A 72,089-nucleotide genomic window follows, 5' to 3' on the forward strand; every position below is an offset into this window, starting at 1 on the left:
ACCAGTGAATTAAAATAAAACAAACAAACAAACAAAAGACACCAGAGAAGCTTAGGATTTTTCTTTTTTGGATGAAAGATTGCAAAATATAGCTAATAATAGTTCAATGTTCTGAAGGAAATGTAACCTAATGGAATATTCTGACTAACAATTTAAGCAAAAAACACAATTAAAATTATTTTGAATCATAAGAAAAATCCTCAAGAAAAGAGGTTATAATGCAGACCACATTCCAGTATTTATTTGACTTTAAGCAAGTGAGCAGTCCCAACTAAAGTAAAATACACCTTAAAATTAAGCATGCACTACAGTTCTCTGACACATAGGAATAGGGTTACTCATACACTAAAGTTAATGATTGTTTGGCTATATAAAGGCGTAGTCTGTTGCCCAAAATTTAGAAGGCCTTTTTAATAACATATTGCTCTTGCCTTTCTCAGACAAGGTCACCAATTATCACTCGGGGAATTTTTCCTCAATAAAGACTGCTGAACAGGGATAAAGGACAAGAGTAGTTATGGGGAAAAATACTAGAAAATTCTTTTACTAGTAGCCTGATTAGAATAAATCTTTGATCTGGAGTAGGCCTCTGCAAGTATCTTATTTAGATTATTCACAGTGAAATATAAAGCTATACAACCACAAATCCAGCAAAAACATTGTCATTGTTTCAGTTATAAGTTAAACGTCTTTCTGTAATTCAGTAGACAATTGAGACCAGTTCTATTAGGAAGACAGTTTGTGAAGTCAGAGGTATAGAATTTGATAGAAAAAATGTGAAAACCTTTTGTAATGTAGGAGAGGGGGGAATAGATTTGTCCTCCAGTTAAGAGTTTCGGAAATTAAATTGAATTGGTGCCTCCCCCCCCCCCCACTGTCATGACACAGGCATTTTCTAGGGTACATTAAAGAGTACTTTCAGTAGAGCTACACAGTACATGCAGTGGTGAATCAAGCCTTTTTTTTTTGTTTAAACCAGCGATGTCAAACATACGATCCATGTGCCAGATCCAGCCTCCGGAGTCATGTCACCTGACCCATGGGTCTTTTGTAGGGGTCAGGAAATCAGAGGCAGGGTGAACAGGAGCCACTGAAATTTGGTATACAGAGCCAAGGGCAGATCCATGGGAAGTGCAGTGGTAGAGCTGCACTTCTCTTTGATTCCTACTCCACCCAAAGTGTGCTGGGCAGAGGCCGCAGCATTTTTATTCAGGCAGCAGTGAGGCATCATTTGACCTCATGGCTCATTATCAACTCCCTGTTTTCTTCTAAACACTTCATTCCATAGGAGTTAACAACCCCCTCTCCTTTTTAATGGCTCGAATGTTCCACCAATCAATTCCACTAATTTCCTCTGCAATTCTGCTGTCTCTTAGTTCTTCCTGGTAATATAGTTCCTATTTCACAGCCCTGTGACTGTTTTTAGCTATAGCTAAAAAAAGTTAACTTGGTTGTGGAAATAACTTTCCATGAAGAATTGGGCTAAGTACAACTTTGAGTCAAAAAGCCCAAGATGGAATCAATCTTGGAAAATCTTGGAGGTGAGTAGATGTCATATACCTTTTATTTTAGTGAGGCTTTTGATACAGCCTCCCACAACATTTTTGCAGGCAAACTAAGGAAGTACAGGTTGGATGAATGGACTGTATATGTGGATGGAAATCCAGCTGGAGCATCAGGCTCAGAGGGTAGTAATCAATGGCTCAATGTCTAGTTAGCAGCTGGTATCAAGTGGAGTGCCCCAGGGGTCAGTCCTGGGGCTGGTTTTGTTCAACATTTTCATCAATGACTGAAAGATGGCATACAGTGCACCCTCAGCAAATCTGCAGATGCTACTAAGCTGGGGGGAGTAGTAGATATGCTGGAGGGAAGGGCTAGGATTCAGAGTGACCTTGACAAATTGGAGAATTGGGCGAAAAGAAATCTCATGCGGTTTAGCAAGAAAAAGTGTGAAGCCTGCACTTGGGATGGAACAACCCCATGCACCAGTACAGGCTGGGGACTGACTGGCTGGGCAGCAGCTCTGCAGAAAAGGACCTGGGGGTTACAGTGGACAATATGCTGAAGATAAGCCAACACCATGCCCTTGTTGCCAAGAAGGCTAACAGCATACTGGGTTTCATTGGTAGGGTTGTTGCCATCAGGTCAAGACAAGTGATTATTCCCCTTTATTCAGCGCTGGTGAGGCCACATCTGGAGTCCATTTTTGGCCCCCCGCTAGAGAAAGGATGTGGACGAATAAGAGAGAGTCCAAAGGATGGCATGAAAATGGTTCAGGGGCTGGGGCACATGACTTCTGAGGAGAGGCTGAGGGAACCAGACTTGCTTTGTCTACAGAAGAGGAGACTGAGAAGGGATTTAATAGCAGCCTTCTACTACCTGAAGGGGGATCCCAAAGAAGATGGAGCTAGACTGTTTTCAGTGGTGGCAGAAGACAGAACAAGCAGCAATGGTCTGAAACTGCAGCAAGAGAAGTTTAAGTTAGATATTAGGAAGAATTTTCTCACTAGGAGGATAGTAAAGCACTAGAACAGGTTACCCAGAGAGGTGGTAGAGTCTCCATCCATGGAGGTTTTTAAGACCTGGCTAGACAAAGCCTTGGCTGAGATGATCTAGATGGGGATGGTCCTGCTTTGAGCAGGGGGTTGGACTAGATGACCTCTTGAGGTCCCTTCCAACCCTAATTGTATATGATTCTACATAGCAAAAGAATGCACATTCCGATAAAGTTATATTTGTTTTTTCTCTGATCTTTTAAATTGAATAATAAAACCCTAGGGTCTTGGGAAATTAGTAAAGCTTCTACTTTCCTTTTACGTGGGGAAAAATATATATATTGTGCTATATGCAATGATGAGCCACACCATCTGCACCTCTCTTTTCAAGATCCTGGAACTAGTTTGACACCCTGGGTTTAGACTGTAAGCTGATCGTCAAGCTTTGCATGCAGTCAATGCTTTTTGAATAGTTTGATTTTCTGCACACAGGAACAATGAAGTCAGTGGAATCCCCTGTGTCAAAATAATCTATCAGTGCGGATCCCTTTGCAAGATTAAAGCCTTAAAGAACACCATAAAATATATCAATTGAATATTTGTCTGACTTGTTACTTTATATTTGCATGTGCATCCATGTGTGCATCATCATGTTTTTATTCTTGTAAAGCATCAGCATGGGTCAGTGTTAATCATGTTATTTTGGGAAGCAAACACATTACTTCATACTTGGCAACAATGGGACAGATTCTATTTCAGCTATTAGGCGCCTAAGGGCATGTAAGTGCCTAAGCGTGTATTTTCCACTATCACTGACTTTAAAATTGAATCACAAAAAATCAGTGAGAAGGAGGACTCCACATTTTATATAATATTTTTAGGGACTTGAGTGGGGTGCCTAATAGGGGGAATAAAATCTTTTCCAATATGCTTTTAATACAGACATTATACTTTTAGCTGTATACTTTTCTTGTTTTTAAGTATTTGTGATCATAAATAATATATAGGAAGCTGTAATGATGTCCCTTAATGACGTTAACTGTAATTATAAATTAAGTTTTTGTCTTGGGTTTGGGATATTGAAAGGGGAAGAATGTTTAACGTTGCTATAAAATGTAAAGGATTTCTGCCTGGATGTGGTAGACTGGATTATTATTATTTTTTTTTATTCTTTAAGTAAAGGAAGAAGAAATGTCCTTCCCTCCATAGTTAAACAGACTACAAAAATGACACCGTGATAGATAAGTTTCAGAATCAGAACTCAATCAACCCTAGAAACCAAAGCTTTTTATTCATATAGAAGAATGGATTTCAAATTCATTTTTAAATTTCTTGCAGTCAATGAAGTGGCGTTTTTAATAATAGTGGCTGAAGTCAAATACTACTCTTGTTATGTAAATCCACAGTGTTATGTTAATCTAAGAGTGTAGAAATCAGTTTTTAAATTGTGGAAAAATGACAAAAGTAGGTTTTCACAGTCACTAAGATGACAGTTAATGAGAAAAATTAAATTGATGGTATAAAAATATCATCTCTTTTATATTACAGAGACTACACAATAGATGTTATTGTGGAAAAATACATCAAACTGAAATGTAATGCAAAATACAATTATTTGCTGTGGAAATTTAGTTCTGTCTGCTTTAGATATCAGAAGCAAAAGTGAATAAAGATGCTATCTACTATCTGAAAAGTTTTACAAAATTTTAGTTTCTTTCCCCAAATTTGAAAACTAATGAGATTACTTTAAGTACTGATGCAATACTGATGAAAAATTAGTTAGAAAGTGACAACTAATAAGGGCTAGGAAAACAGAAATGGTCACGGAAGTCACTACATTGAAGAGCCAAGGTGAAATACAGCTTACTATGGCCATTTCAATAAAGTGATATGACTCAATGGGTATATACAGCCATTACATTTAGATTGACCTAACCAGGGTTAGGTTGATCTAATACCCATCCAGAGAAGTTAATTCAGGCACAAAGTGGTGCACTCTATCTAAGTTACTTCACTTAGTAGCTGCAGAAAATTAGATCAAGATTGTGTAAACCCAATCTGGGAAAGGACTTAACCCGATCTTGTGAACTCTTGTACCCATTCACAGTGCAGCACCAGAGCTGGAAAATCCTAGCTGCTTATTCCAGCCTGGGGTTATGCTAACCCCCTCCCACCCTTTCCCCCTGGCCTGACTGGGCTATTTTTAGCCCCACAACTCCATCCTCCACAGACTCACCAACAACCTCCTTGGACCCTCCATCCTCCTCCAATCCCACACTTGGATTCTGCCCCCCTCCCCACTCCCAGACCCACCAACCTGTTCTCCCCCATGGTTCTCTCAGACCCCCTGATCCCACTTACCTCTTACCCCTACCATGGGTTACTTACACTGGTTTCCCCACATGATTACCAGAAGTGGTGAATACATGTGCCATCCCCAGGATCAGCTCCTGACTTAAGGTCAGCTCTTGACCTTAAAACTGCCTACACCTAGACCAAATGTGGCGAACGCTCATTTGCATCCTATGTTGCCCATGGTTATATATGCTATAGCAATGTGTTTTTTTAATTTGTCTTGTTCAGTAGATCAGTCAGTATGATAAAGAGCCTCATATAATTCCATCAGCCTTTCTGACATCCAAAATCTCCGCACAGCTTTTAGTGTTTATAATATTTAATTCGGTGAAATACCTTATGTAGCCCCCTGCATGCAGAAGATCTCTAGACCACAATTTGAAACCTTCTGCCTTACCCAAAGTTTTCAAATACCTTTCAACAACTTTAGAGCAAAAGAAATAGAACTGGAAGAGGGAAGAGGAAAGCCCAGTGCGCTGTATAATATGCAGGCTATGTTAACTTCATTTTTTTGAGTCATTTGTAATTTCATGCTTTCCCTGAATTTTAAATGGTGTCAAATCAGAAATCTGCAGCTAAAGCCTAGCAGTTATGGGTTTCAGCCATGATAATCCAAAACAGCTGAAAAATGGTCCTGGCTAAGATAGTGCATATGAAACTGCATAAGTCAGATTTATACAGTTGCACTGATTAGAAGCTTGAGTTTATTCAGTCGCTGACACTTGGTGAGCATTTTCCTTCTTAGTGAGCTTAGAAGGCATGTCATGTAAAGGCTGAGAGAGATTTAACATTTCGTATCTGTTAACATGACCTTTTTATCTTGACTATCACAAACTAAAACTAAAAGTATTAAAGGAAAAAGGAACTGAGAACAGATCCATCCCCAATTTCCTTTTAACTTTCTTCTTAGACTGCCACGTAGAATTTTATACACTCCATAGTCTTGATTGTTTCATAGAAAAGGTTAAAGTTCCAGAGAGCAAAATATTCTCTCAATTTGTGATGTAACTCATGTCAGGGCTACATTGGCAGCATGCTAGACCCATCATTAACAAAAGACGATTTAGTAATTAAATGAACATCACAAACCTTCTTTACGCAGAGTATGAAATAGGATAATGCATCAGCAATATTAATATCCCATTAGTTTAACTTTTTTGCTAATGGATTAATTCAATTTATGACAAAAGTTGCACTTAACTGTCTAGTTTTGTTTGTTTTAAATCTATATAAACTTGAAATACAGTCTCCTTGACAAATGAGGTTACTAGAAACTAAATGGAAAATCTTATTTGCCATCACAGTGGTGACATGAAGAATTGCAGCCTTTAGCCGAGGGCTACTAAGCTCTTAATAATGAGAGAAAGGTACTTCATCTTCACCTATGACCACAATTGCAACGAACAAAAACAGCGGCCACGGCTACAAAAAATATTCATGACATTGTGAAAAATATTGATTTTAAAAGCCCAGAAATCAAATATCTTATAAAGTGTTCAATTCAATCCAGCTATTATTTTCCAAAAGAAACTGAGGAGACTGTAAAGTGTTTCACAGAAATCCTACATTAAAAATAAATCCTTACAGAAGCAGCAAAAACAAGCAATCCAAAACTCTCCCTATGTGTTGCAGCTCTTGATTGATCAGCTCAGATACAAGCTTTGCATCACAAATTAGGGTTATTTTCAAACACTGCACCTACCCACGCTTTTGTTCCTCCCTTTCCTTTCAATTTTGAATGAAGAGAAGTTTCAATAAATATGGCAATAACTGCATGGCAATAACAGCATATTGCTTTGAGCTGCTCTACAAGTCATATGATGGCACTGCATGCTGCTTTTGAGCCATTATAGCCATCATTTGTTGGATTTGCACCGTGCTTCTGAGCCATTACATATGTCAGCTGATGGCAAAGCATACCACTACTGAGTTTTTCTGCTTGTCTAGTGAAAGCATGATTATTTTCTGCCTCTTCTGCATTGCTATAGTGCTCCAATGTTTGGTTTGCAAAGAATGAAAAGGATTATTTAAATGAAATGCTACTTGCATTGCAAATTTAAATTAAAACACGATAGAAATATTTCTATTGGCTATATTTTGTAAAATCTTATTTTTTTACTAACCCTGTATTTAGGGTCCAACTCTGACAGTGGCTAAACTGTTCAAAGGAGTCAAACAACAAGGTTTGTAAAGGCACCTAAGGGTTATTAAGAACATTGGTGCTTACAAATTAGGTGGTATAAAGCCTAACTTTTAGGCACACAGCTCCCCTAGAGTAGAATCCCTTGTGCAGAAATATGCACCCAGGCTCCTTATATGGTGCACAAACCTAGTTTGCCATCTAAGATCCAAAAAACCAGACACTGAACAGGCAGCTATTTATAGCTGATCAACAGCAAATGGTAAGCACAGGCATGTGGCTAAACTTAGACAAGGGCTTGGCAACATTTTTGGCCAGAGTGCTAAAAACACCCCAGACACCACCAACACCTTGACTTGGTGTGCAATCCTGGCCCCTCCCCCACTGTTCACTCAGAGATGCACATGCCAGCAAGGAGAATAAGGTTCCCCCATGTCCCCTGCTCAGGTAACCCACTTCCAGATGCCACTTTTTAATGTGCTGCCCTGACACTCACCTGGGTGACAAGGCAGTCAGAGGGAGAAAGGACGTAGGAGTAAGGCTAAGGAAAGCCCGCATATGTCCAGTTTTCAGCCCCTCTGGCTTTTAAATTCTTGCCCCCACCACTGAGTTTAGAGCCGGGGGGGAGTGAGGGGGGAAGCTGGAGGGGCTGGGAGGGGTATGTGAAGGCTTTTCCCAACCTGACTCCTGGTTACATCAGGTTCTCTGTGCCACCTGCACTACCTAGCTGACCCAGGGTACTGCAGGCAAAGCAGGCTGTTATGCTGTGGCAGCAAATAGTTCGATCCTCCCAGTTTCAGGCTATGGGCTGAGGAGGGAAAGGAGGATCCAGGTAGTCAACAAAAGACTTTGGCACTGGTGTCATCGGGAAGGCTTTGGATTCCATGACCACAGTCAGCTCTTTGGCGAGAGAGGCAGTGAGCTGCTGGGAAGGGATGGCCTCCACCTCTCTCCATTGGGGAAGAGGTGCTTCTCAGCCAGGCTGGCTGACTTTCTCCACCAGGCTTTAAATTAAGCCTGCTGGAGGATGGGGGGGGACTACTGTCACTGCTGGCCCACTAAGTGGCCCTTGCAAAGCCAGAAGACCAAGGCACATAAGGGATCCCACCCCAGCTCCAGCCCTGGAACAAAATGTAGGCAGGGCAAGGTCTCCCAAGGGGACACTTACTTGTCTATACACAAATGCCAGAAGCCTGGGGAATAAACAGGAAGAACTTGTTCTCCTGCTAAATGCAAATAACTATGATGTCAATGGGATAACAGACACCTGGTGGGACTCCACCCATGACTGCACCATGGGTATAGATGGCTACACCCTGTACAGGAGGGATCGAGTGGACAAAAGAGACGGGGCATTGCTCTCTATGTCAAGGAAAGCTATGCGTCCCTGCAAGCTGACATTGGCACCCAAGACGGATGACTGGAGACCCTCTGGGTTAAAATCTGCATGGAACACAGCACAGGGGATACTATGGTGGGGGTCTACTATAGATCCCCTACCCAGAGTCAACACCTTGATGAGGAGTTCACCAGGGAATTGGCTGAGGCCACACGATCCCAGTGTATGGTTGTCACGGGAGACTTTAACCACCCAGACATCTTGTGGGAGGAGCACTCGGCCAAATCCGAGCAGTCACAAAGCTTTCTCTCATGTGTGGATGACTTCTGACGCAGGAAGTCTACGGGCCGAAAAGAGGTAAAGGGCTGCTTAACCTTGTACTGGCAACCGGGGATGACCTAATCAATGACCTAATGATTGAAGGGAAGCTAAGTGACAGTGACCATGAGTTGATTAGCCTCACCATCTGCCACAAAGCTGGCAAGTCAGTCAGTAATACAGAAGTTCTTGACTTCAGGAAAGTTGACTTTGACAAGCTAATGAGGCTTATCAGAGAGGCCCTAAAAGGCCACAACTCAATGGTGAGGGGAGTTCAGGACGAGTGGATGCTCCTCAAGGGAGCAATCCTGGATGCGCAAGCAAAGTCCATCCCGTATCATAGGAAAGGCAGCAAAAGGGCACAGCAGCCCCCCCTTGGCTATCCAGAGAACTGGCGGACCTCCTACATCTTAAAAGGAAGACCTACAAAGGATGGAGGACTGGACTTGCCATGAAAGAGGAATACTCTGCTCTGGTCCAGACCTGCAGAGATCAAATCAGGAAAGCCAAGGCTGTGGTGGAACTTCAGCTAGCTACACATATCAAGGAAAATAAAAAAGTCCTTTTTTAGATATGTGGGGAGCCGGAGGAAAAGCAAGGGCAACATTGGACCCCTACTAAAACAGATGGGGCAACTGACACCCAGGAAAATATAAACTTGCTAAATGGGTACTTTGCATCAATTTTTCATCAGTCCCATGGGACAGCCCTGCCCACTATGGGTCAGGGAGGCCCAGGTGAGGGAGATTACTTGCCCTTCATTGAAGCTGACCTCATGAAGGGACACCTTGACAGGCTGGATACCTTCAAGTCAGCCGGCCCTGATAGGTTACACCCAAAGGTATTCAGGGAGCTGGCGAGCATCATAGCTCAGCCCCTGGCATGAATCTTTGAGAGCTCTTGGCACTCTGGTGAAGTGCCTGATGATTGGAAGAGGGCCAATGTTTGCCTATCTTTAAGAAATGGAGGAAAGTAGATCCGGCTAGTTACAGGCCCATCAGCCTGACCTGTATCCTGGGGAAGGTCTTGGAAAAGATTATCAAAGAGGCTATCCTTAACAGACTAGCTGAAGGCAATATCCTGAGGGATACCCAGCATGAGTTTGTTGTGGGTACTTCTTGCCTGACCAATCTCATTTCCTTTTATGAACAGGTGACTTATCACCTGGACAAGGGGGAAGATATTGATGTTGTATATTGACTTCAAAAAAGCCTTTGATCTGGTATCCCATGATCACCTCTTGGCTAAACTGGCTAACTGTGGCCTCAACCTCACCACAATCTGCTGGCTGGGGAATTGGCTTCACAGTAGGACCCAGAGGGTGGTGGTCGATGGGAGTGAATCGTCTTGGTGCACTGTGACCAGTGGGGTCCCTCAAGGCTCTGTTCTAGGGCCTATACTATTTAACATCTTCATCAATAATGTGGACATTGGTTTCAGAAGTGGACTGGCCAAGTTTGCCGATGACACCAAACTCTGGGGTAAAGCATCCACACCTGAGGACAGGAGGGTGATCTGGATGGATCTTGACAGGCTCTGGAAATGGGCAGATGAGAACCTGATGGTATCCAACACCAAAAAATGCAAGGTTCTCCACCTTCAGAGGAAAAACCTGCAGCATGCTTGTAGGTTCAGCAGTGCTATGCTGGTTAGCACTACAGATGAAAGGGACTTGGGGGTCAGGATTGACCACAAGATGAACATGAGCCTTTACTGTGATGCTGCAGCTAGTAAAGCAAACAAAATACTGGCTTGCATGCATAGATGCTTCTCACGTAAATCCTGGAACATCATTCTCTCATTGAACTCAGCCTTGGTGAGGCCGCAGCTGGAGTACTGCGTCCAGTTTTGGGCTTCACAATACAAAAAGGATGTGGAGAAGCTTGAGAAGGTGCAGAGGAGAGCCACGCACATGATCAGAGGTCAGGAAAACAGACCTTATGATGAGAGGCTGAGAGCCATGGGGCTCTTCAGCCTGGAAGAGCGCAGGCTCAGGGGTGATCTGGTGGCCACATAAATTTATCAGGGGTGCTCATCAGGATCTGGGGGAATGTCAGTTCACCAGAGCGCCCCAAGGGATGACAAGATCAAATGGTCACAAACTCCTCTGTGACCGATTGAGGCTGGACATAAGAAAGAACTTCTTCACTGTCTGGGCCTCCGAAGTTTGGAATAGACTGCCGCCTGAGGTGGTTCAAACACGCACTTTGAACACCTTCAAGACACATTTGGATGCTTATGTTGCTGGGATCCTATGACCCCAGCTGACTTCCTGCCCCTGGGGCAGGGGGCTGGACTCGATGATCCTCCAGGGTCCCTTCCAGCCCAGATATCTATGAAATCTATGAAAGCTTGGAAGAACTATGTCCCCTCAATACTCAGAGAATAGATTCCTCTTCTAAAGAAGGTGTCAACAAATATACTTTCAAAAAATAGGAATTGCTCTTTTCTTTTCTAAACTACATTCACAGTAGTAGGAAGTGTTGGTGAGGCCCACATTTTATATAATTATTTGGTTTTACCACCCTTTCCAACCTACCTAATAGGAAATGCTTTAACCACCAGACCATCAGCTAAGTTGGGTTATGGCATCTTCCTCTCTTCCTGTTCAAGCTCTGCAACCATACAAAAAAGAATGCAAAGACCAAGGGAGACAGAATGAGAAGGAACCTGCTTCTAGCCAACTGGTTAGGGCACTCTGATGGGAGGGTAAGCACTGGGTTCTGGTCCTTGTACTCAGCTTTGTTTTTTCTTAATTATCTAGTGAGTGCTTCATCTAAAATGCATAAACAGTACTAGAAGCAGACATCAGGACCAAGGACTCCCCTGTCCTAGATATGTAACCTAATTACTAAGCTAAGAAGTCATGCTATTTCTATAACTCTCTTCATCATCTAGCCTCTTATCCAACAATTAGGGCATTCTCTGAGGAAATAAAAACTTATGAGTTTATACATCTTCAGGATGAGGAAGGTCTAAAGCCCCTTCACTTTCTGAGTGAACACCCTAATTACTTTTTTATTATATCAAAGATGGATAATAGCATTGCCACTAACTATGGTTTGGACTGCACTTTCTAAGAAGCCAAATCTTATTTGTGCTTTTTCCCATTTCATTAGTAACAAAAGATGGGTTTTTTTGCTCCAACTCTTTTTCCACCTAATATTTTGGCTCAACTGCTGAACCAGTTATTTTCCACTATTTTCTACTAACTTCTGACTTATGCTAAGAATAAATTGGATCAATGAGCAGTGAAAAGTAGTGTTAGGGGCAGAGAAACTGATGAAAATTTTATGTCAGGTAAAAAAAATTGTTTATCTACATATTTAAATGATTAACCTATGTTGCTTTCAGTTTGGTTCAACTAATAGCAGGATTGCCAGTTTATTCCAGATGTAAAGGCAACTTATATGTGCACTATTATTTGCTGCTGACCATGCAGTGCTGTATTGATGTGGGGTTGAACCATTTGAAACTAAGCACTTAAAATAAAGAAAAGTAAACTGTTCTGAAAGATAACTGTCTACAGTGTCAATTACAACATCAGCTGTAAAGTTATAGTCGCGTAAAGTGGTCTGAAAATACTTTCGAGAGCACATGAAAAGATGCTGTGACAACAAGAGAAGATATGGTGTGCACGATTTCTTAGGCCTTTCCCCAGCAGTATCCTTTGAAAAAGTGACATAGTAGATGATTGTTAATTGAAACCAATATTTTATTTTTAAAACCCAATTCAATTTATGCTAATGGAGGAAGTCCCAACATTTTCCACCAGGATCAGCTCCATCCATCTAAACAAAAACATGCAAGTGACAAGGATATAAATTAAATACATTTATGTTAAAATAATATTTTGGTTGAATTAGTGCCAGTTACTCTAGCAAATGAAGAGCATGGAGTACATTTTCAGTGGGGTTATACTCATGCCTACATGAGGGGCTCATGCAGTATTTAAGTGCCAGAAGACTCTTGAACTTAATTTCATAGATTTCATAGACATCAGGGCTGGAAGGGACCTCGGGAGATCATCGAGTCCAGCCCCTTGCCCAAAGGGCAGGAAGTCAGCTGGGGTCATAGGATCCCAGCAAGATAAGCATCTAATTTACTCTTGAAGGTGTTCAATGTAGGTGCTTGAACCACCTCTGCTGGCAGACTGTTCCAGACCTTGGGGGCTCGGACAGTAAAGAAATTCTTCCTTATGTCCAGCCTGAAACGGTCTTGCAGGAGTTTGTGACCGTTCAACCTTGTCATCCCTTGGGGCGCTCTGGTGAACAAATGTTCCCCCCGATCCTGGTGGTCACCCCGATAAACTTATAGGTGGCCATCAGATCACCCCTGAGCCTGCGCCTTTTCAGGCTAAAGAGTCCCATGTCTTTCAGCCTGTCATCGTAAGATCTCTTTTCCTGACCTCTGATCATGCGCGTGGCTCTCCTCTGGACTCTCTCAAGCTTCTCCACATCCTTTTTGAATTGTGGAGCCCAAAACTGGACGCAGTACTCCAGCTGCGGCCTCACCAAGGCCGAGTACAAGGGGAGAATGACGTCCCGGGATTTGCTCGAGAAGCATCTATGGATGCACGCCAGCATTTTGGTCGCTTTATTAGCCGCCGCATCGCATTGCAGGCTCATGTTCATCTTGTGGTCAATGATGACCCCCAAGTCTCTTTCTTCTGTAGTGCTATCCAACATAGCACTGCCAAGCCTATAAGGATGCTGCAGGTTTTTCCTCTGAAGGTGGAGAACCTTGCATTTTTTGGTGTTAAACACCATCAGGTTCTCGTCTGCCCATTTGCTGAGCATGTCCAGGTCAGCCAGGATCACCCACCTATCTTCTGGCATGGATGCTTTGCCCCAAAGTTTGGTGTCATCGGCGAACTTGACCAGTTGACTCCTGACTCCAATGTCCACATCATTAATGAAGATGTTGAACAGTATGGGTCCCAGAACAGAGCCTTGAGGGACCCCACTGGTCACAGGGCACCACGATGAGTGACTGCCATCAATTACAACCCTCTGGGTCCGACCACGGAGCCAATTTCCCAGCCAGTGGATCGTGGTGGAGCCAAGGCCACAACTGGCCAGTTTGGCCAAGAGGTGATCATGGGATACCAGATCAAAAGCTTTTTTGAAGTCAAGATATATGACATCAATCTCTTCTCCCTCGTCCAGGTGACAGGTCACCTGGTCATAGAAGGAAATGAGATTGGTCAAACAAGACCTACCCGCAACAAACCCGTGCTGGCTATCCCTTAGAATGTTAGCCTGGGCCAGTCCATCAAGGATGGCCTCCTTAATAAACTTTTCTAAGATCTTCCCCAGGATAGAAGTCAGGCTAATGGGCCTGTAGTTAGCCGGATCAACTCTCCTGCCTTTCTTGAAGATCGGCACCACATTGGCCTTCTTCCAGTCCTTGGGCACCACACCAGAGTGCCAGGAGTTTTCAAAGATCCGTGCCAGGGGCTGGGCTATGACACTCGCCAGCTCCTTGAGTACCCTGGGGTGCAGATTGTCAGGGCCAGCTGACTTGAAGGTATCCAGCTTCTCAAGATGTTCCTTCACGAGGTCAGCATCTATGGAGGGTAGGGGATCCCCATCACCCGGATCTCCCTGTCCCACAGCAGGCATGGGTGTCCCATGGGACTGATGAAAGACTGACGCAAAGTACCTATTTAATAGGTTGGCTTTTTCCTGGGCGTCAGTTATCAGTTGCCCCATCTGGTTTAGCAGGGGTCCAACATTGCCCTTGCTTTTCCTCCGGCTCCCCACATATCTGAAAAAGGACTTTTTGTTGTCCTTGATGCTTGAAGCTAGTTGGAGTTCAGTTGCAGCCTTGGCTTTCCTGGTTTGCTCCCTGCAGGACCGGACCAGCGCAGAATAATTCTCCTTGGAGGTGAATCCCGTCCTCCATCCTTTGTAGGCTTTTCTTTTTAGCCACAGGCGTCCGCTAGATCCCTGGAGAGCCAGGAGGGCTGCTGTGCCTTCTTGCTGCCTTTCCTCCGTGTTGGAATAGATTAAGCTTGTGCATTGAGGATCGCTTCCTTGAGGAGCAACCACTCTTCTTGAACTCACATCTCCCTGGGGTCATGGTCCCTAAGGGCCTGACTGACAAGCCTCTTGAGCTTGTCAAAGTCAGCTTTTCTGAAGTCAAGGACTTCTGTGTTGCTGACTGACTTGCCAGCTTTACGGCGGATGGTGAAGGTGATCAGCTCGTGGTCGCTGTCACCCAGCTTCCCATCGATCACTAGGTCACTGATTAGGTCATCCCCCGTAGCCAGTACCAGGTCGAGCAGCGCTTTGCCTCTCGTTGGCCCATAGACTTCTTGAGTCAGGTAGAGGTCATCCACGCACGAGAGAAAGCTTTGCGACTGCTCGGATTTTGCTGAGTGATCCTCTCACGAGATGTCCGGGTAATTGAAGTCACCCATGACAACCAAGGTCCTGGAGCAAGCGGCCTCAGTCAGTTCCCAGGCGAACTCCCCGTCAAGCTCAGGACTTTGAGTGGGTGGTCTGTAGTAGACTCCCACCGTTGTGTCCCCTGTGCCGTATCTGCCACAAATTTTTACCCAGAGGGTCTCTAGCTGTCCATGCTGGTCGCCAACATAGAGAGCTACACCCCTGCCCCTTTTGTCAACACGATCCCTCCTGTACAGGGTATAGCCCTCTATACCCATGGTCCAGTCATGGGTGTAGTCCCACCAGGTCTCCGTTATCCCAGTGATGTCATAATTCTTTGCACTGAGCAGGAGGATGAGGTCCTCCTGCTTGTTGCCCAGGCTCCTGGCATTAGTGTACAGGCAGGCAAGTGTCCCCTTGGGGGCTCTTGCCTTGCCCACAGATTGTGCCAGGGCTGGGGCAGGGGTGGGCTCCCTTAAGTGCCTTAGTCTGCTGGCTTTGCAAGGGTTGCTCTGTGGGTCAGCAGTGGCAGTAGTCCCCCCGCCCCCAGCGGGCTTAGTTTAAAGCCCAGTGGAGCAGGTCAGCCAGCCTGGCTGAGAAGAGCCTCCTCCCCAGGGGGGAGAGGTTGAGGCCATCTCTTCCCAGCAGCTCGCTGCCTCTCTCTCCAAAGAGTGGGCTGTGGTCATGGAAGCCAAAGCGTTCCCGATGACACCAGCTCCGTAGTCTTTGGTTCACTGCGTGGATCCTCCTCTCCCTCCTCAGCCCATAGCCCGAGACTGGGAGGATTGACGAAAACACCACCTGAGCTCCCAGACCCCTAAGCCCCGCTCCCAAATCCCTGTAGTGCCTCATGACCTGGCTGGGGGTGCTCCAAGCCGTGTCATTGGTGCGCACGTGAATAAGGAGCATGGGGTAGTGGTCTGTGGGCCGGAGGAGCTGTGGGATCCTCTCCGCAATATCTCGGAAGCGGGCCCCCGGGAAGCAGCAGACTTCCCGGGCTAAGGGGTAGGGGCGAAACTTTAGTGGTATATAGGCCTTGTATGGGACCTTGGAATACTTCTGGGAGAGGGGGCAGGCTTGGTTCCGCTCTTGACTGTGAATACCAGCCTATTTTTTATTAGGCAGCCATTAGTTAAAAACAAAAATAAGAAAGGATGAAACCCAAGATTCCGATCTCCTAAGGTAATAGTCCAGCCATTAACCTACAGAAGCACGCTATCTCTTGCTTCAACCCAGAACTGTTTATGCAGGTCATGTTAAATGGTCACTGGTTAAAAAGTAGAAATAATTATGGTAGCAGACGTGAGCAGCAGTACCCCAAACTCTTGATCTGGGAGGGTGATTACTTCTTACTGTTCTTCTTCTGAACCCATGCCACATTCTCTCTTGATATCCCAATGGGCTAATTTCAATAGGAAGGGTGGACAGTGCCTTCCCTTGACTTATAATATAGGCTGGTGGTGTCATGATTAGGCCATGGATAGTCATGTCTAGTGGTTAAGCCCAAGGTCTGGAATCTGAGTCCAGAGCCAGGGTCACAGCCAGGATTTTGAGCCAGTGGTCGAGCTACAGTCCAGATGCCAAAGACATGGTTAAGAACAGGCCACAGTTAGGAGTCAAAGTCAAGGAACCAGAATCAAGAAGTTGCAAATCAAGCCAGGTTAGGAACTCTAGCTCATTTTACAGTTAGGAGTTTAGAGACACAGGAAGGAGCAAGACAAGAGTCCTAAGCCAGAGAAAAATACCAAGAATGGAGGAACAGAGATCAAGATTAGGGAGCAGTCAAGGTAAGGTTTTAGGGATTAGGGTGATCTGAGGAGGATCTTAGGAGATTGCTTCTCAATCTCTGCTCTGCTGGTTCTTAGGCAGTTTTGGGGGCAGGGTTGCCTTCCTGCCAGACAACTAAAGTCCAAAATGGACATCTAATAAACATAGGTTCCTAATGAGTTTTGTGGCTGCTACTGCAAACACATACTGAATAACTCTTTGGAACTTAGGTGCCTCAATGCTACAGAAGTCCTAATTTGGTCCCTATGGGACTATTCTGAGTGCATCTTATTCCTAGCTAATGTGAAATTGGTATAGCTCCACAAAAATAAATGCTGTTATACTGATTTATACCAGCAATGGATTTGGCTCCAGGTCCCTATCCAAAGGGTGTCATGAAGGATGTAGCTCCTGGAAATTGTGCTCTTGAAAGCAATGAGTCTGTTCCTCTTTTTTGAACTCCCTATGCTTACTGAATGCTATTGTATTTTCTCATATAAATAACCCTGTATACAACTCAACGGGACATCTTGCATAAACAGTTAATATGGATTGCAGCATTTGTCTTTCAGATAGTATACCTTATCTCTACTTAGGAACAGAACATGTTCTTGTTGAACTTAAAGGTGATTTACAATGTTGCCAACTCACATTTTCGTTCTAAGTATTTCAATATTCAGTGGTCTTTTTAAAAAAAACCAGAATGATTATTTGGTAATGTTGGCTGTCATTAAAAAAATAGCCTTTATTATTGTCAACAGAAAATGATATGCTTGAACACTCAAAACCTAGAAGACGAATAAATAGAATCCCATATGTATGATGTAAAATAGGTCATGATTTTGGAGCTGGAACCATAATTTTGGAACACTTTTGTTTACTGTTAACTCCAATGGTAGCAGAATGGTATCACTAACTAAACAGGGCTAGGAACATATGTTGTCCCTGAACAAGTTGTGCTTGTGTTTTTCCTGAAACAGAAATGTCCTGGGATTGGTGTGTACCTGTATCGTTCTTCCAATCGGAGTTTAGTGAGCCACTGAATTTACTGCCTCTTTTCTGCCATTGATTCAATGAAGCAATCCCAAAATAACCATTCAGATGCACCTGGTGATGTCCCAGGATAAACTGTTGTTGTATTTTATCCTGTAAATCTTTTTAGGATTTGTCTCTGGACAATGGACAAGAATGCCTTAATGACTGCACTTTGCCCTGAGATGAAATGGTTTATCCCAGGACAAATGTGATGTCTGTTTGAAGCATAAAATGCTGTTAATGCTACCAGTGTGACCTAGGAAGGGTAGCTCATGGTGTTCCCTGGATTAAAAGTCATACAGCACCGTATAACATGTAAATTTGGAAAACTGTTTTTAAGGCTGGAGGATTTCACCCAGATATTTCACTCAGGAGACCTCTGCCATACCAGTGACATGAAAACAATACCAGTCTCATGAATATTCATGCATAATGAATAGTTTTAACATTTCCACAGCTGGACCCTGACTGAGCAATCACAGCAGCAGCCAGAGGGTAATATATGTGAAATGAAAGCTATTTGCAACCTATATTTTTTAAATCAAATTGCTAAATGAATGCTGATAGCTGTGAACGATGCTAGAGCCCTTAGTTTATGGACTGCTGCATGAGCTAGCCCAACTAGGTATCAGAAGATTGGACCCACAGTAATTCCACTTATTTAAACAAGTCCATTTTTGTCAATGTTACATTTCACCAGTAAACGAATATCACCATATAGTAGCAAATAAGTTATTTTCCATTCATATCTATCTTACTGTCTAAATATATGTAAATTGATAGCTCTTCACCAAAACTAATTTGTTTTAATATATAGCTAAAGCATACATTTAACTATCAGTTAAAATGACCATGTTACTTGTTCAATATGGTATCTATTACTGGACAGAACATTGCTTTTGTCCTGCATAAATCAAAAGCAAATTAGCATTTTTGTGCAATAAATAAATAAATTGAAATGATTTGTAGAGAATCATATAACAAATGACTCTAGGACTATGTAGAACTCATTTCTGTCACCCAGCCAAAAGGAAATGCTTTGACTTAAATCATTTATGTTAATTGAAAAAATTATGAGACAATAGTTAAGAATAAAACACACTAAATTAAAAAAGAGAAATGAATGTACTGAGCACTATATATTTGCAGTCTTCATTCTACTAGGTTTGCCTTCATAATGAATTTGAATTAATTCTGGGCAGAAATTATATGAGACCCCTGCTTCATAGTTTCAACTTTAATTCCTCAACCTGGAATGAACAAGTTAGCAAAACATGAAGGGCAGTGTTCATCAAAGGGAGTTCTCTTCATGAATTAAAGATCAACTGTTAACAAGTCAATCATAGATTGACTGGAGTTAACATTAAAAATGGATAGTAATGAACTTACATTATTACCATACCAACCTTTGTGTGTTTTACTAGTCAAAATTTCCCTAACGAGCAATATTCATTTGGGTTTTCTATTCAGCAACTGATAATATTTCAGTGTCATTTTAATCACTGTAATATAGGTGGGACTGGTAATACTATTATTGATGGCTCAACACTTCTTACTTCATGATTCTTGTTTTCAATTATGTATAATAATATCTATGATGATATGATTATTTTATGAAACTTTAACTGTTTTGGCTGAAATTTTGCAAGTATTGTTTTTTCCTCAGGCTGATTATTTCTGAAAAGTATCAATTAAAACAGCTCAGCCATTTCCATAAACGATGTTCAGGAAAAATATGCTTTGCCTGTGTTGATATATTCAGGAAACCGTTTATCTGAAAGGCTCTACTTCCCATCATGATTTGAAGCAGGGGCCTTAAATTTAATAGGGACTGAACTTTGCATCAAGAAGGTTCTTTCTGCCACCCCCATGAACTTCTGCACAGATTTAGAGTACCAAGTTTTTCATGTGTTCAGGCAAGATTGGCTAGAGTTTTGAGCATGTAGTACATGAACAGCATGATAAATTGTGTATGCTCAAGCGTGGCTGGTGGAAATGCCACTGAAAATCAAGGCTATAGTGTTCTGGTATCTTTAGCAATAGCAGCAACCAGAAGCGAAAGGACTGACTGGAGTTTGCAAGACAGCCTCTCAGTCATGAATCACAGCAGAAGAAATGATAGCTAGAGAGCTATCAGAATATTTCAAGGACCAGGCAAGAATACCTTTTTTATAATCCCCATTCTAAATATAATATCTAATAATTATTTTATTAATGAGAAAATAATGAGATTTCTTATTCCTCATCAACCTATCTCCAGAAGAGCCCAGGCATCTTAATAACATAAACAATTAATAACATGCTAGAAAATGTATTTCCGGAGGGAGGATTAAGATTTTTTTTTAAACATGCAATGTTCTATTTCTTAAAACTATGATAAAATATAAAACTTTAAACTAGGAAGCAGGACAAAGAATAAAATAATATTGAAACCAAAAAAAGTTCTTTCCTTTCTTGGTTCAGAAAAGAAAAATCAAAGAGTACCATTTGATTTCAAGGCAATATCGCTTTTATGAATTGTGCCAAAAAGTGTATATGAGAAAAACTCAGTAGGTAGAGATGAAAAAGAAAGATCTAGGTTCAAATGACGCTTGAGTACCCCAATAGCTTTACCTAATTAACTCAAGTGATGGCCAGTTTAAAACCCTCTTGCAATGAAAAGTAAAAGAAACTAGCCTTTTTTCATGCTGAGTCCATGCCTGTCAAATTGTGTTTTATTATAAGGCAGGCTTGCAGTTTGTCATTGCAGTACAGATTGCTCAGAAGGGAGTATTCATGTGATTTTTTTCTGTTTACTTTCTCTTCAGAGTGGTTGCTTTCTTTAGAAGGGAAAAAATAAATGAATGCCCCCTCCTGAAATTCAGGTTCTAATACAGGACATGAGAAGTGATGAAATCTTTTATTTAAAACTAGGATTCTATTCTATAAAGGTTGCTTTACCCCTTTAATATTATCTTTTTCCTAATGGTGTATTTATTTTGGCCCATGTACTTAGCCCTTCATCTCAGAACAGGCATCTGATGTCAGTCAGAAAATAGAGGATAGTAAAAAGATGCAGACATGAATAGTTAATACCTTTTTGTTAGCCAGTTGCTTAGGTTGCAATTTCCTCTCTGATTCCAATATGTTTTGAACTGTTTGATGAACTGGTATGGTGAGTTGATATGAGCTGAGGGCTTCTGAGAGTAAATCAAGCAAAACAAATTCACTTCAGAAGAAAGAGCTGATATCCTAAGTATAACTCTGAGGCCTGCTCTACAGGCAGCTTTAAAAAAATCTGTTTTGTGTTGTGGTGTTTTTGGGTTTTTTTTTTTTTTTTTTTTGTCATCTGTACCTTTTAGCCAGAAGGATTTAACTTGAGAATATGCTATCACATAGGGAGATGAAGAATGAAGGTCATAACCTTTCTATTTTATCTTTCTATTACCCTAAGCTTAAAACTAGCTCCTGGGATAATGCCTATTTCTGCAAGAATTTCTTTCCACTGATCTCTCCTGTGCTGCTCTTATAATGAGATGTGTTCAATAGCATGTAAGCATCTAATGTACATGCACAGAAACTTCTTCAAGTGAGAAGAATCTAGCTGTTGCTGCCTTTAGGCTCTCTCTAGACACTTGGAGCCCTGAAGTGCAGATACTCAGAAGAGATCATTTATTACATTTTTTATAGCCTTAAGAACTGATTAAAAAGTCTAGTACAGAACTTCTTTAAGTGTCTCCACACCATTAAGACTACGGATACCTCTACAAGCTGCTTCCCTATAGAGTCTAGGAAAAGGTCCCGTGAATTACCAGTAGATCTCTATAAAGTGCCAAGGTACTTTATACAATATTAGATATACCCATTACAAATGTGTAACTATCTATATACATCATGGATCCATTTATGCTCCCCACAGTAGCACTGTTATTACTGGAACAGTGTTTAGGAAATGAAGTAATAGAAAACAGTCAGATGTTGGCAGTCTATTTGTACAGATTTCTACAATCAAGAGAGACAGCTATTGAGGGACCTATAATGCTTTTAAAGTTCTTTTGTAGTCATTTTTGGTGTGGGGAAGATGCTACCTGGATGAGATTCAAGTCAAGGGAAGAACACCCCCCACCCCATAAATCAATCAGCCAAAACAGAAAACTTGTAACAATTTCACAAGCAGCTTAGGTGGGCCTTGTTCAAGCTTTCTGTTCTTGTAATGTTTCCATTGACTGAAAGGAAAGCAATACAGATATCTATGGGAAGGGAGAAAAGAGGATACCATGGCTTTTTAGCATGATCCACCTTCCAGAGCACCCTAACCTGCCATGGGTGAAAAAGTGGGACAGTGTCCTGCTGTTGCAAAAGTTGTCAAAATGATCTTGAGATCTCCACTCCTGTTATAGAGGAAGACGAAACCCTTCACAGTCCATACCAATCTAACCATGTGGTAATATTCCTTCCTGACCTCAGAAATGGAGATTAGTCAGATCCTGAGGAGAGGAACAAAACCCTTTAGCCAGAAGTTCCAGGTTTAAGTCCGAAAAGGAGCACTATCTTACCCCAATCAAAATCCCCAGCCTTGGCAGCAGTCAATACCAAATGCCTCTGAGGAAGGCAGGAAAAAAAAGCCACACATAGCAGCAGGAAGAGAAAAAAAAAATCCTTTTCAGCCCCATTTGGCAACCAGCACAGCCCAGAAGCATGGGAAATACCCATAGGAAAAAATGTCAATATGTGGAGAAGCCATCAGAGAGTTTTGAGAGAACTCTGTAGGGAATCAGATCGGCCACAAGCTTTCTGAATTGTCTTGTTATTTCTGTACCTATGGGCTTGATTCATCTGCACTCCTTTTGTTTTGAAGCCAGTTTGTAACATCTCTTTCCCCCTAGTTTTACAACCCTCCTCTAGTCCTGTCAGTGGCTAAAATGAGGAGTAAAACACAAATCACTAGGCCTGTGAGAAGCGGCAAGGATTCGATTTGGATTTGGCCAATTCAGAGGGACAGTGATTCGATTTGGTGATTTGAATCACTGTCCCAATTCAATCTGGCTGAATCAGATCTAAAGATTCAGTGCTGCTTTGGAGATTTGGCTGTAGATTAAGCAGGCAGCAGTCCTTGACATTGGACACAGCTGCCTCCAGCTGGTAAGTCTGTTGTGGTGGGCGGAGGTGGGAGGGAAGGGGCATGAGCAGGGAGCAGACCAATGCCCCCACAGTGAGGGAGGGATTGGGGTTGGGGCTGGGAGAAGCTTCCCAGATGGAGTTGGGGGGCACAGGGCTTGGGGAGGGGATTTCCTGCCACGGCACGTTGCAGCGTGCTGCCAGTCTGGGAGGACATGGGAGTGGTCCTGTGTCCCCGGATCTGCATGGGGTGGGCTAGTCCAGGTTGCGCTCCAGGAGGTTAGCCCCATCTCCCCACTGCTGGGCTGTGCTTCACGGGGCAGGTGGAGCCAGGGCTGTGCTCCAGGCTGCGGCTGGGGCTAGCTGCCTGGAGCACAGCCCTGGCTCCACCTGCCCCACAAAGCACAGCCTGGCAGCAGGGCCTTGCCACCTGCAGTGTAGCCATAGCCAGGGTTGGGGTGGATCATGCTGCTGTGCACCACCCATTGGAGAGCTGCTCACGTGGCAACTTGTCCAACAGCTCTCACCACTGTTCCTGCTACTGGTCCGGGAGGGCATGGGCAGGGGCATGTGCCCCAGGATCTGCACAGGGTGGGTAGGGCCAGGACTGTGATGGGCAAAAGGCTAAAGGGGCTAGGAGTGGGGGCTATGCCCCGCCACCACTAGCCCAGCCAATGGGGGGGGCGGTGTGAAACTGAGCCTCCAGACAAGCGGTGCACAATGGCAGGAACCAGCCCAGCCTCCACGTACCTCCTGGACAAGCAGCAGCTTCACCTCAGCTGGATGAGTAGTAGCAGGGCATGGGCTGGGCATGTGCCACCCGAACACTTGCTGCAGCCTCCCCAAAGCCTCCACTCCACCACCTACCCTGATCTGGAGGCACATGCCTCTCCCTCACACACACATGTCCTGCCACCACTTGCCCAGCCAGAGCAAAGCTGCTGCTTGTCTGGGAGGTGCGGGGAAGCCAGGCTGGCTCCCACTGCTGTGTGCCGCTTGTCTGAAGGCAAGGGAGTGGTTCAGTCTTGCGCTGGCCCTGCACTGGCTGGGTGAGCAGTAGGGGGACGGGGGGATAACCCCCACTTCCCAGCACCTTCCACCTTCAACCTGGCACAGCCCTGCCCCTGCCTGCCCCGCGCAGATCCTGGGTTCATGTCCTCCTAGACCAGTGGCAGGAGCAGAGGCGAGAGCCACTGGGCAAGCTACCACATGAGCAGCTCCCAGACTAGTGGTGCTCAGCAGTGTAAGCCACTCCACCCCCTTCCTGGGCAGCGCTTGCCCCAGACTGGGTCCCAGCCCCAATCCCTCTCTCACTGTGGGGCGTTGATCTGGTGAGGACTGCTGCCTGTTTAGTCTATGGCCAAATCTCCAAATCAGCCCTAAATCTTTTCCGAATTGATTTGAAGGCTTCCAATTTGATTCAGACCTTTTAATGGGTGTCCTGATTCAATTCAGATGTGGAGATTTGGCTGCTGAATCAAGCCAAATCTCCTATGAATCAAATTGGCTACTGAAGCTTTGCACAGCCCTATAACTCACTGTTCTATCCGGACCTGTTTCTTTCCCAGATCTGAGGATGGACACTTTGTGTTGGAGAGTAGCCTAAAGCACATGTTAAGTTTGTCAAAGAAGGTGTGGTCTGCTTAGCATGTCAATCCTGGGCACCTCAGAGTAACACTATGGTGCTCTGGTAGTTACAGCCTGCCAGCAAGGCAAGTGTATTCCAGAAAAGAAGCAAAGTAGTCACACACTGCACCGGCAGAAGGGACCAGCAGCAGAGGGATCAACAGTGCCTTGGTAGATTTCAGCACCAGCCTTTAAGCATGTAAAAGTGAATCCTACACAGCTGGAGTTAAGACTTCACACTGTGACTCCTTGATCCCAGTAGGCTCTTGTGATGGAGCCTGGGTTACACATCTCCAGCAGGAGTCCCCAGAGTGAGCGGGTGCTGCCCATTGTCTTGTTCAGGTCATTCTGCACTCTCCAGAGTTCCCAGGTGCTGATCCAACCCCTGATGCCGACAGGTGGACAGACAGGGGCTTTTCCTCTTCTTCTTTGTGCACTGCTTCCACCATCGACACCTTGGTCACATTCTCCTGCCTGGTCCTCGTTCCATGAAAAAAATACAATACCTCTGATGTTTGAGTTTTCACCCCGCCTTTCTTTCCTCCATCTCAATGACCTTCCCATTGGGCTCATGCTGGAAGCCTTCCCAAAACATCTGTCTGTATTACTGAGACTTTTGAACTATGTGACTTAGGAATCATGTGGTCACTGTCACTTGTTTTTAAAGAAGGCTGAAATGCAGTGAGAAGTCGTCTCTTGTATTCAGATAAGGCTCCCCCTTGACAGAGATGGAGATAGGGAGCAGGGTATGGGTTTTGTTTTTATTTGAACAGAGTGTTTTCTTTGGGCTAAGGAGAGGGATTCAGGCACACACACAACAGGCAAAACTGTCCCTGGTTGCTATGACAGTGGTGCCTCCCCCGCTTCATCATGACATCATAGCACCCAGCTTAAATACTGGGACACTGGGCTCCTCTCGCTGCTCAACTGGGCTGTCAGGGAAGGTATTTGAGGTTTTGCAGAGCTGCAGCAATTGTCTGAGAATCGTAGATAAGTAGGGCTGTAAGGGACCTCAGTAGGTCATCTAGTCCAAGACATAAGGGAGACTCTAAGACATACCTTCAGGTAAGGGAAATCTTCATTAGCTCAAATAACAAGGGCCCATACTTCAGTTCTGATTGAAGGAAGCTGTGTAGCTAATCAAATAATGGGATTATTTGGAGCCTTTGATTAGCTGGAATGGGTCTTTGGACTGTGGTGGTATGCCTGCAAGTAGGATTGGGACTTCAAACATTAAAACATTAAATAGCTGTCAGTAGATTCATTTGTTCAGACTAGGTCACATTTTCAGGACTGCCTTAAGCCATTTGTGATGCCTAGCTTCCGGGTTTAGGTGTGCATGGGACAGGGCTTGTTTCTCTCTACTGGTCCCATCAGTGATGCAGGGTAGACATAGAGCATTGTAGTTCACTGCTCTGTTAGTATTATGCAAACTTGCTAATAGACTCGTGTACTCAAAACTCAATGCCTGTCTTTATAAGAGCTAACAAGCAGTAAAGATGTCTCTAGCCTCCCACCCTGATTTCTTTTCCTCTGCAATTCATGGGTTTAATTTTCCAGCCTTTCCAATACGGAATTCCCTCTCCTCTCCACCCTGGTTGATGAAGAGATGATTTACAGAAACTACCAAAATGCCTTCATGATTAGGATGGGTTTCTCAAGTATCCTCAGGCCAGCACTCAAATATAACCAGTGTTTGTGCAATAGATTTACTATTATAGAAAATTATCAGATCCTCTATTTCTTGAATTAAGTATAAATAATTCACAGACACATTATTACTTCTTGAAGCAGCTAAAAATCAACTCAGACATGGAAGGATTCATAGCTAGATTTAAATTTTAAAATCTAGGAATTCTTTTCTACATTGCTTTGCTTCAAACCCTATAACAGTGTATAAATGCAAATGTAAAATGCTATCTTTTTCACAGAAATTAAGCTTTAAATAATTACCAGGATAGTAAATTAGGTTCCATGATGATGCTACACAGCAACAGCAACAGCTAAATATATTTAATCAAATTCAGTCACTTTTTTACTGGGTTTCCAAACTTTTCTAACAAGTAGTTTCTGGTTTCTATTAAAAACTCTTATGAACATTTGTAACTAAGAACAAATTTGCACATTTGTGTCATGGATGATACACCCTCTATGGACATTTCTGAAGTTTGCACAACTGCAGGACATTACAAAAAATTAAAATCAAGCCTGACTAATCTTTTCTAACAGTTGTCTATGCAATGGTGGTTCTTTTGCTTTGAAGTGGAAAAAATACTGATTTTTCATGGTTGTAAGTCTCTGATACTGTGTGACTTCTATTGTTTATGCCAGAAGAATTTAAGTCAAGAAATTCTGTAAGTGTTTACATCTAATTCTGAAACTTCTGCATTGAAAGATGCAATAAGGTAAGTGGACTTATTCATAGTTTCATAGAGTTTAAGATCAGAATGGACTATTCTATCATTTAGTCTCACCCTCTGTATGCTATTATGTGTCACCTAGTTTTCTCTATAACAAGTCTGTCCAACTGGCCCCCTACGGACTGCATCCATAGACTGTAGATTCATAGATTGGAAGGGACCTTGTAAGATCATCGGGGTCAGCCCCCTGCACTAGGCAGGAAAGACAACTGGGGTCAGGTAACCCCAGAGAGGTAACCAATCCTGTCTCCTCTTGAAGATTTCCAGGGTAAGTGATTGCACCACCTCTGGAAGTTTACTCCACAGTCTGGACACCAAAACTGTGAAGAAGTTTTTCTTAGTGTTAAGCCTGAAACAGTCTTCCAGGATTTTATGGACATTATTCTTAGGTTTCCCCAAGGGTGCCTTGGTGAACAGTTGTTTGCCAAGCCCTTGATGCATTCCCCTGATGTAGTGGTAAGTTGCTACCAAATCCCTCTCAGGCTTCTCCTTTTTAGGCTGAAGAGACTAAGTCCCTCAGCCTTTCCTCATATGGCTTGCTTTGCAAGTCTCTGATCACACAGGTGGCTCTTCTCTGGCCTGTGAGGTGTTAAGATGCAGCCTGCAGGATCCTGCCTACTCCTTACATTGCCCCAACTGTTGAGACGGTGGCAGTTGGGGTCTCTGGGGCAGGACAGTATGGCAGGAAGCCTAGAGAACTTGCTCTCCATGCAGCAGCACCAGTTTGGGGACTTGGGCAGAGGGGCTTCAGCTGGTCATGTCAGTTTGGAGGGTGTGGGGATTGCTTGAATAGTGATAACAGTGGACAGTGAGCTCACACAAGGGTGTGGCAGGGCTTGTGCTGCACAAACAGTGTGGTGGTAGCAGCAGTGGTGAGGAGCCTTGTCTGCACAGTGGTGGCAGCAAGAAGGATTGACCTGCTTGTGTGTGGGGGAGGGGGCGTGGGGTGACTGCATGCGGCAGGGGTCCCAGGGAACCTGTGCAGCCCCCATGTTACACTGCCAACACAGTGTGCAGTGCAGGACCCATGACCCAGGCAGCTGCTATCTACTTTGAAATTGAACAGCCCTGCCATATGATATACCTGAAGACTTTAGCTAACCAAAGTACTTCATTCTTTAAGAGACTGCACCATGTTCCACAGACAGAGAACAGGAGAGACTAAGGTTCAGGGACTTGAAATGAGATCTATATAGGTGATATCAGCCACACCCCATCAGAAAGAGGCAAAAATGAATAAATAATCTGCCAGTCTGTCCTGGGAGAAAATTTCTTTCCAACCTGAAATGCAGTGACCAGTTTGACTCGGAGCATGTGACCAAGTCATATCCCCCAGGCATCTAAGAAAAGCATTCTTCTTACAACATCAAAGCTTTAAATCCTTACTGTTACTGAAAGAATTTTTAAAACCGGATGCCCTTCAGAAAGCTTTTACTGAGACCACCTGCAAGAAATATACACTGATCCTAGCATTATTAATTGGACTCCATTGTGAATCCCCATGTTTCACACTGTATATAAAATATCTAGCTATGTATACACAGAAGCAGTATGGATTTTTTTTTGTCAAGCATGGATTTATACTAAAGTCTTCTCCTGGAAATACATTTGGAAACATTGCTTATTGCTGTGAGTAGTACCAATGACTTTGTATGGAGCTACTCACAAAGTACTGGTAAATATGATAAGGAAGATTTCTAAGAGCACACAAGGGATTTAGATGCAAAATTTCAATTGACATTTCATGGGAATTGTGCAAATTAGAACCTCTCTATTAGTGGATAATTATGCATTCACAGAATCTGACCCTGACAGTCCAAACAAGTGATCAACATAGTACATAGAAATTTATGTGATTAAAAATCAGGGAACTACTAGAATCTTTTGTGTACTCTCCACAGAAGCCATGTTATATGCAAACCATGCACACACACAGTCCTTATAACACTCATGATTATTATTAATTATTTGTATTAAAGTATTGCCTAAAGGCCCCAGCTAAGATCAACGCTCTATTGTGCTATGTGCTGTAGAAGCAGTATGAAAGAGTTTCTCTGCCCTGAAGGGCTTACAGTTTAAAGAGACAAGACAAAGGAGAAGCAGAGGTGCAAACTAAATTTACCCTTGTTACAGCAGGTGAATCATAGAACTGGTATTATAAGCTAGATATACTGGCTGTTAGACCAGTATGCTACTGTAGGCCCCCTTGAGAAAAACCTAGCTGTTTATTCTTTGTGATGGGTCTGTGCCTAGGTACAACTTTCCTAGCAGCACTATAACATTTCAAACTCTTGCAACTTTTTCATACTAGTGGCCTAAAAAATAAAGGGAAAAAAGTAAAGGCAAAACAAATACAAGAACACACCATTTGTCATGCTTTGTTTTTCAGAGCCACGGTGGCAAATGTGCTGTATCCATTAACCTTTTTGCAAAGAGCAGAAGGTAAGCTAGTTAACATTTGACAGCTTTACAGAGACTATTGACTTCTAATGAAAAATTCACCAGTACAAGATATTTTCTGTATACCTGTCTACTTCATACAGTTTGTCATGGACCCAGCCATTAAAATCTTAATGTTTTACTTTCCCAACCTCCCATATTCTGTTAGTAAACACAAACAGAAGTATCACCATGATTTATTTACTACAAAAGCTTTAATTTGTTCACTCAGTAATCCTATGTTGGAGAAGAACTCGAGTTGTTAGCTAATGGTTTGTGCTATCCAGACTGCATGTGTTTTATTGCAGGGGTATAAGTAATAGTTGATGGGGATTCTATCAGATTCCTGGGTGCTATTAACTTACCTTTACATTTTATTCATGAAAAGGTTAATGGGTACAACATGTCCTTCTCTCACCTTGGAAAACATCCAAAAGACTTCCAAAATTACAGGACGATTAAAAACAGAGATGGTATCATCAAATGTCTGTGCTAGGAAAGACAAGGATGCAGGTGCTATAATGATAACTTGGTGGCAGAATCCCAAAGGGGAAAGGAGCAAGAGTAGCTCCCACGCTATGGTGTAATCAATCACTGGGCATTCTCACTGGCATATAATTAATAGACTGAGATCTCACACAGTAATTTTGCCTTACATAAGGCTTAACCATAGTTTTAAGGTAGCTCAGCATTCCTAGTATCTACTTTATATCCCTATAATATGAAATGAATACAAGAGAAGAAACACATTCCTTGTCCTAGGTAATTATAAGTTTTCACTTTGTTACAGGTGACCATGGAACCCACAGATTCCATACCATAGCATTTGACTCTTCAGGCTTAAGAAAAGGGATGGAAGTACTGATGAAGAGACATGAATTCTAGATAGAATATTTGTAACTCTGAACATGGGTAAAATGCTACAAAGGTCATATAGAAGCATTCAGAATTAAGGTGTGGTGACTAACTGAAGTTCACAGCAGCTGTTTTTCAAGCAGTATGGAAGTTTGTATTGTGGACAATTTGCCTAGCATCTCACAACCAGTCTCCCTCTGAGCTGAGCCAATCAGAGCATGGGGAAGAGGCAAGAAGTTATAAATACAGGCATTAAAGAAAGCCCTGTTGAGTCAGCAGCTGATCCATGCTGGGTTACAACACCTCTATCACTTTGGTTGTATGCTACCGATTTTTCAGCAGCACCTGAAGACCAGTCAGCTATTAGCCCAAAGGTCACAACATTGCTACCTGTGGAGATCGCAAACTGTGTAATGAAAAGATTCTGAAGTGTTCGGAAAAGCTTGAGATGCTGCCTTCCTAGTCAAGCTTGGAAGAGTTCAGGTGCCACACATGACATATTTTAATTACACTATAAAGACTTATAAAGCATTTCTGAATGAATGTCAGAGGGAAATGAATTTATGTGTGTATTTGCGAATGCAGAGAAATATTGCATTGGAACCTTTTATTTGAACAAAGAGAGACGTATGTAAAACACAAGGAGGCTTGGAGGAGAACTGTTTCACAGCTAAGATGCATAAGTGACAGTTGTACAGTTTTTAGGCATGTAAGTCACCTAACATTCTGCTTCAACTTGCAAAAGCCCCAAAAGCTCATGCTCACGCCTAAACGCCTTACATGGCTAGTTTCGCCCTATGTAACTAAGTCTTCCTGGAAATGATTCAGTGCTGCCCAGGAGGCATCTAAGTCTATCTGTACTCTGTTGCAATTCAGCTTCACCATGGATTCACAGTAGTCCTGGGTAAATTACTAGAATTGTAGTTGATTCAAACTCATACCTAGTGGCTGTTTAATGTATGTGACCACACTATTTGCCCAGAACCCTACTGATTAGAAACTCCTTACCTGGAGGATATAGGCCTAGGCTTACTTGCTCCCCAAAGACCTTGTCAAATCAGGACAACATCATAATCATAAGGCATAGGCAAGACTGAAAAAGAGAAGGCTAGGAGGGGACTTGGTAGCAGCTTATCAGTACATCAGGGGGATACATTAAGGGCTCAGTGAGCAGCTGTTCACCAGGACACCCTTGGGGAAAACTAGGAGTAATGGCTGCAAAATCCTGGAAGACTGTTTCAGGCTCAACATTAGGAAAAACTTCTTCACTGTCAGGGTGTCTAGACTGTGGAATAAGCTCCATTCAGAGGTGGTGCAAACGCCAACTCTGGAAATCTTCAAGAGGAGACTGGATGGTCACCTTGCTGAAGTCACTTGACCCCAGTTGTGTTTCCTGCCTGGTGCAGTGGGCTGGACCCAATGATCTTCTGAGGTCCCTTCTGGTCTCATAGTTTATGAATCTATGTTTGAGAACACTATCATGTTAATGTTAGGCAACTGGGTAGCCAAGAGGAAAGTAAACTTGGGATTGTAATGATGCAAGAAGGAACATGACTCTGAGTCAAACAGGTGGATGGTAGAGTGAGACCTTGCTTCCACTGATGTTTGTTCACTTCACATTAGAGATATTGGGAAAATACAGTAGGTATGATACCGATTGGTGATCTCAGATCACTTTGTGCAATACAGCCCAGAGACCCCTCTGACTTGCATTGACCCCACTGATCCGACTGGACCAGATCCTGACAACTAATGAAGTTCAGAATAATGCCATAACATACAACTCAAGATTTATATCAGTCTTAGTATTTAAGAGCTATTGAATTAAACTGATAAGTGGGGCTAGACCCAAGGGTTTCTCACTTTTTAGGGCAGGGCCTACATCTTTGGGCTACAGACTGAGATTTTCTTGCTTGGTCGCCTTCTAACCCCATGAATCTCTCTCTTTTGGTTATCCAGTGGGCCAGGTTCAAAAGTAGTGGGGTGAAAGATGCTTACAACCATGTCTGCTTTATAGGGATGGGAGCTACGCTCCTCAGTTAGAACATAGCAGTATAGTTTCAAACCACATGAAGTAGGTGAAGTCCATGTCCTGGTAAAGTATTCTATATAGGGGGCTACTTGTGAAGGACACAGCTGCTTTTGCTAACCTTGTAAACATCTATCTGCTAGGACAAAAAAACTTTTTTAAGACTCATGTGCCTTTGCAGTCAGATGAAAGTAAGGTTCCAAGCAATTGGATACATCTTAGTACAAATTAAAATTCTCCACTGGAATGAATAGAGCTACTTGCCTCCTGCTTAAATGAGGATTAGTCTCTGGAAGACGTCAGAATGTTTCATTGAAATGTATGGGAGAGATGAGTGTCCCTGCAGGGCAAAGCGGGATTTCTTTCCCTGAGCTGAGTAGTTGCGCTGATTGAAAATATAGGAGAACTACACATCCACATAGACAAAGCAAGCGGTCTTTCTGATTCTGCTTGTCTACATGTGGATGCTCTCATCAGCTACACATTAAGGGTGAAATTCTATTACCCTTTGTGCACCTGGCAGTTTTCCAGCTGTATAAGTAGCCCTTTTGGCACTTGCACACAGTTTGTGATTCTGTTACTGAAGCCGTGCGGAAGGGTAAGTGTAGGTCAACCATGCACTTACCAAGCATTTACCATGCAGCTATGCATGGTCAGTGCATGTGCTTAAATCACAAATTTGTAGCTGGGGAAAAATGTGACTAGCAGGTGTGAGAGGAGGACACTTTGATAGTCCCAGTATGTGAGTGGTTGAGGCATTCACTAGGAAGCATGAGACCCAGGCTGTATATAGGCCTCTCCTCACCCAGGATGAGTTTGAACTGTGAGCTTCCTAGCACACTGCATTCTTCAGTGCTCTTTTGAAAGCTATCAGTGGGTCAGCCAAGGTATGTAGAGGCAAGAGGAAGGAAACACACTAGAGGATGTATGGCTCTGCAACATGGATGCTGTGCTGGAAAGCAGCAGCTCCTGGCTTCTAGACCAGTTCCTTGGTCCCAGTGGAGCAGAAACGTCCCAGTTGCTTTCTGTACATTTTAGCTAGTGAATATTAAGTGCAAAGTGTAGAGACTCAACTTTCAAAGGAGCACTAGGAAAGGTATTGAATAATGCCTGACCTGTGGTGGTAGTAAGATCACTGTGCTAGTAAGTAGGAGAGATGGAGGTTCAAAACTTCTCATGGTGGGCTAGAACATGAATCTCATGCTTACTTGGAAGGACTCGGATTATTCAGTTATTAAGGGGAAGGGAAAGGAGGTACTTATACCATGGTACACACACACATAATTGGGTAGCTGTTGAGGCAGTGCATAGCCTTCTGAGGATGAACAGTAAACCTGTATGCGATTGCTTTTACACACTGGACAGGTAATAGAATTGCAAACTGTTCATAAGTGCTCCAGCAGCCTCGATGTTACACGTATTCAGTGCCCCTGTGCTTCAAAATGGCAACCGGAGTGCTTTAACTCGAACAAACTTTAGTTGAAGCACCCCCACCATCATTTTGAAGTGTGGGATGCTGAATACATGAGAAGCTGCAAGTACTTTCATTAGAGCAACTTTAATTAAATGACCCCCTTCCCCACCCCAGCACATGTGTAAAGATGCCTATATAGTCTCAACAGCACACTCTCTCATTCATTCTTGGCAAATGCTTATCTCAATGATGCTTGCAGTATAAAACCCTGAATAGGATGCAATAGAATAGAATATCTGAATCAGCAATCTAAGATTATCTTCATTACCTAGAGACATACAAATCCCTGATAGAAGCAGTGAATTCCCTATACAGAGGTTTCGAGCTCATACTACTTCTGGCACTCACCATGTTTGTTTTTGCAGATCATTCCATTGTATATTTTACATTTTAGGATATCTAAAAAACAAATTCGTATGCTGTAATTATTGACAAAATAATTCAGAATCAAATATATAAATGTACCTTGACTTATATAAACTATACATTGTGGTTTGCTTCTGTGATGCACCAATATTTCTGTGGCTATTCAGCAACCCATTTAAATACAATAAAGAGAATGCAACATTCAAAGCTGTCCTTGCTTCCTTATTTGCTTATAAGAGATATTTTCCTGCAGTCTTTACATAGCTTCTGTAGGGCTCAGTGATTATATCAGTAACATCTTTAAAATCTGTCTCTCACTTAAATAAACTCAATAAATATGCAAAACCACATACCAGAGTAAATACAGACCAGTTAATGAAAGACAAAAAAGACCTTCTAGAAATGCTGAGTCAGCCAATAATCCCACGTGTTTTCTATCATAGCAGTACACTAACACAGCTGGAAGTGAAAGTATGAGGGGCTATGCATTTTCTCAATGTACTGAATAACACTTTTTGTTCATCTGTGAATAAAAAATTGGTTCAATAGCTTACAAAATTTTCCATTTCTTATATGTGATGAGTTGATCTACTGGGCTCACATTGGGTCACAAGTAAAGTATATAAAAGAATAATGTAAGCTATTGATGCCTTAAAATACTGTCTTCAAATGCACACTCCTCACATGATACAACTGTATTATTAATCTTTTAATGTGCTGATTAATATACACAAATATTTGTCCATATTGACAACATTACTCCGATATACCTATGTATTTTGCATAATTTTTAAAACATAAATTCACAATTAACCTTTGCTACTGAATAAAATGCCTTCAGGTACAAACATGACATTGTCTGTACTGGCATCTTGCATAGAAGATGTAACACTTCATTAACAATAGTTTTTTAATTTTTCATGTAGGTCTAGATAGTGACATGACTGTCAAGCATCTGGAACAGGCTAAAAGGAAGGCTATGTCAGCACAGTCAGCCACTCCAGGGAAAGAGGAACTGGAGGTGATCAGCAATTTTTGTAATTTCATTTTTAAAAAATATGCTGTTTTGTTGAAGCCAACATATTTTGCATAAACATAATGGTTTTTGAAAAAGTTTTTAAAGGACCAGTTTCTGAAATTCAGAGTGGACTGTCTACCTACCTCTTTGTCTTGACTTGAAAAACCAAAACCAAAACCAAACAAGCCTTCTCTCCCCCTCCCCCCTCCTCTGCTCACTTCAATCTAAAAATGGATGATAACAGCTCCACTGTATGGAAACATTCAAAAGAGGTTTTTTTGTTTTTCTAATATGGAACAAAATAAAATATGGGGACCTCAAAACTTGTTGCAAAACAAATGTAAACTCCTATGCCTATTCATTTGGAACAGCATATGCTCCTCTCTAAAATGTAGCTGTGGCTGAGAAAAGAACACTTATCATTCCCAGGGCCAAGTAGGTTTTGTTCTGTCTTTTCCTGAATCAACTGTATAGTCAGGAGAGCTATGCTATAACTGTACACTATACATATAGCTGGTCTAATGAAAGGTATCACAAAAGTCCTTGCTTCTCAGACATTCCCTGGACCATTATGGCTACAAAGATTCTCAAACCCTAGGTTATGTACAGACATTACACATAAAACAGTACAAGTGATCGGCACTTGGTCTAAACCTGTAACAACAGAGGAGTGCAGCACATTAATTGATTTAAAAATGGCAGAACCCAATCTAAGACCTAGGTTGATGTGGTATCAGACTTAAACAATTTAGGTTAGACCAGTCTATTGAACTTCTGTACCAGATATCGTCTCAACTCAAGTTAGGTCACTGTCCATTGGCATCCCACACTGCTTTTTTGGTCCTTAATAATGCCCCCACCACTTGTAGGACAGTGCACTAAAACTCGCTCCTACTGTCCCCAGCCCTACCTCCCCCAGCCCCACCTTCTACTTCTAGCCAGCTGTCAGCAGCAGCTGTAGGGGAAAGAAGGGAAACCCTGGTCTCTATATTCCTGAATGACAGACCAGCAAGGGAGGGGGAAAAGAAGTCTCCCTTCCCCGTACTGCTCTGTTGAGTAGGGTGCAGGAATGCAGCTGCAGCCAAGCAGTGGGGAGTAGGGAATGCTTATGTCTGTGTCTGGGGATCCATGTGGCAGGGGTCTTATTCCCCCCCCACTCTGGCTGCCACTGGCATGGCCTGAGCCAGCACAGCTGGGAAGGGCCAGCTCTGCTTCCTCCTCCACCCCCCTGCCACTGACAACTGGCCACTGACAGAAGGCAGGGTTGAGATGTGGGGCCACACTAGCCAATCAGGAGTGACCAGCTGCTGGCTGCACGTGGCATTCTCTGGCAGCCTGTTGGGTGGCATGCAGGAGCATCCCAACCGGCTGGCTTCAGCCAGTGCACCAATAGGCTGATTTGTGTTGTTCACTCCCACACTGACCTAGCCCACTTAGAGAAACCTTTGTAAGTTAGTTCAAATTCACCTCAGGCTTTTTGAATGTCTGTACCTAGCCCTGCTATAAGTCCAAGTTATTTTACATCTCTCACCAGTTCTGAAAGAAATGGCAATGCTATTTTTTCTTATTTGTTCTCTGCATGAATGCGATTTCTTTTGTATATGCGTAATTTGAGCAACCGAGTAGCTTTGTTGCAATGTTATAGTGCTTGTCAAGTTATTTGTGCCGAACATTGAAATCCAGATATCTGTTTATTTGTGATCTCTGAAGGCCAAGGTATGGTGGTAGATTGGTCTGTGTGTCTTGCCAAGCCACCAGAAGCATAAGATTGAGCGTCATATCAAATTTCTGTTGCAAGCCATTTCCAGTTGACCTACCCTTTTGGAAACTGGGTACCTAACTATTCAGATTTGGGGTGAAAGGCAACTGACTGATTTTAAATTACTTTATGCCATTGGGTATAAAAGGTGATGTGCTCTTAACTTGGGTAGACTATTACTTTCCTTAGGCTTCTAAGGCACAGTCATGAATGTATGAGGCGGGGGGGACATCCTAGGGTTGCTACACTCTCCCCTAGCACCCCCTACTGTGCTAAGTTTGGGTTAAAGCACCCTCATTCTCACTCAGGGCTTCTCTTGCTGCCCACGCTATCGTGGTTCCCCTATGAGCCTCCTCCATCCCCTTCTAGCCTCACCCAGTCTTCCAGTCAAGCAGTAAACAAAACAGAAGCCCCTTGGCTATAACATAACTCTAAGCCATCTGGCTCCAACCTTTATCTCACCATTTCAGAGATGTTCCATCTGTCCCCAGTCTCAGACCATACCTGCAATTTAACCTCTATTAGTTATTCACTCCAGCAAACCTCCTTCCTCCTGGACTGCCAGCAGGGAACCGCCTGCCTGGGAGTTATATAAGAGCCAGGCCCTGCCCCTTTTGGTCAGCTGACTTCCCCTGGTTACCCTGGCAACCAGCAGCTGGGCTCCCTACTTCTTGATTCACCAGTAGCAGGTATCTCAGTGCCCTGCTACAATGAACATAACTTAAAGATGTACTTTGATTCAGCAGAGAGGGAAACAGAAAGATGAAGTTCCCTTGCTCTCTGCAAGTCCTTTCAAAGCATCTGACAAAGTAGGCTGTTGCCTAGGAAAGCATATGCCTCTAAATTAGTTTTAAGGTGCCATCCTTTCTTCCTATCATCAATGAATAATTTAAAATTAAGCATTCTGATGAAGGCACAATGCTATATATTATCGCTGTACATACGTTAGAGAAGTTACATATAAATGTAAGTATGGAACTGTGAAAATAGTTGGTTCCTGTCCATTAGCCTTTCTCTTGGATGTGGAGAATCTCTTTTAAGGCTGAAACCCACTGTAATTAAGTGTGTAGTTGTTAAGGCCAGATAACATCCCCTCCCTTCCCTCTCTTAGAGTTGATTATAACAGTTTTGTACATGCTTCTTCCTTTTGAGTCTTCATCTTGGAAATGAGAACGTATAGTTTAATTCTTCCCTGGCTTAGTCTTTGTAAAAGAGAAATGGATATTTCTCTCACTGACTGTTGGGTATAATAAAGAAGGGAAGACTCCAATATTAACATTAACCTAAGACTGTGTACAATATTGACAAATAAAAGGCATATAGATGTCTCCAGTGTTCCTGAAGATAATGTCCTAGTTGGCTTTTTAAAGTTTTGCTTTATGTATATTTGTTCTATATTTTTAAGGCTTGACCTTGAGGTAAATGTTGTCATACCTTGAAACTTAGCTGATTCTTTAATTATGAATTAGCAGAACTGTGAGCCAGCATCCCCTGTTTTCATTCAAAGTATTCATGAATACTTTATAATGCATCTTGATCTTCGCCTTTTATATTCTACTGGCCATAGCTTTAGCATTACAAAGTAAGCATAACTCAGTTTAGTAAACCTGTTCAATTGTAATTAGGTAACAGATATTGAAATCCTAAGACATGGACACCTGAGGTAGGTTATTAAATATTTATTCAGAGTAATACATTAAGCACCATAATTCAGACAGTGAGTTATTTTAATTAGGTGTCCATAATAACCAACTTTTCAAATCTAAACATTAAGCACTTCCTATGGTACAAAGCAACGGAAAGGGTTATGAGAAAAATAACATTTTTTTTCATGGACCAACTGAGAAAATTAATTGGCCCTATTTCAATCAGCAAATGATCCAGCTTAGCTGAGATCAAAGCACAGCAGCTTGGCAATTCAGAATGGTGAAACTTGCTAATGTGTCCTGGCATAGCATTTTCTTCTAAGCACTGTGTAATTGATAGGTGTCAGCCTGCAGAGTTTTGATTACTTGCTTTTATCAAGTTACTTTACCTTCTAGATATACTAATGTTGGTTGTAATTTATATATTATTCCTACTGTAATATATATGTGTGCGCCTGCATGTGTATATATATATAATCTTACTCCTATTATACCGGGATGAACTGAATATTTTTTCTTTATTAAGTTGCTTCATGTGCCTGTTACCTACCAAAAGTTGCTTACAAGGTCTTTCTGTACATTTGAAAGATAAAAAGAAAGTGATAAAGAGAACTCAAATCCAGTGATGAAAGGCGCATTGGTTCATTTGTAGGGCATCCCCACATACTGGCTGGTCTGCATAGCTCTTTTCCCAATGCTTCATCTATCTTTAACTGATCAGGGATGGGCCTTGGTTCCTGTGTTTAGTAGGCACTAGGTATATTCTGGCGAAATTACAACCTAAATTAATTAATATTTTAAAAATTATGACCTGCTTCAGTCTTCTGCCAGCCAAGGTAAATTCTACTAAATGTTTCTGATCAATTTCTGTAATTAAGTAATTAAGTTTTCCTTTTGGTTATTTTGAATTTTCTCTTGTTTTGCCAACAAAAAGCTTTCCCAATTTTTATTATAGTGTGTAAGTGTTAGAGGGAAATAAATTAAGAGTCATATGGTAATACCTTACTCCCAGCGTAATATTTGAAAATGTTGCATGGCTGAATCCTATGCTTACTTTGAAACATGTGAGAAGTCACTTTGACTTCAGTGGGCCTCTGAATATGTTTATCGTTAACCATCGTTAACCATCTGCTTTCCCAGATCAGAACCAGAATGTGCAACACCTCAGAGGATCAAAACCTTTATGTAGTACTTTGTTTCTCAAGAGACCACATTAAAAAAATAGAATTAAACTGGTAGCACACGTCTACACAAGACACTACAGTGCTGTAGCGATTTCCTGCAATGCTATAGCATCCATTAGCAAAAACTGTGATGCCGCCACTGTGTTGCTGTAGCTCCCATTGATATGGCAACACAGCAGCCAAAAATAACCACGCATGGCTGGCACGCTGCAGTACAGGCTGTTAGTACTTCCTTTTGGAAAAAAAGATGGCACAGTAACAAAGGCCAGGTGTGAATGTGTCCCTAATGCTGTATAATTCATGCTCCTCTCCATGGGGAGTGGACCATGGAGAAGACTACCGAATAGAGATTCAGAAAGAGACTGATCTAAAATATACTGAAGCTAAAGATATGTTTTCCTTGCTTCAGAAGGTTGTGGAGTAACACATCAGAGAACCAAGACTAAAATTTACAAAAAGGACTTTAAATATCCCATTAACAAGCTAAATTAGACTACCTAATAATCTCCTTAAAGAGTCTGGATCCCCTAAAAGTGTAATGGTTATAGAGCTAGATCTTAATTGCTTTCTGAATGGGTAAAATGCCATTTGTATTTTGGGGGATGCCAAAAAGAAAGAAGTCTGAATAAATATTGTCTATGTGGTATTTGTTACATCAAAAACTTAGCCATCAGTTCTAATCATTGTCAGATCATTAAAAATAATTAAAAAATGCATACAAATTTTCCCAGATTTCATAGATTTCATAGACATTAGGGCTAGAAGGGACCTCGGGAGATCATTGAGTCCAGCCCCCTGCCCAAAGGGCAGGAAGTCAGCTGGGGTCATAGGATCCCAGCAAGATAAGCATCCAATTTACTCTTGAAGGTATTCAATGTAGGTGCTTGAACCACCTCCGCTGGCAGACTGTTCCAGACCTTGGGGGCTCGGACAGTAAAGAAATTCTTCCTTATGTCCAGCCTGAAACGGTCTTGCAGGAGTTTGTGACCGTTCGACCTCATCATCCCTTGGGGCGCTCTGGTGAACAAACGTTCCCCCAGATCCTGGTGGTCACCCTTGATAAATTTATAGGTGGCCATCAGATCACCCCTGAGCCTGCGCTTTTCCAGGCTAAAGAGTCCCATGGCTCTCAGCCTGTCATCGTAAGATCTCTTTTCCTGACCTCTGATCATGCGCGTGGCTCTCCTCTGCACTCTCTCAAGCTTCTCCACATCCTTTTTGAATTCTGGAGCCCAAAACTGGACGCAGTACTCCAGCTGCGGCCTCACTAAGGCCGAGTACAAGGGGAGAATGACGTCCCGGGATTTGCTCGAGAAGCATCTATGGATGCAAGCCAGCGTTTTGGTCGCTTTACTAGCCGCAGCATCGCATTGCAGGCTCATGTTCATCTTGTGGTCAATTTGAGGGACATGGCAACAAATTATCCTGCACATGATGGTTAGTAACTTAAACGCTGGTGGGTTTGCATTTACTCTCTGACATTTTTTACTTCTTTTTATATCTTGATGTATTACAGAATATTTCTTATCTCAAAAAATATTTTTACAATGATCGCATTTCTTGAAAAATATAAATATTCACTTAAACCACAGAATACTCCAGTACCATGTAGGATAATAATTACTTTATTCATAGTCCCTGAGAGGAGTACATATCTTTTTTACTCATCTGCTCCATGATCATTTTTTCATGTGTGAACATTTGGCAATTTTCTTGAAAAAATGAAAAGTGGGTGATATTAATTTCTAAATAACAAAAAGAAGCTGTTTGAGACATTTAAGTATTTTGTCATTGCATATCAATTAGAAGAGATTTTTTTTCCCATTCCCTTTTAAAGATCCCCACCCTCCTTTCTGAGAAACATGAATCCTAGTGCTAATGTCCAAAGAAAGAAAAGCAACAGTCTTGTGGGACAGAAGCAATCTGTCATTCAATCCCACATATCTGGACTAATCTGGTTTTAATTTGCTTATTGTTCATTCTGAGCACGTGGGGCTGGGAGTTGTAATATTTCTTTTTAAGGAATTCCAAAAATGGTCAAATGTCAAACGGGAAAATTAGCAAGGAATGTAGGTCACCGAGATGCAGTTATGGAAAAATCCTGCCTCCGAAACTAACATATGTCATGGAATCACTGTATAAATACATTAACTATTTTGTTCTTCATACTGCATAGTACATCCTCCCCCATCTTTAAATTAGGAGCAAGATGTTAATAATTTCACTGGAAATGTAAAGCCGAGATTTTGCTGTGTGAGGAAGTTTCTGAATAAGACATCAAGTTTCTAGCCATCAGAGGATAATTTATTGATACTTGTCAAAAGGAAGTATCAGTCTAACAGAAATCAAGACAAAAGGAATGCCTGATGAATTTCCTTTGAAGTGCCTTTTATAAAAGTCCTTGGTAATACATATTGATGAACTCCAAATTGTCTTGCCTGAAGGGAAAAGAAAGTAGACTGCTTTACACTGTCTTATAAATATTCATCAAAAGAACAAGACTTATGTTTCCAGGCGTGAGGTGAATGATTACGGGCTGTATGATTGCCTTGGAATCTGGATAATTAGTAAAACAGCCTTTGACAGTTGGAGAATTTTAAACTTGGTATCTTGCCTTCTCTCCTTCTGGATTTAAAGACAGAGCCTGATATTCTGAAAGGAAGCAAATTTAAGGGCTGATGGATTGATATAATTAAGCTTTCCATCAGATTCTTCTACTGTTTGTTTGCCTGCTTGTCTAGCCAAAAATTAAAGGCAAAGTTGTGTAGCGTCTCTATTCTGACTCTCTAATGAAACTACAGCATTTGTAATGTGAAAATCTTGCTGAAACAAGCCAGTTGAAATGGTTCTTTAATTAAGACTGAGATAATGTGAAAATGGTTTGGGTGGCTGATGTCCCAGTTGGTCCCCTGCAAAAATCTGCAGCCTAGGCTTTTTTTTGCTTAGCTCAGCCTCCTCTCGATGGTTTCATGACATAACAGAAGAGTCAACAGTTTACCATTCATCTTTACTTAATGCATGTGATAAAGATATGAACTGTATGGAAAAGATTCTTTGTGAGTGCTTTGGGAAAAATGTGCCTGTGTTCAGTGATCTGTGAATTTTCATGGTTTACTCAAACTGTCTGCAGCTTTCTATTGACCCCTGTTAGGAGCACCTAGCCTTTTGCTAGCAGAGAGAAAAAAAAATGCCATTCTCAGGAAACATTATCCTTTACAGTGTTTAGCACTTAAATGCAATTAGGCAAATATAATATCCTCTTTGAAGGGAAATAGTTGCTCAGTTTAAGTAACTGAAACTAATTATCTTGGTAGAGTGAAGGGCACATTCCAGGAGTACTTGATCAGTTTGCTGTTTCTGAAAAATTCAGAGAGGCAAATGGATTGTTTGGCTGGGTGGAGAGAAGAGGGGAATCCTCTTTATTAGGTGTATACCAATTTCTAGTACTATTACAGACATAGGTGTATAAAGTGGGGGAAAATTTGGTGGCAATCAGTTCAGAGAAAAGAAGTTAAGCCTATAAATAACATTTTTTAAGAAACAGTCTGTTGGGCAAAACAGCAAAGAACTGCTCTAGGTACTTTATTTGTAACTGATTGTTGCCAGAAACATACTTGGCCAGAAACATTTAGAAAGTTTTAAAATAATTATGTAGAGCTGAGTTTTGATTAATACAAGGATGATGGTGTTAGACAGCAGAATAGGATAATTTTGCAAGTAAAATTATTTTATGGAATAGACAGAGAAATCTTTTATCTTGTATCATTTTTTTTTAATGTGTTTTATGACTCATTCCATTTTGAATCCATGAAACGTTGTTTGGCAATTGCGCCTGTTACCTATCATAAACAGTTTGTAATATTTACATCTATCACAGAGAATACCTAGAAGAATTCAGCATGTTTAGGAACAATTCAAAAGCAGTAACCCCTCCACATGAACCACACTATTAAAAAGTAGTTAAAAGATTATTTTTACCCTCTTATTTTATGCCTTTTATGCCTTTTATTCTCATAACCTATTTCTAAAGATTTACACTGAGCTTAAGATATCATCATAATTGTACCAATGTTTCACCTTTCTATGCTAAACAAGAACACCCTTTTTAAATATTAATGGTGGGTTGCAATGAGATGACAGAGCAGGAAGAAGGAATTGACAGTAAGATATCTTTAAAAACTTTCACTACCTTCTATGTTAACCTGAATCCCTGTAATGTCAAATACTGAATTATTGCACTCTGAGAAAGAAAAAAAAATGCACCTAGACATTACAGACAGAGCCCATGACATTCACAGTCTAGTTATCTGTACCTGAAAATCCTGGTGTCAGAGCATACAAAATACAAGCGTCAGAGGTAAAGTGACTGAGAGAGAGAAAGGGAAAGCATGTATGTCTTGTAATTAATCAAATGACTAATATACCTTTAAAGTAATACTAAAAAGCAAGGCACTGAATTGAAAAATTCCGATTTTCTGAAACCTTTGATTGAAACAATGGAACCTCCATGTCACATGCACTCTACCAGATTTCCTCCTAAAAAGAAAGGTAGTCAAATTATTCCTCCTCACTGACAACATCGGGTGAACAATTGCATTTAAAACTACTTGTTACCAGCCAGCTTCCTTCAGTGTCATACCTTTAAAGTGGTTTCTGTGTAGTCAACAATTACCAAGAGTTTGCTATGCAATGATTCTCTCAGTGACCTTGGCTTTCATCGCACAAAAAGTATGAGACTGTGGTGAAATGTGTATGTTTAAATGGCTAGGGTTTTTGTTGTTTTGGGGTTTTTTGGGGTGGGGGCGGGGGCAAAAGCATTGTTACATTTGTCTTGTGGGTGTCTGTTGCTCTTTCCCCGGCGTTCTAATATTTTCCTAGATCCGGCATTTTCATGACATTTTCTTGTCTGCTAAAATGCATTAATGTATCAAAATGTTGCTAGTAGGGAGGACAGAATACAGGGGTGCCCCTATTTGAGTGTTTTTATACCTAGAACCCACCGACTCATGCAACTTAATCTTCTGTAGGCATTTCCTTTAGCTATTGATTTACTTTTCCTCTTTCACTGGGGAGGGAAATGTGTCATATTCTTAGGGGGAGAAATGTGTCCTGAAAGCCTTGCTTCATTAAGTATCCAAACAAAACCCATTTTAAAATGCTCCATGATCTACCTGCTTAAAATAGCTGTTGTTTCATCTTAACCATGTCATGTCTTTTCGTTGCTGGTTCCTAGCTGTTGCATCCTTTCTGCTTCACTTAGGGATGCTTCTGCCATTTTAAGGACAGTCTTGGAGTATTACACCTAAAGCGGTCCTTTATGATAATCAGCCATTGGTGCAGCTTTTCTGAGTACTCTGAGGCAGTGATTTCCAGTCAGAGTGCCATGGTCCTGTTAGGTTTGCAAACATAATTCACAACATAAACCCAGTGATTTCAAATAGGAATCCATAGTGTTAAAAATATTCTGACCTGTTGTGGTCTTTCTGAGGTCTTTGAAACAAAAGAATTGTTCTACTATTTCTCTGAAGTCAAAAATCAAGTGTAAAATAAAAGCTGGCATTTTCTAAAGAGTGTTTGAGTCCAACAAGAGGCACCTTTGGTCTAATGAGGGGTGCCTTGAGTCTAAAAAGGTTGAGGACTACTACTCTAAGGCCCTGTCTATATTGTATCTCTTCTACACTTGGACTGAGAACAAAGACTGGGCCCATCTCTTCTATACTTGGGACTGGGCCATGCTCTTGACCCCTCTAATCCATCTAGGACTGCCTAACTGTCAGCTGGAGCACATACTTGGGAAATGAGTGGGTGGGATTTATTTGTCAGCCACAATCATGGACCCAGTAGTTTGGCAGAAGAGAAAAATCTATTTTCCTTCCAGCTTTAGACCTACCCTATGTCTTTTTTAACTGCAGAAGTCACTTCAAATGAGAATGACATTTAAAACTACACATGCTACGGAGACTAAGCAGCCTAACTGTAACACAGTGCTTTGAATGATGTCAGAGAGCATGTTAGGAGATAAGAAAGTGGAGAATATTTTCATAATTTCTGTCTTATGTTTTCATACACACAGAAGGTACAGATCTGTTCAAGATAAAGAACAGTTTTCCAGGGGGAAATAAGTGAAGTTAGGTAGGATAGAAATAAAGGGGAAATGGCATGCAAACATCATGTTCAGGTAGACAAGATTTCTCACAATGGGACTACCACCCGCTGTTCCCAAGGCTACCATTGATTTGCTGAGTGACCTGGGGCAAATCACTTCAGCATTCAATGCCTCCATTTGTTCTCTGAATCTGGTTCTATCTTATTTATTAAAACTGTAAGTTATTCAGCTTCAGACACTGTTTCTTGCTATATATTATATAAGGTGCATAGCACCATTTGGCTCTAATCTCAGTTGGGTATGTACAGGTGCTACTTTGAGATCAAGCTACCAGGGTTAGGTGGATCTAAACACTCACTCATCTAGGCATTCAGAGGATTTAATTGGGCCAAAGAATGGTATACCTGATCTTAGTTCTGTAGGTACACAAACGTAGACTGTGAAAGGGTTCAAACTAGGAAGGGGTTAACCTGATCTCGCAAATGCCTGCACACATTTGCAGCAGAGCTCCAAGGCTGGGAAAGCCCAGCCACTCACCCCAGCCCTCTGTGATATTCCCACCCCGCTGACCCTAGGTGGGCCATTTTTTAGCCTCCTGACTCTCCACCCCCAACAGGTCAGCCACACACTGCAGATCCACCAAAACCTCCACCCTCACAGAGCTTTCAGCCTCCCCAGACGTGTCAACTCCCCCAGGCACCACCAGGTCCCACTATGGACCTGCCAGCCCCACCCTGCACATCAAGTTACTTACCTTGGGGTCTCCGCACTGCTTCTAGAAGTGTAGAATGGCTGCATGTTCTCCTCTTGACTGTGGCAAACAGCTTTATGCACCACTCTTGGTCTAGGTTTTAGAGCTTAAAGTAAGCCGCCTAAACCTGCACTGGTTGCAGTGCAGTGAACGCTTGTTCCCATCCTGAACGCAGAACAAATTACAATCACAATCTAGATAGAGGTCAGTAAGAGAACACCTGCTAAAATACAGTTCATGAAGGACGGTCAGCATCATTTCAGTTTACCTGAATCAACTGTTTACCTTAGGTGCCTGTACATGAATGCATAGAGCCAGGAAACAAGCAGGAAGAATTGGAAGTCCTTGCACAGTCATGGGACTATGACATGATTAGAATAACAGAAACTTGGTAGGTAGCTGCTTTTCTCTAGCAGCTTGGGAGGACAATGTGGAATAATTTGGTATCATCTGCTAACTTGGAGTTTTCACTGTGTACCTCTATTTTCAGGTAACTGATAAAAATGTTGAATAAAATTGGGCCCAGCACAGAACCCTGTGGGGCTCCACTTTTGACCTCCATCCAGAAAAGTGACCATTTTGCCCTACCCTTTGCTTTTTATCTTTTAACCAATTCTCAGTCCACAAAAGAACCTTTTCTCCAATCCCAGGACAACACAGTTTTTTTACAAGCCTTGGATGAGGGGCCTTGCCAAATGCTTTTTGGAAGTCCCATTATATTATGTCAACTGAATCCCCCTTGTCCACATGCTTGTTAACACCCTCAAAGAACTCCATCAGATCTGAGGTAGGATTTCCCTTTACAAAAACCAGGTCAACTCTTCCTTGGCAGGGCATATTTGTCTATGCAACTGCTGATTTTATTTTTTATTATAGATTCTACCAGCTTGCAAGGGTGGAAGTAAGATTCATTGGTCTGCAGTTCTCAGACTCACCTCTTTTTGAAGGGGGGTGTTATGCTGGTAATTCGCCAGTCCTCTGGCCCATAAACAAATGAGAATTTTTCCAGCTTAGCTGTACCCTATTGTGTATGCAGAATATTTTTGTATGTATTCCTGGTTCTTTTTGGAATGTTAATAGGCAGGGATCTACCTAAATTACAGTGGAAGGTCGCAGTGATGCCTTTAATCTCACTCTTTTTGCTGCATGCTCTCTAACCTGCCACTGAGTGGCTAGAAGGCAATTAATGCCATGGTTCTTGCTTCTTGGCCGCTCAGCGATCCCTTCCAACCCTAACGTTTTATGATTCTATGATTCTTAGGATTCTGTGCAGATAGATGTGTATGGGAAAGAAACTTTCTGAGCTGACCTCTTTATCAGTAAACCCATGCAGAGGCAGGAATGATTTGGAGAGAGAATTCAAAGAGGGAGGGAGGAGGGGGAAATGTGCTTCACTCAATGATATGTTATACCATATCATTGTAGAGGGAACTTGAAAGGGAGTGCTCATGGCAGTTGGCATGTGATGCCCGTTAAATATTAACTACTTTTAAAATTAAAACAGATCATTTTTCTCTCTTAGTTTAACTGAACCTGGATATAATTAAAGAATGCAGCTAGGAAAGCATCAGGAAATAGAACAGTGAACTTTGTGAAATATGTTTCAAAACCAAAAAAAATAAATGGTGCAGGGGTATTTTTTGAGAGTATGTTAAAAAAAAAAAAAGAGGTAATTTCTAAAATGTAGATGTAAATCAGCAGCCTCTCAGTTATATTGTTTGGCCCAAGATTTGAATGCTTGATAGAAAGTGGAGTCATTTTGTAAAGGATTGAAAGAGGGTGTGTTAAAGATGATAACATAAATCTGTAGAAGTGATGAACATCCTTATTAAGCTTCCTAGAAAAATGCACCATGCTGAGACAGCATGTATTTATAAGCTAAAAAAAATTCCAAATATCAGGGGGTCCTAATTATGATACATTTTTCTACAATCCTGACAGAAAAGAGCAAAATAACAGCAAACATAAAAAACATGTTTGAGTTAAGGAAGATGTCAAGGAGTAAACATGAAAGCTTACTTTAGGTTTCACCATTTTATAACTCAAATCTCATTGTATATATTCTAGAAGTATGTATATATTCTGTATATCTATAAATCTCATTGTAAGTATTCATAACTGAAAAGCTGCATACATCCAGAAGAGCTACAGTTATGTTTCTTATGGGCATGGGCAGATCCAGGCTTTTTGAAAGGAGAGGGGGTGCAGATGGTCCTTGTCTCACAAACACTAAGTAGCAACATGACTGAGTCTGTAAGCTTGGGACTGCAAGAAGCACAGCAAGAGCATAGTGAAAAAGGCTGCTGAGCCACATGGATCTGGGGAACCTTAAATGTAGCCTTTAAAGGCAAGACAGGTATTTCACTGGTGCTGTTCTTTGTGTTCCTGCAATGTGGGCTGGGGCTTGGGTGTAGAGCCCAGCTGGCATTGCATCAGTGAAGAGCATGGTTTAGGACAAAGTGCTTCTTAACCCATTCCCTACTGGGCAGTTGTCTTCCTTATTTCAGCAGCCTTGTTAGACATGGGGAGGTGGGGGGTAGGATTTTCCTCACCTACCCTAACTCCCAGGAGCTTAACACATTCCGTGTTTCTCTTTGGTGCCAAAAATTTGCTCCTTTATTAAAGCAGATGGGCTGGCCAGGTCAAGGGAAGAGGGAATTGGACTTTCCCCCAGAGCAGCATGTGCCCTGGCCCCCAGGTGCAAGCAGTTTGCTGCTTATGGCAGCAGCTGTGCAAGCTGGTCACATGGTGGGAAAGAGAGAATGGGACACTCCCCAGGTATGGTTCAGTGCCCTGGCTCCTAGAATCCTACCTTAGGGCTTACCCAGTTTACCCCTTTCTCTACTGGCTCGTAGCAGCCTTCCTGGCCATGTGGATAGGAAGGGATGTTCCCCACTTGCTCTAGCTCCTGGAAGCCCAGCCCAGGGCTCCACACCACTTACCCATTCCCTGCTGACGCTGGTACCAGAATCACAGCAGCTGTGCTGGCTGGGCTTGGCAGTGGGGAGGAGGAGGAGGAGGCAAGGGGGGGAGATAGGACTTTCCCTGAAGCAGCATATTCCCAGGAGGCCAGATACCTCCCATTCCCTGACAGCTTTGCTGTGGACAGTTTTGCACCTAAAGCAGCAAAGGCACTAGCTGGTCCATGTGGAAGGGAAGGGACATTTCCCAGAGCAACAAGCAGCAGACCTTGGCTCCAGGGAGTCTGGCTTATGGTTCTGCACTGTTTACCCTTCTCCATCCCCTTTTTGTCTCCCTGCCTGCCTTTTTCCTCGTGTCTTCTCTTTACTGTTTTGCTTCTCTAGCCTCCTCCTGAAAAGGGGACTCTCAGCCCAATGCCATGGAGCACTGGCAGGTCAGCATCCCTCGGTGCAGCTCCTGAGTGAGTGAAATAAGAATCAAAGGGGCATGTGTCCATGCCAGTGAACCCCCTCTGGATCTGCCCTGCTAATGGGGTAGAAAACTGAGCATGGGATGCAGTTAGTTTAGAGTCAAAATGCTTTTATTCCTACACAAAAACTCTTGTAAGGCCTTTTTTCCATGAGGAGGGAAGGAAGTTTTTCTTCTTACTCACCACTAAAATGTTCTTCGCCTGCAAAGACTGCTCATTACCTGCTAATTGTGGAGTCACCTAATCCCTTGCCTTTTTAAGCTAACCAGTCAACAAGAAAATCATGCTGAAGAAAACCTCCTTCTTCAAAGGTGCCCTTGCCATATCTTAAAACTTCCCCAGATATGTGAAATGAACTATTAGTTAAAATAGCCCATGTAGCAAACAAGCTTACACTCATTTCTTCCCTCATTGTCGTATGTTATTAGTATAATTGCTCATCCCAGGTGGCTCTGGATTTCTATCCCGTGTTCCTTGTGCCCCTGAAGCTCTCACTGAGTACCAAATTAAGTCTTTATTTCTATTATTTTGTGGGGAGAATGGAAGGAGTTATTGACAAATTTTTAGCAAGGATCTTTGTCAGAGATTAAAGCAAATTCAGCAAGGGCTGGTCCTTCAGAACCCTAAGTCTTCTCTTCTTTTAGAAAGAGCAGTCTGGCAATTACTACTTGAACTCCTTATTTTGTCGAAAAGGTGCAAGTTTTTCTTCCCATCTGCTTCAAAACTATTCTGTAAGCAGATTTATTTAAAGAAGAATTTTATTTTTATTGTTTATGTTTAGTGCATACAAACAGTCATTTCCAAGCAACTGTCTGCAATGTTTTATATACAGTGGAAATGCAGTTTGAATGCAAATCAGCTGTACTAAATATTTCAGAACTACTGTTATGTTCTTGTCATCACATTTACATGATTATTTTAAGGTGTTCTCTTTGGTCTGTTTTAAACTGTTCTTTAAAGGGCAAGATGATGTCAGCAGGGAGAATGAGACACATTTATTATAAACTGCAGTGAAAGAAATAAATTAAACTGTATGTTTAAATAAGGATTTTTATTTAGAAACTGTGCAGCAAACAGTATTTGTGTTTCATTCCTATCAGGTTTTTCTCACTTGCCTAGATCTTTCATTTTCTTTCCTTATGTGTATAAAGGGATGTCTGTGGACTTGCCCTTGCTTGGCCTAACAATGTGTAAATCTAACATATGAGATGATACAATGAAGTAGATTTCTATTGTACTTTGCTTCTTTGTTTCTGCTTTGTAGAATATTGTGCTATGGATGATCATCAACTCTCAAATGCATTGAGATGCTGTGTTATATAGACAATAGCTGTGAATATATAAAAGCTATATAAATAAATATAATTTCTGATAAATGACTGTGTCTAATCTCAGAGAAACTCAGACAGCTGGTTTGCCAATTGTCTTTACAGCTCCTGTGCTTCACATTTCAAGAGCAGAATTTAATTTTTCAAGGTCAGATGGAATTTCCATTACTTGTGGGTATCAGAATTAGCATGGGCCAATTCCTTTCATGGAAATAAGTAGCCATCAATGGGCGCATCTACACAAGATGCTGACTGAGTAGCCCATGACTACTGTGCAGTAGCATTGTGTGGCAGAAAGCTTGATGCAACACTATGGGCAAGTGGTCTCATGCTACTGCACAGTCAGCATCACAAAAAAGCATCATGAAGCAAAACTTGTTTATACAAATACTAAATGACTGTCAAGTAACAACTGTGCAGTCAGCGTCTTGTGTAGATGCAGCCAATGTGCCAGTAAAGAGCTGGTCTACTTTCCCCAATTGATTTACCACCCATAATGTCTATTTTGACCAAAAACACTCTGGCTAGGGACAGAAATTACACATAAAATGGTATAATTGATAGGAAACTGGTTCAAATCTGTACTACAACAAAGGTTCAGTGCACATAAACCACTTTCAAACCATTGCCCAAAACCATTTTAAGATGCACCTGAATGGATATAGTTATCAGACTTAAAGTGATTTAGGTTAAATCAATTATTGAATTTCTGTCCCAGATCCCCTACAGATTCAAGTTAACTCACAGTCCTCCAGCATCTTAGGATGCTTTGCACCTCCCCTGCAAGCCCCACTTTGCAGGATGGGTGGGCTAGTCTTGGCACAGTTGCCTGCTCCAGCCAAGCAGGGAGGTGTGCTGCCATCTCCTCTGGCACGGGTCTCTGCAGGCATGTGGCTGCATTTCCCAATCAAAAGTGAATGTCTGTTCATTTGCTTATCAGTTTAATCTACACACCTCAGACTAACCTGCAAAGATTAAAAGTATCCAACCTCAGGCTTTTTGACTGTCTGCACTTAGCCTCTCTCTTCTAGAAGCCTGGCTGTCTAAAGCTCTATTGCAAATACCCCTACATCTGTTAGAGGTGACTTGATCATGCTTAATAGCCTTACTTCTCAACTGTTGAGGACTACTGCATTTCAGATAAAATAGCCTCTCCCTTCTTCACTATTGCCCAACCAGGTTATGTTTCACTAACGTGAAAGAGACACGAGAGAAAGGTAGAGAGAGAGACTAAGAGAAAGAGAAACTTTCTCCAAGCTATCTTTAGGATTATGGGAGAGTATACTGAGCTAGGAGACCAGAATTCTAAATTTGCCTTTTCCATGCCTGTTATTTGTATTTCTCTCCCCTAAAAAATGTTTGCTATTAATTTGGACCAAATACTCCAATTTTAGAACAGAAGAAAATAAAATATCTTGCATTTTACAAACAAACAAACAAAGGGTACACAAAGTCATTCCTGAAACTATAATATGACAGCTCTAAGCATCTCTTAGTCACTGTGTTTGTCAGAATTAATGCACCAAATTGATCTCCATAGCTATCTTGCCTGTTATAATCAGCATGCGTTATTCCCCTCTCTTGGGTAAGGATAAAATTGAGGAATCTTGTTCAACAGTATTTGATTGCTATTGAGCAAGTACCATATTTACTCTAATTTCAGATGAGCACCCCACTCTCCCCCCAGTCAGTACGGGGAGCAAAGCCCTTCATCTCAGATGTGCATATAAAGTAGAGGGATGGCAAAGCCAAAAGCATAAGAAATACCTATGGTAGAACATAGGCATAGCTACACCTAGATCATCTCTGACCAGTAGCTGTCTAACCTATCCTTAAACAGTGATGAAGAGGCCACATCTTTCCTAGGTAGTCTATTCCACTTGGAGGGGAGGGGCAGAGGCTGTGGGGAGCTGTGGGTGGGGGTGGTAGAGGGAAGAAAAGCTGCAGGAGGAAGATATGGGGGCAAGGGCAGAAGAAAATTGATCAACCACACCCCAACCACTGATTTTCCTCCTGTTTAAGTGGGAGGGGAAGAATTTAAGACAACCATCCAATAATTAGATTCCATACTTGGAAATTTGTAACAAATTGCTAAATTTTCTGTATATAGAAACTAATTATTTGGGGATCTTTTAAAATTCAGTGTTGACTTAGAGTCAAGTAAACATGGTAGCTACATGAACCACTGGAGAAGTGGGCATATGTGTATGTTTTTATGAGCTGCACAGTGAAGAAGTTGACAGGTCTTTAGTTGTATCCTTCCTGTTTTGTGCTGGGAATCACAGAGCTGCTCTGGACCATTTGAGAGGTAAAGTGGTAGTCTACAGAATTGCCTTCATAACTTCATTGGAAAATGCAATTACCCCCATTTTACAGATGGGAAACTTAGGCACAGAGAGGTTAATGGACAGATCCAAAGAAGGAACTTAGATGGAATTTAGGAGCCCAAGTTCAAAACTGCCATCCTTAAAATCCCTGCTCATTTGCCACCTAATGCTGGATGTGCTTCAGTCTTGAGCAAGCTGAGTGGCTTAGTGATGATCTCATAATGAATCCAGAATTCCTCACCTAAGCTGCCCAAAAAGTTCAACATAGTAGGATTTAACACACACTTCCAGAATCAGGGTCCAGACAAAATGCAGTAGCATCTTCAGCTTTCTTTTAAGACTCAACCATAGGAAGAGCCATTGCCCTCCCTTTTATAAATATTATGTTTTTTAGAGCATTGGCTTCAGATGCAAGGGTGTGAGAGGAAAAAATTCATATCTTCTTCTGCCTGAAGATTCAAGCCCCCATTTCCATTCGCCAAGAGGCTGCCCAAATCATCAGGATGTTCTGGAGTATGAATGCCAGAGGCTCTGCTATCACATCAGCCAACTCCCTCAGCACCCTTAGATGCATTGTATCTGGCCCCATGGACTTGTAGAAACCCTTCTTGTTACTCTTCATGTCCCCTGCTAACTTCACCTCCAATTATGTTTTGGCCTTCCTGACTGCATCCCTGCATGCCCTACCAATACTCTTATACTCCTCCCTAGTTGTTTGTCCAAGTTTCCACTTCTTATAAGCTTCGTTTTTGGCTAGGGACAGCAGTTACACATAAACCAGGTCAAGTAATCAGAAACTGGTTTAAACCTGTAACAGAACAGAGGTTCAGTGCACATAACCCAGTTTTAAAATGTCTGAAACTGGTTTAAGATATACCTGATTGAATGTAGTATCAGACTTAACTCATTTAGGTCAAACTGGTTTCTGAAACTTCTGTCCCAGATCCCTTCCTGGTTCAAGTTAAATCACAACATAAATCTAGGAGGCTAGATGTACACCTTGCTGGAGTCATTTGACCCCAGTACTCTTTCCTGCCATGGCAGGGGGTCGGACTAGATGATCTACTCAGGTCCCTTCCCACCCTAGAAACTGTGAAACAACCTCCCAGCATACTTCACAGCTCTGGACTGGGCTGTGATATCTGGTCCAGCAGAAAAAATGTGGTGGGAGGCAGGGACTGCCCACCCCCTGGCAAACCCTGGCTGAGGTCTTAGTCAGAGTGTGGTGGTTAAACCCCACTTCCCATGAATACAGAGCTGCCCTGTCCTGCAAACTTACTATTGGCTGTGACTGTGGACTACAAACCCTGGATGAACCTGGAAGCAGGAGGAGGAAGTGATGAACAATCCTGCAGAGTCCTGCTTCTGTGAGCCTGGACTGCAAATTCCAGAGACCTCCTGGAAGAGGAAGCAAACTCATAGACCAGGCTGGCTACATTGCAGAGAGATGTGCTTTAGCACCCTCTGGCTTCTGGCCTGGGCTACTGCAGGCATGTGGTTGCATTTCCTGAAACAAAAGTAAATGTCTGTCCACTTGTTATTCAGTTTAATCTGTGCAGCTTAGACTAACTTGCAAAGACTGAATTGATTCAGCCTTGGGCTTTTTGACTGTTTGAACTTAGTCTTTGTGTTTAAGCTTACTGAAGAGTTATCTGTTATGCCAAGCTGATCACATGCCACATATGCTATTCTTCCTGCACATCAGGATGGTTTGGTCATGTTCCCTCAGTAAGGTTTCTTCAAAATACAACTCCATTCCCTCTCAGACTAATCTCCCAGGGAATTCTTCCCATCAGTTCCCTGAGGGATTCAGTCTGCTTTCTTGAAAGCCATACTCTGCTGCTGTCCTTTTTCCTTTTGTTAGGGTCCTGTACTTGATCATGTCATGGTTACTGATGCCCAAGTTGCCAGCCACTTCTATATCCCCCACCAATTCTTCCCTATTTGTGAGCAGCAGGTCAAAAAAAGCATGACCTCTAGTTGGTCTCTACAACTCTTGTACTAGGAAGTTGTCCCCAGGGCTCTCCAAAAACTTCCTGGATTTTCTGTGCACTACTGTATTGTCCTCCAAGCAGATGTCAGAGGGTGCTTGTATACCTGATGAAAATTTGCCATTTTTGCAGTTTAATTGCATTACACTGCTCACACACGGGGTTTTTTATGATTTAAATGACTTTCCTATATTGAGAACTTAACCCCATCTGCATATAGTTTAGTTTGCAACATAACTATTTGTAACATTGCAGCCTCCCTGCCCGCCCGCCCCACTCTTCAATTTAGGGGACTAATTCCCTATCACTTGTACAAGTGGCTAGGGTGATTAAAGTCCACATGAGAACAAGGTCTGTGATCTGGAAACTTCTGCTAGTTGTCTAAAGAAAGCCTCATCTACCTCATCCTCCTGGTCTGGAGGACTATAGCACATACTCACCACAACATTACCCTTGTTGCTCTCTCCTCTAACCTCAACCCAGAGAGTTTCAAAGCATTAGCTGCTTTATAGTGACTCTGCATACACGCTTTTAACCTGCAGTAAATGAAAGGTGAACTTCCAGCAGCTACCCTGCAGTGAAACAGGGTTATATAGCTTACAGTTTTGCTTTCACTCTGTAGAATAACAGGTCTATGATAAATCTTCACTCCATTTAGCTTGGTATAATTTATTTGTTTGGTCATCCTCAGACTTATGGAGAAGCTACACATGCTCCAGGCAATTTGAAGTCTGACATCATAGTGTTTTGCACTGCAGTTCCTAAGTCCTTTTTGGATCTACCCTTAAGTGCATCATCCAAGGCCACAGACAGAGCCTGTGGAAGAGGTTTTTCCTGTCCTGGGCTTGACTCACTGGACCATTCTAATTTCATGTGACAGGTACTGGCTTTAAAGGGGAGAAGTAGCAGAAAACAAGCAGAAAGGAGTACTTGTGTATATATCTTAACTGAAAAGGAGAGGGGTCCTGTACAAGAGAAACATCATTCGTACTTGTCAGTGTATTTGCAGAGAAGCAGGGAGTGGTGGTTCACAGTTATGTAAAAGGCTGCTCCATTTAAAAGATCCAGTTGCAATTAGTTGAGAAGGGGATCATGTAAAAACTTGAATTTTTGCCACAACACATGTTACTGTACCTGTGTTATATATACTGCTGCTCACAAATTAATTAATTCATACCAAAAGGAATTAGGAGATTGGGTTTGTATGATTAATATCACGGTAACCATGCTGTATTATATTAAATACTTTTGTAGGTGAAAGCATTTGATTCATTAATTTCAGGGCACCCAAAAAGGTGGGTGCTAATACACATATACATACACAATCTTTCATATTTCAGTATTTCATTTATATATATATATCTCTTTCTCTTGCTCTCTCTCTTTCTCTCTCTATATATCATTCTTTTATAAAGACTTATATAAGTACATATATATTTATGCCAACTTGCATCTCATACACATAAACATGAACACATATAAGACCTCTACAAGCATATATGAGCTTATTCACAAATACAGAATTGAAGCTTTGATATTTTCATAAACAACACAAAAGATAGGTTCCTGTTATTTTTGACCATAGCAAGTCTAAAGATTTAGACTATAGAAAAGTGTATTGGAAGATACAACTAAATTTGGGCTTCCCAGTCGACCAGTCTAGATTAAATAGAAATAAATGTGACTGCTCACTCATCCAAAGAAGCATACCCTCATTGTCTTACAGATGCTGCAGTAAAGGCAGCAGTAATCTAATTATGGTATTTTTAAAATAGCTTTTTTGTGTGGTAGCAAAGAAGCATTATAGTTGGAGGAGTGAAGCACTTAAGGGGAAAAAAAGACTTTAAGATAATTTAGCAGTAGTAGATTTGTTTAAAGCAAGAATGTGTTAACTAAAATTTCAGACTAGTTATATTTGCAGCCATCACACTCTTTGGAACATAAGTCATGTTGGAGAAAGAACAGAGAGAATATGCTCTCATCTTCTATATACATCTGCCAAAAAAGAATAAATCTATATCCACAGTGTAAGGTTGTTTTCACTGTTTGATTCCTATGCCAGAGATTGCAGAGGTTGCCCTGCTCCTTATAATTAAATCTGGGTTGGAGATGAATACTAACCCTTAAATCAAGACAAACAAAACCAAACCAAACCGGACCAAACCAAACTCACCACATCCCTCAAAAAATTCCCCCATAAAACCTGAGCCACTCACAGCGCCTTAGTTCAGCAGTGAGACTGCATGGGGTAAATATGAACAGAGCATCTGTGGACGGATTGCTTCACAGATGGTCATTGTGGTGGTTTCTCTGAAGAGGTCATTGCAGGTAGATAGCATAGGAATGGTGGTGGGATGGCCCCATGGGATTTGGCACTAATTACAGTAGGCTGGTATGCAGGGTGCAGAGTAACAAGTGGTAACTATCTGAGCCTACAGAAATGCAATGCAGTTCAGGTCCTGCTTCTAAGAAAGAGTTGGGGGTTTGTCACATGGGACACTTAGTATGTGTTTTATTTAGATTGTAGGAAGTATTACCATCTGTGGAGCAGGACTAACAAAAAAAAAAGCCGAATTGAAAAAACAGGAAAGGAGATTGAGCGGGGAGAATGGTGCTTCAGAAACATCTGTTCCCTGTGAATTAAAAGCCCAGGACAGGATGGCGCAGTGCAGAGGATGAGACAGGAGGAAAAGAAGACTCCAGGAGGGAGAGCTTGGAGAAGACTACGGGGTCAGGGTGATCCCAGGTGTCAGTCCAGAGTGCCGGACAAGGCATAACTGCGGAAGGAAGCAGAGAGTCTCCAGAGTATGAAAATTGACCCTCAAATCACTCAGGGGAAGACAGGCACATGGCAGAGAGAAGCTGCAAGACACAAAAGGAGTCATGGATGCTCTTCAGAGAGAAAAAAAAATTGAGGTTACTCTGGTTTGCTTTTCGGGGGGTGTTGTTGATGGGGACTAACTGTTCTTCAAGAGTGTTTGAGGGCATGGCAAAGTGGGGCTCCCCACCTAGCCACAATGCTAGTTTCCCCACTTGCCTTTGGGCATGCCACCCATCTGACTTTCCTGCCATGCCTTGTTCTTAATTAAGATGTTAATTAAGGAACGAGGCTGCCCATTCTTGCCCCAATTCCAGGAGGCACTATCTGCAGCTCCATACCTTCCCTGCATCACAGCCCATGCCTCGCAGATGGCATCCACTGATGTTACTCTCACCGGCCCTCACACTGAGCCCAAGAATCCTCCTAACAGGACCCCACTAAGATCCCTCCATTCAGGCTGCCTAGCTCCCTAAAACTATTTGCCTTCTTGGGCCACACAGGCCCTGGCCTCACCTTCAAGTCAGAACCCCAGGCCTTCAGCTCTGGGTGTCCGTCATAATAGGCCCCTGGCCCTTTTGACCATTCTGGTCCTGGCCCCAGCATTTACCACTTGAGTGTATTCTACATCAGGCCTATGAGCCTCTAGCTCCATTCTCACCCCTGGGGGCTGCTTTTTGTCCCTATTAGTGGGTGACCAACTTGGTTGTGGGAGCTGGGGTGACTTACACAACAACTGGTGTTCCAGGGTCTCACTCTCCCACTGGAGCAGCAAGTCATTGTGCTCTATATGTATATGAATATACTGGGCTCCTAGCCCTCTGGTCTTCCACCCCTTTACTGAGGTTCCTCATCTCCTCACCCTTCACTCAGGGCTCGATGCCACCCTCTCACTTGGGGCCATGGGGCTTCCTCCCCTAGTGGGCTCAAGTGGCCATAGCCATGCCTGGCCCCAACTACCTTTCCACATGGTCTTGCACCCCACACGGCTCAGGTGGCCACAGCCATGCCTGGCCCCCACTTTCCTTCCTTGGGGTCTCTTGGGGTCTTGCACCCCATAGGACTCAGGGGCCACAGCTGTGCCTGACCCCCACTCTCTCTCCTCAGAGTCTTGCATCCCACAGGACTCAGTTGGCCATAGCCGTGCCTGGCCCCAAATACCTGTGGTGTTATGCAAACCCACCCAAAGGTGAGGGCTAGGGTTAAGGTGCCTCTTCTTGCCTTTCACCAGGGTGATCACTGGCCTGGCATTTTCTGGGGGCTTCCACACCAGTGAGAGCCCAACCAGGCCAGCCACTCCTAGCAGGATACAGCTTTAGGTCATGCTAAAGACCAGGAGCCCCCTAGCCATCCCCTACAGCTCCTCCCATACCTCCAGAATGATACATGAAGGCTTACAACCAGGTGACATCACTGCCTAGCCTACCAGCAGGGAAATGATCTGTTTATATGGGCAGCAAGGGATCTAAAATGACTGCTACAATCAAGCACCTGCTGGCTGCTTGCCTCAGGTCTTAAAGTGGCAGGTACCAACAGTGCCCTGCCACACACCTCCCTACTTAAAATGGTACCTGGGGGACCATTTTCCCTGCTGCTTCTCCAAAGCTGGCTCCCCTCAGAGCCTGTGGGAGCCCTCAAGTGGCAAGCACTCAAAGGTGCTTTGCCACAGAGGGGAGAACGAGGAGAGAGCTGAAGTTGAGGCTACTTCCCCACCCTAGCAGAAAGAACATGGGAGCTGCCTGAAGACATTAACAAGATAAGATATTGCATAAGAAGAAAGAAAGAAACTGAAAGTAAAATTTTCTACATACTTAAAAAAAATTGTTCCATGGTTAATTTTATACTGTTGTGTGTGACTAAAGAAGAGATTTCATAAAGGTGCTTACAAAAAACAATTAAAAAAACAGTATTAAAAAAACAGTTTGAAATAGCCATGATCCATATGTTTGTGACCTAGTTGTGAATGTAAAAAAAAAAAAGCATAATAAAGACAATTGTTCAACTCAAATAAGACTGGGATTCAATTGATAACGTAAATCTGGGGCATCGGTTGAGAGAGCCATCAAATAGGTTGTAACACTGATAAGAACCTCAATAGATTGCCAGTGTCCTACTGCAGCAATAATACCTCCTGACTAATAACATTGAAATTAATAAAGATGTGGAAGGAGAGAGTTGGCATATAGCACAGGAGGTCATAGATACAACAAGGCACCATGGGAGGTCCTGAACTGCTTCAACAAATGTTGCATTTAGTGGGCCAGCTATTCCAGCAGCAACAACAGCAAGCAGCTCGTCAAATTACACTTGAGGAAAAGTGGCTCCAGCAACAAGCATGGGAACAGCGGAGTCAAGTCAAATTGAAAGTTCCCAAAATGACTCCACAAGATGATTTGGAAGCTTTGTTGGAAAGCTTTGAGAAAGCTGCATTGTCCTTGGGTTTAGATTGGAGTCAATGGGCTGGTCAACTAGGTGTGCTCCTGATAGGAAAAGCCCAAGCTATTGAGCTATGCCATGGGGAGAAGCAATAGATTAAGACAAGGTGAAGAAAGAAATTATGTACCAATTGGACATCAATCTGGAAAGGTATTGGCAAGCATTCCATATGAAAAAGAAGAGGGAAGATAAATCTACAAGGATCTTGCTTTAACATTTGGCAGACCTGTTAGAAAAGTGGTTGAAACCACAACAGGTGTCCAAAGTAGAATTATGTGACCAGATTTTATTAGAACAGTTCTTATTGGACCGGGATGAAAGTACTCAATGCTGAGTGCATTGCCATCATCCAAAATCTTCAGCAGAAGCTCTGCAACTAGCAGAAGATTTCAACAGCTCATAAGAAAAAAGGACCCAACAAGAACATGGCCCAAAGGGAGGACCAAACCCCACAACTTGAGAAACAGAACCTAAGGAAACACAGGTAGGAAGATGATCAATGATTGTATGTTTCCGATGTGGATGAATGGGACATATGGCATAAGAGTGTACCAACTTCCCTCATCAGATGCAATGGTTGAGAAAGCCCACATTTGACACAAGGTACAATGATAATGAGCCACTAGAGATGGTGGACTGCAGCATCTGGAATGTTGGCTGTGAAGGACCAAAAGAGAAACTCACAGTGTGGACACAAGTTGGAGGAAAGAACGTACAAACCATTGTGCATACTGGTTGTGTGCAGTCCCTGATTCAGGCAGATGTGGCCCCTCAAGGGTAAGCTCCGAAGGAGATGCGGTATGAATGAACTGTATGCATGGATAACCTTCAATGTATCTGAGAAAGAAATATTCCGTGGAAGTACTTGGCAGGGGAAGAGAGATGCCAGTGGTCCTAGCAAAGGATCTCCCTTAATTGATGATATAGAGCTGAGCTGCAATTTATCAAGTATTAGATACCATAAGAGCACACGAGGGTCTGCTAGGAGAAGAAGAGGTCCCACTAAATGTAGATGGATATGGTATAGAGAGTTTATCAAGCGGGGGCTGCCTGTCCCTTTTTCAGGCTCTGGGGCCTGGGAGCATGGCCACTTCCCCTTGCGGGGTCTGCTCCCTACTGGGGTCTCTGGCGCGCCAACTGGAGGAGCTCCAGGCCACAGTCCAGAGACTGCATGTCATCAGGGACTGCGAACAGGAGATAGACTCCTACTGCCAGGCCCTTCTCCCCCGGGAACCGCAGGGTAGAGCACCGTCTCCCTCCAGGACTAAGGAGGACTCTGGGACCTCCCACTCTGCCCAGTCAGGGGCATGGACCAAGGTGGTCAAAAGCCCTAAAGCCCGCAGCACCAAGCCCCTCCCTCACCGGAGCTTAGCAACAGGTTTGCACCTCTTGCAGCCCCAGCAGAGCCTGCTCAATTGCCCGCTCCCACAGGCAACCCAGGCTCAACCTCAGCTACTGCCTCCGCTCTCCCCAAGACAAAACAAAAGGTGTTTGTTGTGGGAGACCCCATCCTGCGGGGGACTGAGGGGGCAATCTGCCGCCCCGACCCCTTAGCCCGGGAAGTCTGCTGCTTCCCGGGGGCCCGCATCCGAGACATTGCGGAGAGGATCCCAGAGCTCCTCCAGTCCACAGACCACTATCCCATGCTCCTTATTCACGTGGGCACCAATGACATGGCTCGGAGCACCCCCAGCCAGGTCATGAGGTGCTACAGGGATTTGGGAGCGGGGCTTAAGGGTCTGGGAGCTCAGGTGGTGTTTTCATCAATCCTCCCAGTCTCAGGCTATGGGCTGAGGAGGGAGAGGAGGATCCACGTAGTGAACCAAAGACTGCGGAGCTGGTGTCATCAGGAAGGCTTTGGCTTCCATGACCACAGCCCGCTCTTTGGTGAGAGAGGCAGCGAGCTGCTGGGAAGAGATGGCCTCCCTCTCCCCAGTGGGGAGGAGGCTCTTCTCAGCCAGGCTGGCTGACCTGCTCCACTGGGCTTTAAACTAAGCCCACTGGGAGATGGGGGACTACTGCCACTGCTGGCCCGCTGAGCAACCCTTGAAAAGCCAGCAGACCAAGGCACTTAAGGGAGCCCACCCCTGCCCCAGCCCTGGCACAATCTGTGGGCAAGGCAAGAGCCCCCAAGGGGACACTTGTCTGCCTGTACACTAATGCCAGGAGCCTGGGCAACAAGCAGGAGGAGCTCATCCTCCTGTTCAGTACAAAGAATTATGACGTCATTGGGATAACGGAGACCTGGTGGGACTCCACCCATGACTGGACCACAGGTATAGAGGGCTATACCCTGTACAGGAGGGATCGTGTTGACAAAAGGGGCGGAGGCGTAGCTCTGTATGTGAAGGAAAGCTACATGTCCCTGCAAGCTGATGTTGGTGACCAGCATGGAAAGCTAGAGACCCTCTGGGTAAAAATTCGTGGGGAATACAGCACAGGGGACACAACGGTGGGAGTCTACTACGGACCTCCCACTCAATGTCCTGAGCTTGACCAGGATTTTGCCTGGGAACTGACTGAGGCCGCTTGCTCCAGGACCTTGGTTGTCATGGGTGACTTCAATTACCTGGACAACTCATGGGAAGATCACTCAGCATAATCCGAGCGGTTGCAAAGCTTTCTCTCGTGCGTGGATGACCTCTACCTGACTCACGAAGTCTATGGGCCAATGAGAGGCAAAGCGCTGCTCGACCTGGTACTGGCTACGGGGCATGACCTAATCGGCGACCTAATGATCGATGGAAAACTGGGTGACAGCGACCACGAGCTGATCACCTTCACCATCCGCCATAAAGCTGGCAAGTCAGTCAGCAACACAGAAGTCCTTGACTTCAGAAAAGTCGACTTCGACAAGCTCAAGAGGCTTGTCGGTCAGGCCCTTAGGGACCATGACCCCAGGGAGATGGGAGTTCAAGAAGAGTGGTTGCTTCTCAAGGAAGCGATCCTCAATGCACAAGCTAAATCTATTCCAACACGAAGGAAAGGCAGCAAGAAGGCACAGCAGCCCTCCTGGCTCTCCAGGGACCTAGCGGACCTCCTGCAGCTAAAAAGGAAAGCCTAAAAAGGATGGAGGATGGGATTCACCTCCAAGGAGGATTATTCTGCACTGGTCCGGTCCTGCAGGGAGCAAACCAGGAAAGCCAAGGCGGCAACTGAACTCCAACTAGCTTCAAGCATCAAGGACAACAAAAAGTCCTTTTTCAGATATGTGGGGAGCCGGAGGAAAAGCAAGGGCAATGTTGGACCCCTGCTAAACCAGATGGGGCAACTGACAACTGACGTCCAGGAAAAAGCCAACCTATTAAATAGGTACTTTGCATCAGTCTTTCATCAGTCCCATGCCTGCTATGGGACAGGAAGATCCGGGTGGTGGGGATCCCCTACCCTCCATAAATGCTGACCTCTTGAAGGAACATCTTGAAAAGCTGGATACCTTCAAGTCAGCCAGCCCTGACAATCTGCACCCCAGGGTACTCAAGGAGCTGGCGAGCGTCATAGCCCAGCCCCTGGCACGGATCTTTGAAAACTCCTGGCACTCTGGTGTAGTACCCAAAGACTGGAAGAAGGCCAATGTGGTGCCGATCTTCAAGAAAGGGAGGAGAGTGGATCCGGCTAACTACAGGCCCATTAACCTGACTTCTATCCTGGGGAAGATCTTAGAAAAGTTTATTAAGGAGGCCATCCTTGAGGGACTGGCCCAGGCTAACATTCTAAGGGATAGCCAGCACGGGTTTGTTGCGGGTAGGTCTTGTTTGACCAATCTCATTTCCTTCTATGACCAGGTGACCTGTCACCTGGACGAGGGAGAAGAGATTGATGTCATATATCTTGACTTCAAAAAACCTTTTGATCTGGTATCCCATGATCACCTCTTGACCAAACTGGCCAGTTGTGGCCTTGGCTCCACCACGATCCGCTGGCTGGGAAATTGGCTTCGTGGTCGGACCCAGAGGGTTGTAATTGATGGCAGTCACTCATCGTGGTGCCCTGCGACCAGTGGGGTCCCTCAAGGCTCTGTCCTTGGACCCATCCTGTTCAACATCTTCATTAATGATGTAGACATTGGAGTCAGGAGTGGACTGGCCAAGTTCGCCAATGACACCAAACTTTGGGGCAAAGCATCCATGCCAGAAGATAGGCGGGTGATCCAGGCTGATCTGGACAAGCTCAGCAAATGGGCAGATGGGAACCTGATGGTGTTTAACACCGAAAAATGCAAGGTTCTCCACCTTGGGAGGAAAAACCTGCAGCATCCTTATAGGCTCGGCAGTGCTACGTTGGATAGCACTACAGAAGAAAAAGACTTGGGGGTCATCATTGACCACAAGATGAACATGAGCCTGCAATGCGATGCTGCGGCTAGTAAAGCGACCAAAACGCTGGCTTGCATCCATAGATGCTTCTCAAGCAAATCCCGGGACGTCATTCTCCCCTTGTACTCGGCCTTGGTGAGGCCGCAGCTGGAGTACTGCGTCCAGTTCTGGGCTCCAGAATTCAAAAAGGATGTGGAGAAGCTTGAGAGAGTCCAGAGGAGAGCCACATGCATGATCAGAGGTCAGGAAAAGAGATCTTACAATGAGAGGCTGAGAGCCATGGGACTCTTTAGCCTGGAAAAGCATAGGCTCAGGGGTGATCTGATGGCCACTTATAAGTTTATCGGGGTGACCACCAGGATCGGGGGGAACATTTGTTCACCAGAGCGCCCCAAGGGATGACTAGGTCGAATGGTCACAAACTCCTGCAAGACCATTTCAGGCTGGACATAAGGAAGAATTTCTTTACTGTCCGAGCCCCCAAGGTCTGGAACAGTCTGCCAGCGGAAGTGGTTCAAGCACCTACATTGAACACCTTCAAGAGTAAATTGGATGCTTATTTTGCTGGGATCCTATGACCCCAGCTGACTTCCTGCCCTTTGGGCAGGGGGCTGGACTCGATGATCTCCTGAGGTCCCTTCCAGCCCTAATGTCTATGAAGTCTATGAAATCTATGAAACCCTCTAGTAGCAAGTCAGAGCTGTGTAGTCAAGAAAAAGTAACTCTAAATGTGTGACTGCACATTTTAACTTTAATACTACTTAAAATTCCACAGATTTAGTATACTGTAAATGTCATGTGTAACTTCACCCTGATTTTCTTCAGTACCAAGGACAGTGACGAAGCCACATCAAAGGTTTCAGCATATGCTTGCTACCTATAACCATGGACCTGTGAGTAACCATGGACCTTAAAAGACTTGCATAGCCTGTGCTGCTGTGGCTTTACTATGAGAATGCGAGCCTACCAGCTTAAAGCAAGCTCTGGAATGTCCAGAAGTTGCACGTGTGATTGAAGAGTAGGCAAATCTGAAGAAGGAAAGTTCAAGTCTCACTATCAGAGATAGAAGAACTAGCCACTGTGGCATAGAAGATCCCCAGGTGCTAAGGACTGGATAGTTCTCTGCTAACCATTTCAGGAGATTAAATAATTTCTTGAACAACACTTAGAACTTAACGGTGTCTTCTAGATTGGTTGGTGAAATATTTAAAAGATAAGGTCAAGAATGCAAACTGCTGCCATAGGTTAACAAAGAATAAGAATTTAGAGAAACAACAAAAAGAGTCAAGAAAAAAACATGGGTTTCTTGTTGAATTGCACTCTCTTCCACTTTCCTATAACAAATCAGCCACATAACTTGTTATAGAGTTTGGATACATGGATGATATTTGGTTTTATATACATATTTTTACCTTAAATGTCAGGGACAATTTTAATTGAAACTATGTTGCTGTTTCACATTGCTGATGTCTTGCATGAGGTAGCAAAAGCAGTGGAAAAAAAAAAAATTGTTGTGGTTTCTACAGCCTAATGCAAGCTTTCCTTTATCTGAAGACAGTTTTAATGAAGCAAATTCTGAAACAGAGGAACTGGTTCATTACAAGTGGTCAACTGCCTTTCTGCTTTGTATATGCTATTTGCCACAAGAATACAATAAATGACCATGACCTAAGTGACATTAATCTGGCTTGCTAAAATGTTACATCTGGTTTTAGGTGGGAAAGCCATTCTTTCAACTAGGAATGGGTTTCTTTAGCTAAAATAAGGATGTAGACTAGAACTAATTGAATATCTTAAAAAAAACCCAAAACTTTCTTCTACATGTGGCTAGCTTGCAATCCTAATAAAGAACTAGAATGTGTGAGCTGTGAGCTTGAAAATGGCTTTGGTTTTACTTTAAGATCAAGGAATTCATGGTCATTTCCCTGGCCTGACAGAAACTTTGAAGACTCTTCAAATCTTTTCTCCATGCCTGTTTGAAGTCCTTTGAATTCTTACTAATTCTGTGTTCCTGATTCTGATCTCCCCAGCTTCTTAAAAAAAAAGTGAAGCAACAGAGATGAGAAAGAGGTTTATCATACCATTCATCCCACAGGCTGAATCCAGGACACTTGGCAAGTCTATAAAATTGTCATGCCTGAACTTCCTTCTTTGATGGCTACATTATTTACATCCAGATGCATTCATTTTTAATTGCCTTTCTATGGGGCATTAGTGATAGCTCATTAAACAAAGCATACATTGTAATCAATATACCACAGACCTCCTTCCATATTTACAAGTAGGATCCACTTTTGTATATATTTTAATTTGGCTCCTGTTTTATTTCAGAATTTTTATGGATGCAGTATTACCTCATAAATATTCACACTAATTTGCAATCACATTTTAAGAGGAATTTTGTGGTGAACTTCAATTGGCTATTTCAGGTCTCGTCAAGTTTAAATTTACCTTAAGTAGAAGCACCTGTTTACTCAAGGTCACCTCCTTATTCTGGCTCCACAGTTATGGAGAGTCTCTTGGTAATGAACCAGCTGACTCTGCTATGGAACAGGGCTTGGGGTGATGACTGTCACAGCCATCCCCCAAGTCTCAACAAGAAGGGGGAAAGGCACAAGCTAATATTTACACTCTGTACTGCATGGGAGTAATTAAGACCAATGGCCCAGTATTGCACTGGAGTCTAAATCCAAAGGGAAATAGCTTTAGCAAGTAGTGCACACAAGGAGTGTGCTTTGGGTGCATACAGACATTACACTTAGCTCCCCCTAACCAAGCTTAGTGTAAACTAAATACTTGAGTGTCCAAGCATTCACAGCTTAGAAAAGTAGAGGGTGCTTTTAGCCAGCCTATTCTACAACTTGGTTGACTTGGGTGCTTGTACACATGACAAGGGTTTAGTTCAGTTTAGGTCTCCCTAAATTGAAATGGAGGGTTTTTAAAAACCCACCATTTCCACCACTTCAATTTAGGGAGAACTAACCAGAACTGAACACCCACTGCGTGTACACAAGGGTTAGAGGTCTGATCCTTAAAGCCTACCTGTCTGTCCCGTGGAGGGGGAGCTGAGCTACCAGTAGGTCGAGCAGTCTACCTGTCTCTCTGGTGGAGGGGGAACTGAGTTGCCAGTGGGCTGAGCAGTCCCTGAGCTGAGTAGGGTCAGGTGCTTCCCTCCATGACGGTTGCACCCCCCAGATGGCACCTGCCTGATGGCACCCAGCCTGGGCAGTCCTGGGGGGCACTGCCCCTGCAGAGGGAAGCACTGGGCCCCATGCAGCTCAGGGGCTGTGTGACCTGGTGGCAGCTCATGCAGGCAGGCTCAACTGAAGAAAAAGAAAAAAAAAAGGAAAAAAAAAAAAACAGCGAGAAGCCTGATCTTTTTTTTGTCTCCCGGAGCTTATCTGTCTGCCTGAGCTGTGTGGTGCCTTCATGCTTCCCCCTGCAGCTGCAGCTGCAGCACCCAGAGCCTCTCCTGCCCACTAGCAGCCCACCTGGGAGCTGCCTGAGGGGTGCTACAGTTGCAGAGGGAAGCACCAGGCCCCCATGCAGCTCAGGCAGGCAGGCTCTGGGAGAAAAAATAATCAGGCTCCTCACTGCTTTTTTTCCCTTTATTCTGCACATGCTACTGCTGGGTCACAGACCCGCTATTGTGTACAGGGCCCAGTGCTTCCCTCCCTGGTGGCAGTGCCCCTGGGACCACCCGGGCTGGATGCTAGCTGACAGGTGCCACCTGGGGGGTGCTGCCACCATGGAGGAAAGCACTGGGGTCCCCTGTAGCTCAGGGATTGATCAGCCCAATGGTAGCTTACCCCCCTCACTGCAGGAGAGACAGGTAAGCTTCAGCACCCTACGCACTGTCCCTGCTGCTGTTGACCATCCAGAAACATCTGGCTTGCCCTGGGGCAGAACAGCAAGGTGTCAGAAGGGTGGCTGGGTGTGCTGGCAGTGTGAGAATGCAGTGGGGTGGTGCACGGGGTGCTGGAAGCCCACCAAGCCCAAGCTTCCCCAAGCACATTGGCTTCCAGTCACCCGTTGCACTTTGTTACATAGCAAACTAAAGGTTTTACCTTGCTACGTAGTCAAGTTATTTAAAACAGAATATGCTGCTGAGAATAAAAATAGCAATGCCATTAAAGTGGTGCAAAAGGACAATTAAGCCACTTTAAAGACCAATTTTGTTGTATGTACAAAGGCTTTTGGACACTCTTGGGAAGTGGGGGATGTACATTTAAATTGCCTCAGGTGAAGAAGGGTCTAGAACCAAGTTCTTCCACTTCCAACTGTAGTCCCTAGGCTGTTGGAAAAAGGGAGTATTGCCACCACTACCAGCAGATTTGAAGAGCAAGCAAGAAGCTGTGCTTTCTTTTGAAGTTGGGCAACTTTGAGTCAGATGCATAAACTGAAGAAGAGCACAGAGTACAGACTCACTTTACTGCTCAGCATTTCTAATTGGCTAACTGTAGGCATGTCCCTGATCAATAGCTCTGGTTTCCCTTGGGAAATGTTAAAGTCTCTCCAGTCAGTGAAGAGAAAACCTAGGGACATAATCCTTTCCACTTGGATCATCCTTCTGAGGCAAGGCAATAAAATGTTAGGCACTGTAGTATCTATGCAGAGATGCCGACAAGGTTGATTTGGATCAGTCCCAAAGCCCCAGATGAAAAAAAAAGGAGAGAGAGAGAGAGATGCCCAATACTTTCTTAGGTACCTAACTCCCATTTTTTTCCATACTTTTGTAGATCAAGACCCCAGAGCTCAAGGCACTTCTAATACAGTAATAATGAAAACATGCATAGCCATTCTTAATCAGATTTTAAACAAAAATGTTCCAAGAAAACATATAACAGCAAACAAAATAAAATCAGACAATCCACACACAGAGTTTAGAATAAATGTAAACCCACATTCTTCAAGGCATAAGACAACAGTAAACTTCCTAAGATTAGGAGCTTCTCCACAGGCTGGTTATTTCTTAATTCCTTAAGTGGTTTTCTTGTACCAATGGAGCAATTGGTACTGTCACTACTGATGAAGGTTACTGTCAGGGATAAAATATTTTACTATATGGATCACTGTCAGATTCTTTGCGGCAGTTCCTATACTCTAGCTTTTTAAATATTTTGTACCTTTGACCAAAGATAATCCTGTTTGGATGGTTGTCATTCTATCCTTATTGATCACCACAGTTCCTGGTGGTGATGATACTGTAGACTACTAGGATAGAATATATTTTTTAAAGTATCCACTGTATAAATTATTTTTATTTACACCCATATCTGTATATTGGTCATTAGGCATGGTGGATTTAGATACTTCATCATTGTTTCATTCTTATGCCTTTATGATGTAGAAATATTTTTCTGTACTTCTGTTTGATTATTAATCCCAAACACAGTTGATAACTCCCAGACCATGCACATGAAATAACTTTATCTTGAAATATTGCAGAAGATGCAACAATGCTGCCATTGAAAATTGTGACTTAATTCTTTCTTTTCCCAAAATGTGGAGCCATAACAGTTTCTCATGATTCCAAGGATTTCAGAAGAAGATCAGACTGTATGGTTAATCCATTGGACCTTAAAAATGCAATTTGCTACCAAAATAAATAAATAAATAGAGAGAGAGAGAGAGAGAGTGTGTGTGTGTGTACACACTTCTAAAGTGAGGGGAGAAGTTAAGTTGTAGTGGTAACTTATATTCTATTACTTAATTATCACCTCAATAGAACAACAGTTTAATCCACTGTTCTCTCTTGTTTAAATTTGTAATCATTGAATTATTTGCAAAAAAGTAAATCAAAGTAGTTCCTAGTTTTCTTTTCATGTAACTCTCATGTCAGGTTACTGTTGCATTTCCATTGCTTCCATAAACCCCACTGTAATGATCTGTTCATTTAAATTAACTCCATCTTTCTCACTTTCCTAACAATATTCTTTGAGCTTTCAGTTTAGAAAATTAGTCCTCAACACTCTGTCAGTTCATTTACACTGAGTCTTATCTGCCCTCCCTGTCATCAGTTCTTTTGGCTGAATTGTTTCTGGTGCTTGTGCAGGTGTGCAGAGGTAGTGGTGATAGCAGGGGAAGCCCAAATAACTCTCCTCCCGCTTGTCACTTAACATGCCGGCTATTTCATGCACCCCAAAAGCACAAACAAAGTTCCTTACATACTTTACAGGAGTGTTTTGTTCTGTAGTAAGCTATTATTATTCAGTAGCTCCTCCTCTACTTACACTTAGCAAAGAACGACATCTTAAAAAATAAAAGAATTGCTGCTGCAACAACAACAGAATGCTGAATGCCAAAGGTACTTCAGGAAGTCGCTGAAAAAAGAAACCGAATGTCCGTGCTGGAGAAGAGACTGCCCGCTTAAATGAGTAAGATGTAAGCCTCTTTCAAAGACAAGTTATTTGGCTGTGATGACTAAGCTGATATAATGTCAGGTAACATGAAGGTTGCTGCTCTCTGGAATTTCCTACGTGATCCGAGCAACAACAGATCACTGTAAGACAACACCAGAATTATCTGACTTTGCTGTTGATACAAATAAATGTATTGCTGTTGATATAAGGCTTACAGAAATGTTGCTCCAATACCATCAAGCAGCAGATTTGTTTAAAAAAAAAAGAAAAAAAAAGATTGTGTTCCTTCCTCTTCTCAGCACGGAAAAGCTTTCTCCCCAAGACTCCCTTTCTCATACAGTTCCAATGCACTGGAGCATGGCGGCATGAGATGCTAATTCCTGAATGTAAATGGAATATAATAGTATCAACCCTCCACAAAAAAAAAAAAAGAGGAAGAGGTCCTGGTCCGGGTTGGGCCATCTTCAATGTCATCAGAAGGAGAATTAAGAGGATTTGGCAATTCCATG

This window comes from Crocodylus siamensis, chromosome 1 (genome assembly GCF_052110815.1).
Source record: "Crocodylus siamensis isolate JL-2025a chromosome 1, ASM5211081v1, whole genome shotgun sequence".
In the NCBI taxonomy this organism is placed as follows: Eukaryota; Metazoa; Chordata; order Crocodylia; family Crocodylidae; genus Crocodylus; species Crocodylus siamensis.